Source organism: Alosa alosa, chromosome 16 (assembly GCF_017589495.1).
Source record: "Alosa alosa isolate M-15738 ecotype Scorff River chromosome 16, AALO_Geno_1.1, whole genome shotgun sequence".
Classification (NCBI taxonomy): domain Eukaryota; kingdom Metazoa; phylum Chordata; class Actinopteri; order Clupeiformes; family Clupeidae; genus Alosa; species Alosa alosa.
Window position 1 is genome coordinate 32,254,346 of NC_063204.1, and position 72,089 is coordinate 32,326,434.

Sequence of the window (72,089 nt, forward strand, 5' to 3'; positions counted from 1 at the left end):
GATATGCAAATTCCTTGCTGCAGACATTGCAGAGGACTTTATTTTCAACACTTTATTTTCATCAACACCATCAGGCCGTTTTTTTAAAAGTAAATGTTCCAATCAATGATCCAGGCAGCACGTTTTCTTCTCTCTCCTTCATTTTACAGTCTAATTTTTACTGACTAGAACGGCTCGGGGTCAAAGGTCATACGGAATCGATTAATCTGCACTAATTTTTTTTAATCAGTTATTTTTTCTCAAATTAATTCAGCTAAATTAATCAGTTATTTTGACAGCCCTAGTTTTTATGATTGTAACTAAGATCTGACAATAAAATGTATATTTTCGGAATCTATGTCTCTAGCTTCCCACGTGTTATGAGCCTGTGTGGCCTAAATTGAACTTAAAGGGTTAGGATTAGCTTAAACTATTTCCTAGGGGTGAACCCTCCCCCTAGGTGGCGTAGTCGTCACTAAATTATCGTCCCTGCTACATTTAGTACTGCTTTAATAGCCAAAAAATTACAGTAGCCAATATGTCAACTTCCACTGTTGTCCAGATTGGTACATTCCAGTGCTGTAAGTAGTTTGAAATGAAAATGCTTTGGACTAACGAAGTATGTAACTCTGAAAATATACCAAATAGACTTTATTCCCCATTAGGCCATTTGAACCATCAACAACTGAAAAAGGAAAGAAATTTAAAGAAAAACATTGTTTTGGAAGTCCACAATCAAGATAATTGTTTATAGACAGTATCGTCAATCCTCAAATAAGTTATTTATAGTCATCATAATCATAATAATTTACTGTAAATATCTTCAATCCTCAAATAGGTCATTTATGTAGTATCATTACTGTAGACTAATTTCCTATATGCCAGGCACTTCTTTGAAGGCTTTTCAGCCAGCACATACATTTCCAATGGACTGTCACCTGTATTGTAACGCCTTTTGTTTTAGTGTACCTGTTTACACAGACCCGGTTGGGTGCTGCATCTAGTGAATGAGCATGTTAATATGCCGAAGGATTTATGCATGTGTCAAAGTTGAATAAATAAATGGAAAAAAAAAAACTTATTTGATGCCCTGCTGGACATCAACAAGATATTCAGTGTCCGCCTGAAATATAACAGAAAATGCTGTTACACTGACGCTCCACCAGAAATATATGTGCTGGCCCAAGAGCCTTCCGTGGCATAATCCATGATGATGAAAAATGTGCCCTATACCCCAAAGTTACTCTTCCAGTTCAGAGACCTTGCTGCCTAAGCAACATAAATGAGGATTTTATTTCATATCAAATAGGCCCAAGATTCCAGCATAGGGTACTAAACCATGGCCAGTCCAAAGCCAATTATTTAGGTAATAACCTTTAAATGAAGTTAGACTGTGTCTTAGAATTGGAATGTGCAATCGCATAAAATTAACACAAAAAGTTCACATTTCCTATGATGACATTTCTCTAAGCTGTAGAGCATTACATTATCATAGCCTATAGTCTATTAAATATATTTAATATTTTTAATATTTCATTTCAAGAGTGTAGGTTAATCACATACCCTAGTAAATGTGTAGACAGTACTCTTTTGTGAGATGAAAGTAGGCACAAAAACATAAATGACAATCTATTTATTTAACAATATTTTCTCATTTTCTATCCTACTTATAAAGCTTCAAATTTAAATATTTAGCCTAGAGAGGGAAAAAAAACATTGTACATAACTGGGAAATTCAATTTTAAAACTTTTCAGTAGGGGTGTTGTAACCACTCCGGTTCTTCTTGAGCTAGGGTGTGGTGAAGGTCTTCCTTTTCTCTGAGAGCGGTGAGCAAAAGCTCCAAGGAACTCAGCACTGGACGTAGTCCACCAACATTCCCACTGTCTGTTACACGTTTACCAAAACGTCCGATTGGTCTAACCCCACGTCCCACATACCAAAAAGGGTCAATTTCTGGACCTGCAAGCAAAAATATCATACTTAGCCCTGGAATAGAAATGTGTCGTTATACTAACATGGCGGTAATAGTTGGTGTGTGTGATAAAAAAAAAAAAAAACATTTGGTGTTCATTAGCTACACATTCCTAGCTGTGTAATGCTGCTCAAGACCACTCAAATATTGTGGTTTATAGGTTACTTCGATTCCACCTTTAAAGTCATGGCAGATGGACTTGGACTCAAATTGGAACTCTACTTTTCTAGTAGGAGGTCAGAAATATCTTATGTAGAATGCATGTGGGACATTTCAAGTTGGAAATATCAGACTTCCATGTCATCTAATGCAACATTAATGGGTAAACATAGTGGCACAGACTAAGCAATAAACAATTCAAGCACATATTTTGTTCAAACCAAGCTTACTTTTACACCTAGCCTTCTTTAAAATTGGGAAGATCTGTTGTAAGCAACATCACCAAAAAATGGGATGGGGATTCGTATGACAAGCCATTAGCCCGTAATTCAATTTTTTCTAGTCTTAACAAACATTTTTAGATATCCACAGTTACATTTTTTCTATCTATCCACAATTGTCATTTCATACATCCACATCATTCAAGGGACGGAGAGACCGGGAATGATTGGATCAGATGATGGTTTTGGCCCATTAAAAGGGTTCTTCCACAAAAGGGTGTTTTTTGTAAAGATGTATGTAGTATGTACTTTAAAAAACAATGTTGATTACAATTTCCTAGCAATTTAAAAAGCAGAGTTTCTTTTACTTACAAAACTGAGTGAGTATCACCTAAAAAACATGTAATTGGTTTCAACTATTTTTTTTTTTGTTCAAATAACTTATTGGGTTTTATGTTAACAGAAAGTGAACTATAGGTTTTCAGGTCCCTAACAACCGTTGTTAAAGACAAACTCGGAGGACAGGCAAACCCAGAGCCGTTATAGCAAGACATAGAAAGAAAGACGCAAGGTGCTTGAAAATTGTTAACTTTTGGCAGAGAAAAGCAGACTGAATTTCCTGTGTGCAGTACAGGAGACATCATGTTTTTGTGATATGTCAGTTCAACGCTAACATTTTTTAAAACGCCAATAAAGTAGGTTATTGCTCTGTCTTCAAATAGGCCACAAATATGGGGCTGTATTTTGCACACTGGCGCATGGCGTAAAACTCGTTTTCCACCCGCGCAAAGTTTAATTCGGTATTTTGCACGTTTATTTTTTAAACAATGCGCCCAGGGGTGTGGCAATTAACAACCTAGGGAGGGGCCTGGCGCATTGTCTAAAAATCGCTATTGTACACCTGGTCAGAAGTCTATGGCGAGTTGTTTATATGTTATTTTAAGAGCGCATTGTCAACAGTCATATTGGCAGGTGCACGCACCATCCTTCTATCATTCATGAACGCACACCAGCGCACGTCCATGCAAAACATTACAAATTGCACGATTACAGTGGGAAACATAATTAGAATAAAGATATTACGAAATACAGTACATCTCATGATGAGTAGTTATTCACCATCATTTGCAAATTGGTAATGACTGTTAAAAGTGATTAGGGGAGAGGCGAGAGACAGCTATGGAGCACAGCTGAAGACGCACTGTCACGAGATATAAGCAACTCCTCTGCAGGATAAATGTTGTTTTTTCAGTCATTTGAGCAATATTTGGGTAAGTGTTGCTTTATTCAGCCTATGTTTTCGATGGAAACCCATTGTCAGTCAATAGTGGAAGTAACTGCATAACTGTCTTGTCGTTGACTAAAACCTTGGTGAAGTTAGTTTCACTTTGCCAATGAGTTCAAATAATAGACGAGTGCAAATGTGTGAAGGCTATGCTAGGTTTTAGAAAAGCATGGTTTAGTGAAATGACTATTCCATACGGTCTCACAAGCAGCCTCCTTCAAATGCGCCAAAATGTGCCGTTGAATGGCAAAATACCGATGCATTTATTTGACATATCGCGCTTTGCGCCGTTAAAAAAGGGAATGACAGATGTCATTCTCATTGGTTTAAATGATGTTACGCCCCAAACACACCCATATGACTGATTAAAAAATTAAAAAACACCTTGTTGCGCCATGCACTCGACGTTTGATAACGAAACCCCTCCCAATGTGGACTGGACATCCTACTAAATTTGAATAAGCTTTTGACGAGTGACGATGCGCTTTAGAATGTCATGATAGGGCCCGTTATCTTCATGCTCAAGAGGAAAAACTGAAATTATGTAGGCTAAGTAAAATAGGGTAGTAACGTTAACAATGTGTTTTATCATATTTCTCAGCCTATCATTTCTGTAAGAGACTGATTTCACGCAAATGACAAAGTGCAGGGTAGCCTAAAGTTAAAGTTGACACTCCATTTGAGTAGGTTGTTTTAAGAAAGTAAACATGGGCTTGCAAGTAACGTTATTGCATACTATAAGGTAGCCTATCTTAGCTAATCCGTCATGTACAGTATCTATTGGCTACTTTCCTGTCAGTTAACATCCAGCACAATGCATTTTATGCATTGTTTTTCAGTCAATCGTTCATGTGTGGCCAGCGGCATAGGCTACTTTATCCAGTAATTATCCTCTGACCTCTGGGGGAAACGATTGCACATCCTGCCATTATAGCCTTTGAGTAGGTAATGTTTTCACTTTAATCTAAATCATAACTAATTCTTTGTGCAGTCGAAGCCCTAGCCTAGCATAGCCTAACTTCAGTGATTGGCGAAATGTTTAGCCTACCTTCCGTAAAACATACTTTTCTTTTTCATAGGTAAACCCGCTACACCTCTAGATGAAAACAATCTAGACTCTGCTACATCAAAATATTTAGGCAATATGCTTTTATTCTTTATCTTATATCAAGTTCAACCAGCTTGCTTTCTATGCGTTGTCCGTATAAACAAACTAGTGCTTGTCCTCCGAGTTCATTCTTGACTACGGTTGTTAGGGACCTGAAACTGGTCTATTGGTTACTAAGAAATTAAATATTTCTTAATGAAGGTAATAAAACCAATTAATATATGCACACTTTATTTCATTTTGTATTGATACTGTAACTTAAAAATAGCTAGTAATGATTAATTAATGGTTAATGTTTCTGTAACTTAAAAATACAATGTTGATATTACTTAAAATGTCCTAGTTAAGAGCAAGTTAAAAAGCAAAGATTCTTTTACTTACAAAACTGAGTGAGTATCACCCAAAAAGAACTCATGCAATCGGTTTCAACTATTTTTTTAGTTCAAATAACTTATCAGGTTTTACAGTGTTCAAATCTTATGTCTTCATATTTTTTTAGCCCTGGATATTTATTTAGTTTTACAGCCTGAAAAACACTTGATCTGGGAAGCAATGTTTGTGCATGTATAACGGCTCCCACACACAGTTGCGTGCGTTGCAGTGCTGGAGACGCATCCCGTTTACTTTTCATGGGCTTACGTCATCTGTTGCCAAACTGAATTGTGGGTCTGTTGTGTCGCGTTGGTCCCGTCGCTCGCGTTGAGAAATTCAACTTTTGCTGCACCGACGGACAGCACCAGCCAATCAAATTACGATTAGACCTTCAGTCATTTGCATAGCTACTGTCGGGAACACCCACTGGCATGCGTTGACGGAACGCAACTGTGTGTGGAAGCCGTTATTCATAGCCAGCTCAAACTTTCACAGTTCTCCGTATGAATGAAACATTAGGCTGGCTGCACACTGCCTGCATGGCGTGAGCGTGGCGTTTCTGTTGCGTGTCAGTTACGTGGTGGCTGCGTGGCGTTTTCTATGTCTTTGCATTCCAGAAACGTGTCTGACGCTGTGCTGCGGCAGCCCCTCTGCCTATTAAAACATCTCTTCACTGTCTCTTTTGAATGGAAACGCTTCCAACACGCTTGCGTGTCATGTGAAAAATAGGCGTGGGTCCTATTTCTAGCATCAGGGCTAACTAACATTTTTTCCCGGAGCGGCCACGTTAAAACATTTAGGGGCACAGACAAAAATCTGGGCGCACAGTCAGGGCTGGACTGGGACAAAAAACCAGCCCGGGCATTTTTGGCCCCGAACGGCCCACTACAATCGGTCAGGCACACTAATATGCAATCCTGGCAGTAGGCTACCCTTGTGTGTATTGAACTAAGTGCCACGGAGCAGTGCAAGTGAATAAGACTGTACTAATTCACCCTTTCTGACTCATTGGTAGTCCAAGGTGGCTGAAGTAGGCTATACAAGCTCTATATTAAAGTATAGCCCTAAATACAACAAGCACTTATCAAAGAGAAGGCTCTGCTAGAAAAACCTAAAAGTAGCCTACTACACTGTACAGTAGCCTATAGTAGAGCTCCATGAGCTCATTTCACATGTCTGTCAGTGTTTTATGTAAATCTTTCAGTTGCCTTTTGCATGAAGATGACTTGAAATATTGTATTTTCACCCATTTACCAGTGGAACCCTTAGTCAAATAATTTCAATAGGCTATTATGTTATATGATAGCCAATGATATGGTGGTCCTAGCCAAAAGCTATGTATTTAAAAAACTCATGTTAATGTGTTGGGTTCATCTGGAAATGTGACCATGTTAAGGAGCAATGTTAGCAATAAAAATGCTAAAGTAACGTACGCTGTGCCGTTTGACTGATCGCGCTATACATTCTCCTTCTGATTACTTGTCCCTCTGCCGTGTAATAGTCTGTGTTTGCTTACCTCTCCTCACTGAACTTCAAACTGATGCTGACATAGACTACCTGAATGTCGGGTACAGCACATTTCTGCACAATCAACATCCCTACTTTATCTGCCGCAATTTCTGCATGCACTTCATTTATCCATTTTAACACGCTCACTGAATTTTGGCTCTGAGCCAATGTTGGAGGGGCAGGGTGTGATAAGAGCGGTCATTGGGTTTGTCTAGTGTCAGTATAGATATTGTACCAATGGGTTGCTGACTGTCCTTGCTTTGGGCCGATTTCGATTGTTGCCAATGTTTTAAAATAACGATAACAAATACTAATTTAATTCGATCGGCCCAAAAGGTATGCCGGATGGCCAACTTACACATAATGTACCATTACATTGCAGCCAACAATTAAACATGCAAGTGCACCAATTAAGAATGACTGACAACATTTACAGAAAAACAAGATTTTAAAGAGAATATTAGTGCCTACTTTATTTTCAGTCTGTTCTGTTTTTCTAAATTTAGCAAATCCAAATATGCCCATGATAACCTATCTGGCTCCATACTGCCCAATACTACTACTTTGGTCTGCTAAATGTAATGTACTACTAAAACAGTCCATTTTCTCTTCTACAAAACCCAATATAGTCTAATCAAGGATAATTATTTTTATTTGAAATATCTGTAAAAATTAAAATTTTTACATGACATTGAAGATATTATAAAATTGTTTTTTGTTCATTTCATATCAATCTTTACAAATAGATACAATGTTTTATTAATGTTGTGCCAACATTTCAGTTCTTCACATACAATGAGCATGTAGATATTAAAGGGGTCATAGAATTGGCGTAGTTTACCTTGGCATAGTTGAATAACGGCAGTTCGGTATGTAAAATTGATAGAGAGCCAAAGTCTCGCCCTTTCCGTTTGCCACCATGGGACCCATCTTCGAAAAAATTATGAACGGTAGTCAATGGCGAATCCTGATCGACTTGTGCCTTGTCAATTTTAAAGACAATTTTTTATGTAAAGACATTTGCAGTTTGTTTCGTAACTATTTAATTACAACATGGTAAAAGATTGTAATTCCATCGACTACATCAGTCGCACTAGTCACTATAGTTACTAATAGTAATAGTAGCCTATTCACAGAATGTACAAGCATACCAGCAACAGGTCTTACTTGGGCTTCCCTTGATGAAAATACCATAATTCAGAGGATAAAACACATCAGGTAAGGTGTATTTGTCCATAGACTGCACATAAACTACTGTTAAGTGACATAGCTGGTAGCAAGATGTAACCGTTAACTAGCATGACAGCTAGCTGTATCGTTTCACTACATTGGTGTACATCGTTCGAGATGAGGGATGTAATTCACTGAGCGGATCATAACTTTTGCAGCCTATCGAACAACAGCATTTTCTTGACGTGAAAAATTATCCTTTAAATTCACACAAATCTTACGTGAAACTTATGGCACAATTCGAACAGGACCAAAAATAATTCTCTCCATTGACTTCCGTTCATATTTTTTCAAAAGATAAGTCCCATGGACCGGAAGCAGAGACTTTCTAATGAGGAGACACAGCACTCAAAACATCCTCCATTGAATTGCATTAGGTGTTAGTTTGTAACACGAATATGGCAGTTGTCTACATATCTCCCATGTGAATACATCGTGCCAATCATGTATTGTGATGTGATTTCACCGCTGGAGCAAGGTTGAATAGAATAGAATAGAATATACTTTATTGTCATGTCTGCATGAAAATTATCTTTGGTCTCACTGGTAAGAGTAGTATAAAACACATAGGAAACATAGAGTAGACACATTCATTCCATTACACATAGACATATATCCACAGGATTGACACAGCACATCACATGTACCCCCTTGCTGTCGTGAAGCCTTGCACATGCGCATTTCTGCCGAAATAGATGCCCTTCACGCAGCTTAGCTACAGGAAGTCCATCTTCATAACTGTTGTAACTTGCTAAGTTTGACTATGTAAACTTAGTAAGCATCAAAATTTGTAATTCTGATTCTTGAGAAACATGAACAATGCAGTCAACAAGTGTGGGCACAACCATCACACTCGTAATTTTTCTGATGTCTACCAACTGCCTGGGAACAATATACAGCACCTAGCTCAGCATGCCTAACCCATGCAGCCCCAGCATGCTACCTTTGTATGCTCAGCTAAGCAAACTAACAAACAAATTCCCTCATGTGGTGGATATTATTAAAATAATTTGGTGCTTCTTTGGGGGAACTTGCATATAAATCCATATTTTAGGGGGCACAGCATGTATACATGTATTGCTCTATAGTTTTAATGTTTAAATGCATAAATGTTAATAGCTTAAATGTTATTCCATTTCTGTTAGTCGCTTTGGATAAATGTGTCTGCCAAATGAATAAATTAAATTTCTAAATTATATAGTGAGGGGTATGGTTATGCTTGTGTCTTGGCTGAAGTGCCAGTTGAGAAAACATAGGCTACAAAAGACACTCAAACATTTAATTACAATATTTGAGGGACTGAATCAGTATCTGATTTATTTTCTGATTCAGGCTCAATGATGGATGGCTCCATGGAGCTATCGCTTTGTAGCATAACGTTTGACTTCAGTTGAGATTCACGGAAGCTATGGTTTTGGCTTGTTCCAGTGCCCATCCAAACCAGTGGGACGTGGGACCTATCCTGCCTCCAACTAAGAAAAGTGCACTGGAATGCCTGTTGAAGTGGAACCTCCTAACGGCGAACTCGACCTACCCCGACCTCACCAAAATAAGTTGGAGGATAATGCCTGTCGTGCACGTCGTGAGAAGTCAAACTTCCAAGGAATAGGCTATAAACTTTACTTTTCTGCATGTAGGGTTGTTTTAGACACTACAATTTTAAAACAACTTGTTTTTCATATTATGGCATGAAATTATGTTATTATCTGTTAGCATGAAGATATATATACACACGGTAAAAGTATACCCAGCTATCTTCTAGCGAAATGCAGCGCTTATACGGCTCCAGAACAGACAAAAACAATGCGAGTATCAGTTTAGCACGGCAATCGTCCATGTTTTCTGTTTACATTCTACTTCAATTGCCTGGAACGCTTTGAAGTAGGAGCTAGTACACTTCAGGTAGGATAAGTCCCACGTCCCATTGCTTTGGATGAGCACTGGAACGCAGCATTAGTAGTCATTGGCTGGAAGGCAATTAATAATTAATGTGGATGTCCACAAGGGGGCGCTAAATCTGCTAAAACAGACAGTTTTATTCCCCAGCCTAATTATAGGGGTGTAAATGGGATTGTAAAACGACATTACTTAGCTTTTTTGTTTGACAGGCCATAGTTGCATACCTTCAATGGTAACATCACAGAACAAGAACAAAACAAGAACAACAGAACAAAGGACTAAAATGGTGTGTGTGCTAATACAGACTAAAATTGCGGTTCCGAGGAACTGCAAGAGTGGGTTTGATCAGGGGCATGGAACTCGGCCTCATCCAAGGATTCCAACGGTACCTCATTTATGAAAATCGGGCACACGGATCAAAAGTTATCTGCATTAACGCAACATCCAATAAGCTAAAACGCATAAATAACGTGGTTGCTAGGGCAATCATGCTGGTTGCTATGGTGGTCGCTAGGTTAGAAGGCCAGTGCCTCCTAAGAGGCCTGAAGGGTCAGTTCTGAGGTTGTTGGCTGCTGGAACCGAAAAATGGACTGCATTTTCTTAAAAGACAATGTGACTAGTTTGCACAGAAATGAGGGTGTTTCCCACCCTCATCGACCTTGTCATAAAACTTGTTTAAATGATCACACGACGCCTCCTTGCTGCTTTGTCGTCTACATCAGCATTTCTCAAACTTCTTTGACCTGAGGCCCAGTCAAGGCATACTTTGGGGTCATAGGGCCCACCTACATGAACCCACCCCCTCCTCCCAACCCCTATCAAATTGTAATGATATCACAATTATTATTTTTATACTATATTGCTATACATGCACTTCAAAACAGTCAATGTTTAAAGTGCTAAGATTGTTCACAAAAGTTTGTGAAAGCATGCACATCAGAGTACTGCTTTACTAAAGTAAAATATAATTAGGCCTACACTAGTTTCATTGTTTTTGCATTGTTGCATGATGCTTGCATGAGAAATACTTCTCAAAACAACAGCAATTATATGGGTGCCATTGTTTTGGGATGTTTCCCTCATGCAAGCATCATACACTGATAGAGTATATATATGCTATTTAATTACATTTCATTTGAATGCCTGAATGTAAGAATTCAGGAAACACAATACCAGCTTTAAACATTTCTGTTGTTTACTAGTTTATGTAAATCGCATAACACATGAACTGTTTACATACTACTGATAGCCCATTACTGTACACAATAATACTGTGCCCATTCATTAACATATATTAAACACCAGGCGTCTTGTTTACACATTTAAACCATATTTGCACTTCGACTTTCGACTCCAAATTGTAGAAACTACATCTACGAAGTCTAAGGAAGATAACCATGTAGTCTGTTCAAAGATAAGATGAATTTTGACAGAACTACAGACCTCGTAAAAGTAGTACCTAAAATGACTCCATTCACTTCATTGCAAAATCGCGGTTGGTCTGTTTACACATTAAAACCATACTAACAATTTACATTTCGACTCCACATCGCTGTAACACCATACCAAGGGTCTTAACAAGTGAGTCAATTTGGCTGATTACGGTAACGCATTTCCAGGGCTTGTCGGCTCAAAAAAAGCAGTGGCTATTGCTAACGCATTCATTTTCAATGCCTAGCATGTTAGCTAACATTAATAGCAAAGATTGTTAAGGCGGAGCCTTAAATATCTTTGTTAATAGGTTGCATATGACAACAGCAAATAGCTAACGTTTACGTTAGCCTAACTTACTTATTGTTGACGTTGACCCGACACGTTCATAAGTTAGACCATAGACTGATAAGGACGTCCATCAAACTAAAAGGGTTCGTTCTTCGATGTCTTCAAATTCGTTCGAATTCCGTGTGTATCCTGTGTATCTTTCGTGCTGCTATCCTGTTGCCTCTTCCCATAGATATATAAACTGACTTATAGACTGTATATATAGAACTGGACAGTGTGGCTGCATTCTACAGTGTTCTATGGAATTGAAGCCGCCGAGGCGACGCCATCTTGGAAAATTTGGAGCCAATTTGAAGTGCGGCTGCGCAGCAAAAGTTGAAGCATGCGCAGTGAAGAGGAGTCGCGGTCAGGCACGCCCACTCAGTTGCCACTCAGCTAGTTAAACACGCCCCTTGTCAAGTGAAACCCGCCCCCTTCTCCTTTCCACAACGCAGGTCGACTCTTCGGCCGAAGGCTAGCTGGCTGGATGAATTTTACGGCTGTGACTGAGTTAGCTAAACAGTACAAACAACAATCGGTTTGTTCTTGTCTGGTAAGTGTTGCGTATCAACTGAAACGTTTTTTTTGTCTATTAGTGTTCTTAAATACGTCTAAGAGAGCTTATTATGTTGATTATAGACTGTGACAATTTAGTATGGTGAATACTAATGAGCTAACAACAGAAATGCGGACAGCGAATTACATGCTAACGTTAGCAGCTACATTAACGTTACCGGGAGGCTAAGTTAGTCATTGAAGTGAAGATTAGCACACAGCTCCCTTAACAGTCGATGCATGATATACTTATATATTGCACACATATTTAATTAATTGGTATTACTAGTGGTGTTGAGTGCCTGATTAGATGCTTTGTAATGTTGTAAAATTGTCTGACTAACTTTATTGTAACTTTCCTTTTTGCAGGTAAGATATGGGTGATGACTGAATGTACTGGAGGTGGCGGCAAGGTGGTCTCCATGGTCTACATTAGTCTGCAAGCAAGGGAATGCCTACGTGAAGATGTTTGGCTGGGGTGGTCTGAGGTGGCATGTCCTCCCCCTTTCTCCAAGTACCCTGACATCCATCTCCCTGACATCATCACCCACCGTCACTGGATCAACCTGAAGCCCCTTATACATGGGACATGGCACAGCACCACTACTTTCTGAAAACACATGACTTTCAATAACTTGCATGGCACCAAGAAAGGTCTGCCTCTGCTCTGAACCTTCTGTTAATGTGACATAATTTATACTTGAGGCTGTACACATCCCTTTGTTTCTATTTTCTTTATTGATGTCACCCAAACTTCAACTTTCTGTATGCCCCTGAACTCACACAAATTGTAAATTGCAATGCGCCATTTAACTAGTGGTGTAGTCGAGTTAGTTAGTTGTAGTGGTGGGTATACTGTGAGCAACCCCAAATGTTATTAAATACATATCCTTGCCTATTTTAAATGGGTTTACTGTGTAGTCCTGTAGACTATACCACGGTCATTTAACTGCCTTGGTATTTAAGTCAGAGGCCATTGCTTAGTATTTAACTGTAGCCTACACAAAGATGTAGATGTTACAAGAATGTTAATATCAGAATAATTATTGGTTGATACTAAATCAATATTGAATGTTTTTTATTTCTTTTGTGTGATCTATCATTCAGAATGCTGCAACATGCCACAATCAGCCAAAGAGGACACATCGTAACTCCTCTCCTAGTTACTCTCCATTGGCTCCCTACAGTAGACAGAATTAAATTTAAATCTCTCACTTTGGCCTATAGGACATTGACTGGATCTGCTCCTTGTTATTTTTAATTCAATGATCAAGATATACATCCCCAACCGCCCACTGTGGTCTTCTGATGAACTTCTGTTGTGTCGACCAGTCTTAAACGCTAGGTCAAATTCAAGACTCTTTTCCTCAGTGGTACCATGTTGGTGGAATGAGTTGCCCAGTGCTCTTCGTTCTTGTGATAGTTTTGGTCTTTTAAGCACTTCTTATACATTATGGTTTGTATGCAGTAGTACTGTTTTATTTTCATTATAGGCTGTTGATTAATTTGACATTGTTTATTATTGATATTCTCCTTAATGTAGTCTTACCATGTTATTGTTATTATATTATTGATTGAATGGGCATTATTATTTATTATTGCTTTCCCCCCTCATTGTTTATTTCATTAGGCTATTGATTGATCCCTGTTTTAAGTATTATATTGTTTTGTATTTGTTAAGGGTAACCATAACCATCATAATGTGGTATTTTCTTATGCACTTGAAACAAAGAATAAAAATGTTTCTTTAAACGTAGTACCACTTTAAACACATCACACACTGAACAGCAAAGTAGCTTCCTGATTATGTGTAAAATGTTTAGAGTATCCTGTCCTGATGTAGTAGGTCCATGTTCTCATATTTTTACAGCTGACATGAAGGCTGCAGTATTACATTTTTGATTTATAATGGAGCACCCTCTCTGGTGAAAGACTAGCAAGCCTGTGGTAGAGGCATACGATTACAGACATATTGAGAGGGCCTATCAATGAGTTGTCACAGTTTTCAATTTAGACGTATTATTTTGAAATGATGTACGTCTACGGGAGGATTTACCCCGCAAAATGCTACGGGAGGATTTCTAATGCAAAATGCTTCTCCAGCAGTGCAATCGCAGGTAACAACGATACCTTAACGCATTTTCAGATACCGCTGTTCTGGGCATACTAAGCAAATTGGCCATTTGTAACTTTGAATCCCTCCTCACGTTAAGCTATGGTCCAATAATGTGTTCACTAAAACACAAGTAACGTTATTTGTCGGGCTGATTCATAAATGGGCATACCGAGGTTGTCGACCTAGCAGGCTAGGTGGCGTTTTTTGCCATTCGCAAAATTAAGCAAGAGTTAACGTTAATGAAACTTTACATCGCCTTCTCCAGTGACAAAGTATATTCAAATGAAGTTGCAACGATGATGGCGGCAATCACTGGTTACGTTAAACCATTTGAAACAAGTAGGACTGTAAATGATGGTGACTATGGCTAACGTCACTTCGGATCAATATAGCAGAGCCCCTTTACTTTACCTATCAACTGGCTAATGCTAGCATGATGTAGCATGCTATGAGCTAATATACTTAGCATCTACGAAAGAACAGAACATATCTTTTTTTCACAAAGAATCTGTCACAACTAACAACGATGTCTCTTACCAGCAACTACACAATGTATGACTATCAATATGTATTTAGTCAGACTGTGATAAGATATAGCCTAATGATAATAACAGCAACACTTATTTAGGTTAGATTATGTGTCGAAATCATAGGGTCGAAATCAGGTGTTAAAATAAGTGAGCGATGACGCGGTAGTGTCTGCAGCCAGCTGTCAATCATAGGTGTAAACACGCCCTTTTAGATTTGTTAATATAACATTAAAAAAAATAATTTCAGCGAGAAAAGAAACATTTTTGGTGTATTGGTGTATTGAAGCATCTTGAAAACTATTTTTTCGAATAAAAAGTTGTTGATACAAAAATAGTTTTAGATGAGAAAAGTGACACGGAAAGTTGGCTACTTGGCCATTGAAATACATGGGGATGGGCGGAGTTACACATTGTACTGCAGCCAGCCACCAGGGGGCTCTGGACTAACGCTCGCATCACTCATAACAGACGGCACACTGTCCAGTTCTATATATACAGTCTATGAACTGACTAGATGTCGCCTTGACTACTGCTGTTCATTGGAACGAATGCGTCAATCGAGACGCCTCTATAATGCATTAACGTCAATCTCAGAGCCATATAAAGGTAGAGTTGCGACAACTCCATTGACGCTAATGTTCCATTTTTTTTCAACAATGGCGGCTAATGGAAGCCTCAAATAGTTCCCGAAAGTTAACAATTTATAATAGCAGCAGTGCAGTTACAGACTGTTTGTAGCCAACATTTCAGACTCAGATTTACATTATTGGCTCATCCGAATAATAATAATAATAATAACAGTAACAACAGTAATAGTAGTAAAGTAATAGTATTAATAACCTAATTATAATAATAAACTATTTATGTATCGACCTTTATATGGCTCTGGTCAATCTGAGCAAAGATCTAACGAAAATAAAATCACCATAAATCGTCAAAATCTCCAGCAATTATCTAGTTTTTTAGGTTGCTCCAACTGACAGGCATGTATTTATGGTCGAGTCTAGAGAAAACTAAGCTTTTGACGATAATAAAGATACATTTTACCCGTCTAGCCCCATAGACTCCCATTCATTCTGCACTAGCTAGCGGCGGCCCATAGAGGAACAATGAGTGAACTGCAACCAGGTTCGATACAATGAAAGTAAACAGGCTCTCCATAGACAGGCTCTGGTTGAGGCCACATACCTCTCGTCTCGTTTACTCGTATAAGTTGTAATCTTACCAGAAGTTGCTGTAGGTCTGTAGAACATTTACTTCCGTGCTTTAACGTGGTCTGCTACTTCATACGCCAGTCGTTACTTTTTTAATCATGGGCCAATGCTATGGGCAAACGAGATGTAGCTTAATTCACAAATGACAAAGCCATGAGAAAAGTCATTTTCTTACGTTACAACAACAACGAAACCGAGTTTGCCATCATTGTGAGAAGTTCCCAAATTTGTCGCTAATCGCTAAAAAGGTTTTCTGTCACTGGGGATGGCCAAACGTCGCTAAATAGGTAACACTGACAATAAGGGAGAACTAGTTTAGAGCTTCAGATCCCCGCTACAAGATGGCGGCGGTGTTGACGCATGCAGAGAAGCCGAAGGCGACATCTAGTCAGTATATATATCTATGGCCTCTTCCCTGCTGTTCCGGCAACAAGGTTTCACGCGAGATTTACGCCACATCCCAGAGAGTTGTGTTTTCCCAATATGGCGCCCGTCTGTATATGTGAACGACACGTGAACGGTACTGTTTTTCTTTTTAATAAACTGCCTGTAGACTTACACAATTCTCAATGCTTCGGTTTACATGTAGATACCCTCATTATGCTACGGTGTAATGGCTTCTACATACCTGACGCACCCGACCGGTAGCGCGACAATGTGACGTCAAAATGACGTAGATCTCTCTGGCGCGCCAGGGTTTTGGCCGTAGCGAGGTAGCGCACCACTCATTTTTCAGGCGAGCGACAAAGGCGGAAACAGGAAGATGGACTAGTTCGAGGGCAAGCGAGAGTTGCAGTGTTTTGTTAGTCGTGAATTTTTAATAGTTTGCTGGATAAGTTAACAAAGTTACCAGTGAGAGTTGCAACACATGGAATTAAGAGGAAAGAATAGAAACGATTTATTTTCAAACAAAGGATATCTATTAAGGCCTGAACAAAATCTCTTTCCACTTCAGGAAATTACACAAACTCAGCCAGCTGCTAGCTAGCTAGCCAGCTAACTAAACTGTTTAAATTATTAAAATTTCCCTCGGGATGACTAAAGTATCTATCTATCTATCTATCTATCTACTTGTGCACACACCTTGGAAACTACATGATAATGATGATGGTAGTTGTGAATAGTAGCAACCAAAGTCTGAAGTACCATCACAGAGGCTAGCTAATAGCAGAGCCCGTTTACATTCTCTGCTACTAGTGTTTCTTAATGCAGCTTCTTCTGCTGTGTAACGTAGTTAGCATTAATCTTTTCACAACAGCGACACCTCTGTTCAGGAGAATATTGCAACTAGTGTCGTGACCACGACGCGGGAGTTTAAATGGTTACGGCGCTTCTATGACGTCACATTGTCGCGCTACAGGTCGGGTGGGTCGAGTATGTGGAACGTTTAAGTGTGTTGCTATTTGGAGCCTTGGTAGCGATTTATTTTTACTCATCACAGCACAGTACGCAGAATGCATTGCAACACACCGTCATGAAGGGACTCACCGTTAGGTCGGCTTTAAATAGCATACAGAACCTATAGTTATTTAACGTTGTCTGTAAGCTCCACAGATCGTGGCAAGACAATTGAATTGATTGTGGACTTCTTGCTGGGCAATGATGAGTAACTTAACTTGAATAGTCGTGTTGCGTGGATGTGCATAATATCTGAATGAATGTCTGTATCTCTATGTTGTAATATATACAACTGTATACATAACTAACTTCGAATCGAGCTAGCTGGGCATTGAACTGGGTTGAATGGATTGGGAAAATATATATATTTTTTTTTTAAATGACCTATATGAATATGGTTTGGCTTTAAAAAAATATTTTTTTACATGACCTTTACACTTGGTGCTGGCAAGGCATTGAACTGGGCTTCATTAAAGGATTCCAACGGAACCTCATTCATGAAAATCGGACATAAGGGTCAAAAGTTACATGCACACACCTTCATATACACAGACAGCCCAGCCCATTAGAGCTCTGCCAGATGGCTCAGAACTCTGCCAGGTGCAAGCTTAAACAATTAGAGCTGTGATGTCACAATCGGAATTAGAATCCTTGAACATTCCGCCATTCATTTCAATGGGGCCCAAAAACGCAGAAAAACGGGAATACCGTGAAAACGACAAGGGCCAGCGACACGAAAGTAACAAGCAAGTTACACCGGTTCGGGCCTGAATTTTTGGAGTTCGAACTGCCTCGATAGCTCAAACGGTCTAGGAGCAGTAGTTCGTCCAAAAAGTGGGTGAAAAGGAATAATAAATAAGAAAACTTAAGAAGAACAATAGTGGGCTTGCTGGATCAAACCCACTAATAACTAAGAGCAGGATAGAGGGATAGTTAATAGCACATAAAGATCTGTGGAAGTAGTTCAATGTTTGGGCATTTAGGGTGTTCTACCAGTCTGTTGTGGCCAGCGCCCTCCTCTATGCAGTGGTATGCTGGGGAGGAAGCACAAAGAAGAAGGATGCTGGGCGACTTGACAGGCTGGTAAGGAAGGCTGGCTCTGTAGTGGGAGCTGAACTGGAGTGCATCACTTCAATATCTGACAAAAGGACCCTAAACAAACTGATCAACATCTTGGACAATGAATGTCATCCACTCTACAGCACTATCAAAAGCAAAAGAGCTTGATCAGCTGGAGACTTCGGCCACTGCCATGCACAACTGAAAGGCTGAGGAAGTCATTTGTTCCTAGGGCCATTGAACTGTTCAATGCCTCACTAAAGGGAAGAGGAGAGATAGACTTCTCTGCTTAGTCTGTCTGCCTCTCCACCCTCTCCATGTTTGAGTACTGACTGCCCACTACTGCTTTACTACTTTTTACTACTGTTTTACTATTGTTTTACTAATGTACACAGCCTAATGTTTTCACTACTGTTTTACTGCTACAATGTTTTCATGCTATATTAGCACACATGATCAATGGCTGCGGTCAGGCTTCTGCTACAATACTGAATGAATGAATGGCTATAACCCTATTACCTCAACCTGTTCATGCACTGAAATAGTTTTTTATTTTACCTTGTCTACATTATACTTTACTCTCCTATTTGTCCATATTATTTATGCTGGTCTCTAGACCTTACTCTTGCACTGTTGGACTAATGTTGGACTACTTTTTGCACCTTCACCATGACACTCACTCTCTTGAGCACCTTGCCATGCACACATAACTAAAGGACTATGGTTGGACTACTTTTGCACCTTCACCATTACACTCACTCCCTTTAGCACCTTACCAGTCCCGGTCCTGTCACTACAAGCATCTTATGCTTGATCACCCTCAAGCACATTGGACTTTCTTAATTTAATTTATATAGTGTATTTAGTATTTAGTTGTGTTAGTTTTCTTATCTTTCTTATCTTCTACTGTCTTTATTGTACAGTGGAGTTATGTTTACCATTTCTGCTGTAAGTGCATGTTGTGTGTGATGTCTGTATGCTACTGAGACCCTTGAATTTCCCCATGGGGATCAATAAAGTATCTATCTATCTAAGTGACAATGTTGTACCATAGATAAATATAGGGCCCTATTGTGCACTCAAGCGCAATTGACTTTGTATACTGGTGCTTTTGTCTTTCCTATTTTGCATTCAGCGCATATTGGAATTTTCCCTCCACAGGCACGTCAGTAAATTAGGGAATGCAATTGCGCCCACGGGGCAGTTCAATGAAAAAAGGAGGCGTTCTCCGGCGCAAACGTTCCCTGTTGATATTTTTCAGTTTCAGAAAACAATTCCGCCACAGACCAGGGGCCCGTTGCACAAAAGTAGAATCAAGACATCCAGGATAAGTGACTGAGCTGAGCTCAATGAATCCAAAACAAGAGCATCCAGGCTTAATTGGTTGCACAAAGACCAAGCCAGGATGAGCAGACACGGATTCATCAAGCCAGGTGAAACCCATCCTGGATAAGTGCGCTTACGGCTCCCTCAAATAGACCCCGCCACCGATCACAGATTCACCATGGCAACTAGAGCGTCTTCATTGCTTCTTCTACGGTAGGCGATAGCCTTTTCACAACAGCAACACCTCTGTTTAGGAGAATATTGCAACTAGTGTGGCGACCACCACGCGCAAAATGGTTACGGCACTCCCGTGACGTCACATTGTCGCACGACAGGTCGGGAATGGTGAGCATGTAAAAGACATAATTAAAAAGAAAGGCAACACCGCCACAGTGATAAAGTAAAGCAATCTTCCCTTCTTACTTGGTGAGGGACCAATATGTGTTAAATCAGTTAATATGCGTGCTTTAAATTTAAGTTAAATATGTCCTGCAGTGGTAGAGATGCATGCTGTGAATTTCAGTTAGATATGTCCTGCAGTGGTAGAGGAATTTTGATTTTTTTCTCTGTGGCCCTAATATTCCGTCATTTTATACTGTATATAGCCTTATAGTCTATGGGAAGCTGTAAATTATCTAATGATTGCAACATCATCTAAAAATCATCATTTATCCAAAATGATGAAATTAACTCATTGAGTGCCAAAAACGTAATATTACGTTTTTCCTTCCCATGCGTGGAGTGCCAAAAACGTAATATTACATTTTTAGCTTTTTTTTTTAATTACGAAACTAGACACTCTGGGAACTCTGTGATGAATGGAAATGAAATATATGACGATCGAAAACTCATAAAAACGCACAATCTGGACATTTTATCTGGACATTTAATCTTCAAACTCTGCTTTTGATGGTTGCCGCTTTGGGTTGAATCAGTGACACATGCACGTCAGGTCAAAACCAGGCCATTTTCGTGGGTTTATCACTAGGTAGCAGTCTCGCCAGGTCTCGCTAGGTCACTTCCCGGAAACTTTACAGGCAACACTTCATAATTCATCAAAGACGCTACATCTCTATTTCTAGAAATAAAACAGGGATTTTGATGAAAACTAGCCACTGTTTAGCTTGGGATATCTTAGGAACAGAGGCATGTAGAAATAAACGGTTTGTACCCACTGAGAGCTTAAAGTCTCACCTTTCAAACAAGCCATAGTATGTGTCCATAGCTATAACATAGAATACGCTGTGGCTCTACAAAAATCGTCAACAATGATCAAGATTGCTGGCACTCTCGGCCAAAGCTTCCGAAAACAGCGCGGCATTCAATGTGGAATTAATGATCACAAACGTTTAAATAATGACAGTGGGTCTAGTTATATGTGATAACAATGTGTAGTGGGCAGTGGAATAACTTCCGTTTGTGGTGACTGCTGACTGAGATAAGGGATGAGATTAAATAGATCCTGGAACTTAGCCTGGTCTGGATCAGGCTAGCTCCACAGAATAAATCCCCATGGTAACTTATACCATAACATATGGTGTTGTGCAACTGGATCACGGATAAATTGAGCCAGGATAACCAAGATATCCCGGCTTAAACCCTTATCGTAGTTTTGTGCAATGGGCCCCAGGAAAATCCTGGTCTAAAGTCAGTGGCGCAAATTCAGATGCTATTTTAAGGGTGCATGCATGGGCACAGGGGCGCCTGCAGGAAAGAATGCTATGCACACCGATCTAGACACCCATGTGCACACACGGAAACATTCAAAGCCTTGATAATATTTGTCCGTTTCCGGTTTTGTTCGTACATTGGTCACCTAAAAAGTAGCCTATATAGTACAACATCTACATGCAATATATTTAAAACAACAACACCTAATTACGACCTATTCATTTGGACAACTTTATACAGCCCTATAAAGGCTAAAGTTACCTTTAGTTTTGTTCTAATTTACCTTGTATGGCTTTAAACATTGTGTGCACTTTAACATCAGCCTAAGCATTATTCCAGCTGCGCACAATTGTACCACAATTTTGCCTACCTTGTTGTTGCCCATCTGAAATAACTCCAAGCTGTGTTTTGTTCCCTCCATCCTTTCCTTGTTTTCAAAAAATGTTTTATATCCATAATGGCCTTGAAGTCTTGAGTTAGTGAATTAGCTTAAATCAGCGTATTATGTCCTGATAATCAGCAACCATAGATAGTAAAAGAAAGCAGCAAGTAGCCTTGGCTACAATTTCTGTAGTTGCTGCGTCCGTGCATTGTTATTCTCTCTCCTGCTCAAACAAAAGTTGTGCATGCACTAAGTTGATGATAACGTGTACAAACACTACTTTACAGAAAATACTGTAAATAGCCTACTGTCATGCAGTTAATGGGTGCAAACTGCTGCTCAACGCACACTTTGCTCCTCTCATCTATATGGACGCAGTTGTTCCCATTTCTGCAAACCATACATAATTACAAGGAAAAATATTACCACACGACGGAAATCGTTGTGGTGTCCATTAAGATGTGAAAAAATAAGGATAAATCTAGCGTACACATTTCCACGAATCATGGATGTGTTGATGACATAAATTAGGAAATATTAGAGGACTTAAGGAGACGTGATGTTGAACTGCATGCCGATGCCATTTAACCCAAATGCCCCAGAAGCAGCAAGGGAGAGGAGACCTTATCTGACAGAAGAGCTGCACCGTCTATAGTGAGGTAATGTTAGATTACATTGCAAAATATCACCATTCATTCATAACCTTGTGATTCAGTGAGAGTGATCCCAAAACATCGGAAAGTATGTCTTTGTGACATTTCTGTATTACATTTTGTCAAGAAGAAAAATCAATAGCAAACTGTTCCCAACTGGACCGTCCTTATAGAGCTGTGAACCGCTCCTGGCTGTACCTGGCAAATCCGCCATCATAATAGCAATCCGCTATGGAACAAGCGCGCCTGTTGTTAAAGGGAATGTGAGATGACTCTCCAATTGGTTTATTGCACGCTATGCCCAAACCACACCCATGAGTAATGTAGCTACTTCAGACCACCCCATTTTAGATTTGCATCGGGCGCAACAGTCATTTATCCCATCAGTAAAATTGCAACTTGCGCTTTGCGTTTCAGATCATTAAGATAGTGCCCATAGAGTTAAAATCATGGGTTTACCTCAGAGACAACAATAAAAAAGAAGAGGTATGCAATGCAATTAGCTAAGTTGATTTATCTATGAATGAACATAGAATTCAACATTTGTACACTAAATGATTGTAAATTGAGCTGTTCCCACACCGACGTTCCTGCTAGTGGTACTAGTTAAAAATGGAAACTTCACTCAAGAAAAACGTGATTCACGCAGCTACATGAAATGTAAGTACAACTGCAGCCGCTTGGGGGCAGCATAAGTCCGCTGTGGCGTTCCGCGGTCGAACCGGACAGAGCATTCGACAGCAAGGGCTGTGATTGGCCGAGTTTTCAGTGTGTTGTTTGTTGGTGTTTTTAGCAGCCCCTGCAACATGCTAGTCCACTGTAGCCTACAGTATAAGCTTTGTACATAATGTCAAACATAGTTTTGGATTCAGTGGCAGGATTTCTTGATTGTACAGTGCCTGTCTCTTAGTAATGTTTTAAAATGAGAGCTTCATCAGCTGGCAGTAGGCTACTTTGTCGGCAGTCAAGAGAAGTTTGCTTGCTAACAGACCATAAGCTGCCCAGAAACCTTGTGAATAGTTCTGATTTTTTTTTCTACACTAACAAGGTTGAAATATAGTCTTTGCCTACAGCATCTCCTTAACAGTAATGTTAACAAAATGGCAGCATTCATATGACAAAGGAAAACGAATTCAGTCACTCAAGGCTGTGCCACAGCAACCAGTCTACAGTCCTACCCAATACTCGATGCAGCTAGCGTTGTCTGACGGTCGAGTGGGTTAATGCACGTATTTCCAGAACAGGTCTGCAACTTTCAGGCAGTCCTGAGTTTGAATCCAGGCAGGAGTAATGATGTGACGTTTTTCTTTAGAAATCTTTTTATTGAATCGAAGTTGTAGCCTACAGACAGTCGATGAGGTGTTCTGAAGTAGGCTTAGGCTGGGTGTAGGCTACTTTGAAACTTCTGCGGGGTAACGGGAACATTTGTTTTTAAAACATAACTTGCATCTTTCCATTCCAACCATTATTAGGCCTAGGCCTATTTTTATCTTTTTTTTGCAAGGTGTTGCTCCTGGCAAGACTTGTTTATAAGACGTTTGGTGATTAATTGATAGCTGTTTTTTTTTTGGGACACGTTAAACTTTCTTGATAATGAGCGCCATTTTGGGACATTAAGCTACGTTAAGCTTTTTCACGGTTAAGATTTTATGTCCTTAAAGGAACCATATGTAAGATTGTGGGCAAAACTGGTACTACAATCACTTTCAAATTACTGTAGACTGGTTTATCCCCTCCCCCTCCCCCCTGACTCGAGATTGCTAACCCGGATGCCGAAACACTACTGACCTTGTGATTTGTAGATAGGTGGAGGGTGGCGCATCAGACCAAAACACAACATGACATGACAAAACACAACATCAACATCAGTTGAGGGCTGCAACTTCACTTTTTAAATGACCATATCCTGGCCGGACTATGGTTGTCAGTGAGTATTTGAAATTAACATGATTTCTTAATGTCTAGTGACATTTCAGGGCCATTTTATGATAAATTGAAATACATTTCTTACATATGGTTCCTTTAATTTATTTATATATTTAGGCTACTTGCGCAAACCCTGGATACTTTTATTGCCTCACAACAATATTGGTGGTATTTGTTGTTATATTAGCTTCAGAAAGCACCGCTTCAGAAAGCTGCATTGCTTGTGAAAGAAGGGGATGGGGGAGGGGGGCTTGCAGCCAAGTGTCGGAAAAATGCATGCGAGCACAAACCGAGAGAACAGTGAAGGAGTGGCCGATCCTGGAGCTCCGTACAGAAAAATGTGAGCACAAATCTGGCACAAACCGACAAAACAGCGAAGGAATTGTCAATCCAATCGCCAATAATTTTTTGCCTTTTTTATTCATGCCCATTACATCTATAGACTACGATAGAGATAGCCTATAAAAATAGAGAAATATAAAGTCAGGAAAGTGCTTCAGAGAATTTTGCCATGTTATCCATTGGAGACATAGGACATAGGCGGCCATTTTAGTGTAGCCTACAGTTTAAATGTGAGCTTAAACCATTGGTTAAAGTTGTTGTTATGTTGCTTATGTTAGCGAACAAGAGTGAAAGGACCAAACATGGCCAAGCAGCATTTTCTATTATTATTTTCTGTTATATTATAGGTGTTCTATAGATCCTTTACTTAAGTAGGCCTATATCCTGTAGCCTAAATTGCCAGACTAAAGGAGAGTCCTGCCCCCTTCTTTCACAGCAGTTTAGCTTTTACCTTTTAACTTGCAGGTCTTCATAGCCTGAATGGTAGGCTAGAGGAAGTGGGGGGAGGGTAAGATGGGATGACCAGAGCCGTCTTCGCTGGAGCTACAGTAGGCTATGGACTAGTCCAGCCTATGTGCAGAGTTCCTGACACAAGAAAAAGTGCGTGGTCCACCATGAAAGCCTTATCCCTCACTCACGCATCCTAAATGAAAAACAGACTATACCATTATGTCATTATAAGACTTAGTTTTCTGTCTTTGACTTAGCCTATTTTATGGAAACGATTGGGAAGAACATTTGTGCTATTCAGATATCTTCGATCGTCTTTCCAGGCGCACACAGCTCGTTACCATATATGGGACTGCCTAAACAGATTTTCTAGAACCATCTCTTTGGCAATAGCCCGAGTCGTCCAGCCTTTCTTCCGCAGACTCTTGATGAGCTCACTGACTTGCGTGTTGATCACAGCTATCTCTAACAATGGCAGTGAAACACCGCTATTTATCTTGATCAGTAGGTGTGGATTGTTACGCCCCTTCGCAGCTCCTCCCCACTCGTGATATAAATATATGTTCAGCTCACAGTAAAAATTATTCTGCTGTAGCTACAGTAGCGTACACCTGATCTACAAAATAGAATCTACAAGCCTGTCTACTGTGATGGAGACCTGGGGCCATATTCACAAAGTATTTTATCTTACCACTAGGAGTACTCCTAAATCGCACTAAAAGATTTTAGCTAGGAGTTTTCTCTTAAAAGTTATTCACAAAGCCTTTCAGACCTACTCTTAGTAAGGAAAAATGACAACTCCTAAACTAAGAGTGAGTCTTCGTTGCTATGGATGACGTCATTACTCATGCACGAGCTTGACTGGAGTGACCACCTTGATCGGCTGATGATTGTAACGCGGGAATGATTCCAAACACCTCCCTTTTACGATGATGAGTGGCAGGTGACAGGTCTGAGAATGCGTGCGCTACACAAGTGCGAAGGACGGAAGATGATGAATAACTGATTAAAAAGGCCCAGCCTAAATGAATAAAGAGTAAGGCAAAACGAATAGCCTAGTAGCCTAATGAAACATAGGCCTACAGATTGATGCAGTATCTTTGCAACATTATTAAATTAATCTGTCACCATATGCCTACATTTGCAAAGGGGAGAACATTTTAATTTGATTCACAATGAAACGTTACATTTAATTTACATGTTGACAATGAGTAGTTTTGGTTGTTATTGCGTTATTGCATCCCTTTTATGCCTACAATGCAAAATTGTTCCCTCGCGATTGGAAGCTCCTGTTGCCGCATAGCCTAGGCCTACGCATTTCAAAACATCGCGACGTGATATGCCACAAAAAGCTGTTTGTGAATAGGTCTTAGTGAGTTAGGAGTCCTCTCGACTTCTTTTAAGCTGTCCCAGACTTAGGTGCGACTTTTAGGTCTAAAATGCTTCGTGAATTACTTTTAGTGAAAAAAAATTAGGAGTCCTAAAGTTAGGAGTGACACGCCCATTATTGTTAGGAGTTGCTCCTAAATTCGCCACTTAGGAGCTACTTTTAGCCTTAAAATTCTTTGTGAATACGGCCCCAGAAGTTTCTATAGAGGGAAAGAAGCAAGAGGACCCTCTTCCAAAGTGGTAAAGACTCTCTTCCCACACAAGGAGAACTCATCTCCTGGAGCTGCGGGCGGGCAAAAAAACGGTAAGTTTTACATTAAGTAGCCTAAATGTTGTTATTTGGAGAATCAGAAGTTACTTCGCTATTACTGCAGTATATTAAAATATCTGTTCATATATTATCTACAGGCTCTAATATTTTGTAATGTTTCTGTGTTACAGATGACTGCAGTTAAACGTCCGCCATCATCTTTACCGAAAGCAAAACGTCAAAACCGTCTCGTCACAAAAAAGGCGGTAAGTGTTATTGTGTAGTCTAGGCCTACAACGGAATAATAGGTTGTTGTACAGTAACCTACTGTACCTCTACATAAGGTCAGCACCCTTGCTTAACTAACCCATGACTTGTGACTTATCTCTAATACAGGCAGCTGTTACAAAGCTGACTCTGTGCGATGATGAGGCTAGGGTGCCACATCTGGAAAGCCGTCTGGCCGACAGAACAGCGCAGCTTGCAGCAGGGAAAGCTTGAGTAGCCGAGAGAGACGCCGAGATTGATCGGTTGAAAGCAGAGGTCAACAACCTCAAATGGGAGCTTCAACAACTCAGAGAGACCAGACATGACCTTGCGTGATGTTGGTCCCGAAGACCACGCTAAGATTCACCAACAGAGCTACGGCCAAGTGGGCAGATATGGATGCCTGCTCTTCAGGTCCATCATCTCAGAGGAACACTATAAAGCCTGGAGCAAAACCACCAACTGGGATGGATCGAAGGGCAAGCAAGCACTGCCACAGAATGTGAAAAGCTTTGTGGTCTCAACACTGCAACTGTAAATTGCAGTTAAGTTTGGACAGTTTCCTGCATGAATCACGCACGATGCACGCACAATGAAAAATTTACAGAGGGATTTATGAATATCTACTTTAGTTATCCTGTAAATAAGAATATGATGTCAATAGCCCTAAAAAAATCGATTTTTGCCATGTTTTTAGGCATAAAATGTCATGTAAGTCAGGCTAGGAATAATATATCAACAAACCCTTCTGTAAAAATCTTCGAAATATAGTTAGGCATAAGTCTAGAAAGTTTGGTGTATGTAAGTGCTTCTGAAGTGGAGTTTCCTTGCTCAGAGTGGGAGAGGAAACTCGTTTTGAGAAAACAGCCTTGAAAGACAGCCAATGAGATTCCGTTCTCAGCCTAGACTCGTCTTTGAACTTTCGCGATTGGTTGCTGATACAAAGGAAGTGTCCATATATGGATCACATAGCGTGATACAGGAAAAACAGAGCTTTCCAACGGTACTACACACGATATGTTGTTCAAATAATAAAATGATCCAGATATACATATATCACCAACAAATTATGATGTGCCTCCATGTTAATTGCTGAGAACACATTCTGTATCGTCATTTGCGTTTTTCCCATCTAAATGGCAGCACGGCCAGAAGACAAAATTAGAAAAAACAAAAGTCACTGCTGTAAAAGGCAACTTATAGAGGTTGCTAGTTCAGCCTAACAGGTTTGAGATAGTATCTAACAATTTTTAAAATGGAAGATATAAATATGTTATTTAGGCCACCACCAGAGAGGGCAAGGGAGTGGCATTTCTTAGATGGGTGATGAGGGTTCAAAGTGACAATGAAGTTACTTGTTTTGAACAGGTAATTCAACCTTCCAGTCTAAATTCAAAGTTTTGACGTAAAGTCGTCAGGGCAGTGAATCCACCTCCCTCATCTGAATCAAATTTGTATGCACATTATACAAAATTGAATGCACATTTCAAATGTTTCGAGTCAGGGTTTCTTATTCAAATGGTCAATACTTTCCATATTTATGTACTGTACTTGAAAAAATAGACTAAATACAATTTATACACATCTAAATTAATCTCGACACTTGACAGAATATGCTGTCATGGGTGACATGTCCTGTAATGGAAATTGCTTGCTGTCTGAGAACTAAGGTTGTGATATAACCAGTATTTGGAAAGGGAGAGGTGAGGGGTATTCATTTGGTGGCTATATGCAATCTCAACATTCAATGCTACTAATTTTCACACACTATAGCTTGTGATAACTTGATCAATTGAAATTTTCACTAACAAGGCCAATTAGGTATATGAAAATGTTTAACACTAAATAATAGTTATGTTTCATATTTTCAGATTCCGATTTAAACCAATGCTCAAAATATAACCTAAAGACCTGACAGAAGTTCAGTTGAATGGTTGTTTTCTGGTTCTAGTTTGAACTATGTTAAAATATGTGTCCCCTTGGTTTGTTTTTATTTTAGTAAATTAGGCATTTCAAATCTGTGAGGCTGGTTGGCACAAGGGCACAATAAGACTTTAATCATCACGAATTTCAAAAATAAGAATTGTTTAAGAGGAGGCTATACAATTACTCTGCATCTTTCCGTTGATGCTACACCGTTTTATCATAGGCTGGCGCGGAAGAGAAACACAACAGTATGTGCCAACCTCGTGGGTTGTGTAGCCGACTTATGAAACACATTTTGAAAGCAAATATTTAGATAGCTAACCCAAATGTACAGTAGCCTATCCATAAAATAAACTAACAACATACAATAAATTAGCTTATTCATGTTCACCCTTTAACTTACTTCTGTTGTCCACATTATGGACGATGTGGAGGTCATGCTCTACTGTTGTGCTGTGCGCGTATGTAACGGTCACTGACAGAAAGAGCAAGACGGCGAAAGCAATCATGCCCCGGCGGTACCGAATGGAACCCCGTCTAGGGGGGATCTCTAGAGCAGCAGATAACATGGCAGTCTTCAAGTGATAGTCAGGTAACTGCATATAAATGCAAACGAGATATCATATAAGTAAAATATATTGGTCAACGAAATAGTATTGCGAAATAAAAGCAAACTAGACTAGACAGTAGCATTCTTTGTAAACTTACCTGAAGATTTTGGAAGCTGAGGTCTTCCAGCGGCGAGATCGCTATGGTGGCCACTTGGTCTTGTCTACAAATGTTATATGTAGCCTACACAATCACAAATATATAGAGGGCTAACTTTCCGAGTCATCACACATAAGCCTAAACTGAGACAACGTCAGACAGTAGACATACTACTTAATGACCCACCCCCGTTTCATCGTTCGGCTACTCCACCCCCACTCCCTCCGATAGCCTACACTTTCAGTAACGAAGCCTGAAAAGATGCCCTGTGCCGTGTCACGTCTGAATGCTCTTTATCTCTGAGTCTATGACAAGAAGGCAGCTGAAATGCTTCGCAAGACTTACACTCTTCAACTGCAATCTAGGGACCACAGCACTTGTGTTGGTAATCACTAGATAGCCGCTATATTTGTTAACGGCAACAGTCGTTCATTCATTCATTCATTCATTTAACCTTTATTTAATTCTAAAAATTAATTGAGTGTAGATCTATTTTTATTTATGCCGAGAGTACAACAAAAATAAAATATTGATATAATTTTTTAAAAGATACAAAACAAACTAAAACAATAAACACAAAAAGGCAATATTTTAGTGGGAAAACTATTACAGTTACAAATTGATGTAGGCCTATAAGATGTGATAACAGTTTGTTTAAGATTATTCCAGGATGTTGGCGCATTAAAGCAAAATGTTGACTATCCGAATGTGGGACCTTGAGCATCAAACAGTCATTTGATCAGATCTGAAAGGGACCAGAATTCCAATAAAGCATGACTGAAATATAATATGGTAACTTTCCAACAGTTGCAGCTAAATAACCATTTCACCTGGATGACCTGCATACTGTATCATAAAGGGCAGAAATGTGTGTACCAGAGATTATTAATAAATCTGAGACAGAATAATAGCCTACACCATGTACAGGGCTTTGATTGAGGAAGGAGCAACACTTTATAAATCACATCTCCATAGTCAAACACTGCATGCGATGATTGCAGTATAGGCTTACGAAATTAGTAAGAAAATGTGTGTATGTGTGTGTGTGTGTGTGTGTGTGTGTGTGTGTGTGTGTGTGTGTGAGTGAGTGAGTGAGTGAGTGAGTGAGTGAGTGAGTGTGTAAGGTTAAACCTGTTTGTGGTCTGATAAACAGGTTTCACCAGCCAAACACAAGTCTAAATCAAGTCTAAAACATGACCCAGGTTTTGGGTAATGAAGCTGAGGCTGTAAATCTCAGCCTACACATAGTGTACTATAAGTCACCCCTCAGACGTAAGGTGGGAGCATTTAAGCCAATCAGCAGACATGCCTATTTGGCTGTCTTGGCTCATGTAATCTTGATCTTTCTTGTGCTCAAATGGCATTTCAGAACAGAAAGGACTAAAAAATTAAGATAGTGAGCGTCTAGCCAAGTCCTACTGTGTTTCACACCACATTAACAGACAATACTACAGTCCGTGAAAGCAATTCTCATCCTTGTATTTTTCATTACTGTGTTGTTGATTTCAGACTGTAAATGGTAATGTATTTAGTGTTTCTAGTTGTGCTGGAGACTGACTTTCTGCATTGATGTGATACTTATGTGTGTGCGCGCGTATGTCTTTTGCTGTTATGTTTATCTATGCCATTTCTTTGCTATTGGTCTATTTTCATCCCTGAATGGAACAGACTGGGTTGGGATGGGTCTTAAGATGTGTATATCTTCCTGTATTATAGTATTTACATGGGAAATGTTGTATTACATTAGAATTGTTGCAGAATTGATTGTGCTCTGGAACGATTTACTGTTCTTTCATCTATTCTGTACAAAATGTAAATAATTTAGGCAAACCATGGAAAATCGTTCATGTCAGACACACATGCCTTTACCAGCAAGTAGAAACCAGCATGGTAATGAGGTGATACATATTTATGGTCTATGTAATCTAAATGCTGGAAAATCTAATTCCAGAGCCAGACCATTCTGTAGCCTTTTCACAAGCCGCTCCAGACCTTGAGGCGTGACACTCACTCATTAGACATGTCTGTATTCACACTGTGGCCCCATTCACATCCAATCTTGGCCATTTCACACCTTTAAGCAGTGTACACATCTGCCATTAAATTGCGATGTCACAAGCGGCTCTCGTATCAGGGCCCAGTTTCCCAAAAGCATCGTAAGCCTAAGAAGGTAGTAAATTCTCTCTTACGAACGTCTAAAGATTTGCGGACTGTTCCCAGAAACCATTGTTGCTTAAGAACGTCGTGAAAACACTTGTAGATCTACAGTTGACTAAGAATATAATTATCCAATTTACATTCCCATTCTTTAATGTATTTACTTGTGATGAATCAGAATTTAGTGTGCAAAATAGCATACATTTAATGTTCATATCAATGTGATTAAAATCGGACAAAAATGCAATTAAGTAATGAATCAAGACATTGGCAGAATAGTTACGATTATCTTTGTGTAACTATAGGCACGTGCATGTGCGTTCACACTACGAGCATGTTTGGGAAACAGTCGGAAAAACCAATCAAACGATCTTAAAGGAGAATTCCAGCCATTTTTAACACGGAACTCAGTTGATCATGTTGTCGAATGTGTTCACAGTTAGTTGCACTGCCTATTCAACAGTATAGCTTATGTAGGCTAAGCAAGGGTATCAAGAGGCTATCATTGATGTGCATAAATTAGTCTAATTGAAATTAGTCTAATTTAACTACAGTGGGCATCGCTTTCAAATGGCCACTTCATTCGCGCATTACGAGGCATGAAGCTGCGTGAATCTTTAGTACCACTTTCAGCCACTGTGTGTCGCTCTGCCACTGTACATCGCTCTGCCTGCCGCCCTTCTGAAAAAGCTCGATTTACCTCGATAAGGCTACTTGGGTATGGCTTAAGGCTTGACTAAGGGGGGTTGTTAGTTTACGCAAACCAAGCCAAGAAGGCGGATTCTGATTTTGATAATATGATCTGCACAAAAGATAAACTTAGGTAAACAAGTCAAGTCAAGTCGGCTTTTATTGTCAATTTCTTTACATGCACTGGTCATACAAAGAATTGAAATTTTGTTTCTTACTTTCCCATGCAGACATAGACATACTTTAAATACAGACATAGACATACTATAGACATAGCCATAGACAATAAACATTAAATTAAAGTGCAAGACTGAAATATAGAACATGTATGTATCAAAATAGAAATATAGGACATATATATAAAAAAAAAATAGAGGTAGTTGTGTTGTATATTTATATAGTCTTAACAGTTACATGAAGTTTAAACTTGTGCTTGTGTGACCTGTATATTTACATTGATATGCAGTATGCAGTAATTATGACCGCCCGCTGTGGCGGGCGGTCATATAGGTTTAGTCAGATTTTTTTTTTTTTTTTTTTTTTTCGCATGCCCAAATTTCCGTCAATGATTCCGGGACACTGAAAGACCGGGGTACAATTTAAACTTGGTGGACATGTAACCCCACATGGATAACATGGAACCATCGTTTTTCGTTTTTGATCTGTAGCCCCTCCGCTGAATTGGACCCCCCGAAAGGAGGGGTAGGGCAGACACAGTTTTCTGTGAATATCTCGAAAACCGTAGGGTTTAGGAGGACCATTTTTTTTTTGTATGTTGATCTCAAGGGGCCATGTCAACCCATTCCATAACCACTCATTTTCATGTATAGCGCCACCTAGTTAAAACAAAAAAAGTTAAAATGAGGTGGTGTAATTGAAGGTATCTGTGACCTAACATAGTCAAAACTGCACAAAATTGGAAGTGTAGGATCATTATGACACCCTATGTATGCACGCCAAGTTTTGTGGAATTCCGTTCATGGGGGCCACACAATAAATTAATTTATGTTACTATACACCAACTGGCCTGTAGGTGGCCGGAGACAGTTTTCTGTGAATATCTCGAGAACCGTAGGGCCTAGGAGGTCCACCTTTTTTTTGTATGTTGGTCTTAAGGGGGCATGTCAACCCATCCCATTACCACTTATTTCATGTATAGCGCCACCTAGTTAAAAAATTAAAAGCAAAAAAATGAGGTGTTTTCATCTCAATATCTCTGGCTGACAAGGTCAAAACTGCACGAAATTAAAAGAGTAGGATCATTATGACACCCTCTGAATGCATGCCAAGTTTTGTGTACTTTCGTTCATGGGGGCCTTACAATAAAATAATTTATGTGTACATTTAGTGACGCATACACCAACAAAGGATTCGGGACACTGAAAGACCGGGGTACACAAAACTTGGTGAGCATGTACCCCACATGGATAGCATGGAACCGTCATTTTTCGTTTTCATCTGCAGCCCCCCCGCTGGACTGGACCCCCGAAAGGAGGGTAGGGCAGACACAGTTCTCTGTGAATCTTTTATGGTATGTTGGTCTCAAGGGCCCACATCAACCTGGCTCATAATCACTCATTTGTGATTTGCCCCGGCAAAAAAAATGAAAATCAGTAGGATTAAAAGAAAGCCAAAATAAATATTCATCATCATCATCATGGCTGCATTTTCAGTATTGGCGAGAAGTAGTCGTTTGTCCACTAGATGGCGCATCGTTGCAGTGAGACGTAATTTTGTTGGAAGTTAAAAGTGGGTTGGAAAAAACAATGGACGCTTCATACAAGGACTGTAATTTACCGCAGCGAACATCTAATAAGGATAGGACGATGTTCACATGAAGTGTAATTCCCATTTCTTCTTGAAGCGAGAAATAAATCTAAGGATGTTTTCGGACATGCTTGGTTTTTACTGCAGGAATGCGTTAATCTTGTAATATCAATAAGGACCTAGGTAATGTTACCATTAGCGTTGGTTGAGTGATGGAGGCATTTGATTGATTGCATTTGTAGAAAACTATAAATGCGGTTATACCAAGCAAATTGATAGCAGCACTGTTTGTATCTTTTTCGACTGTCATTTATTGCGTGCTACAAAATCATTCTGTGCAATGGAAGATTTACCAACGTTACACCGGTCTGATACAGTTTTGCCTATACATGCGTGAGACTGAGACGCCTGTTTATTTTGTTTTAAGTGCGTGCAGGGTGTGAGAGGGGAATCGATGTGCTTTGATTACAGCTTGGTAGTTGTAGTCTGTGAAATTAAAAAAGCACGCGGGTGTGTGTGAAGTATCCAAACAATGACACCTTCATTTCATTATGGCTGCTTTAGCAAAACACCTTAAGCTACTGTGTAGTGGGTCCCATTTAGAAGTGGCTACTTCATTCGCGCTTTCCTTGACTCATGGAGCTGCGTGAATGTTATTACAACTTTTTCGCCGCGATATGACAGTTTAAGTCCGCTTGATACTGTAAGGCGTAAGCCATTGGTTTCCAAAGGAGATTTTATTTGTGTTAATAGCATAGCCTATTGACAATTTATGTTGTCAATAGGCCTACCTTATAATCCTACCTGTAGCTTAGGGAAGCTAACAACTTTCTATTAGGATCTAGTTTGTTAGTTACCGTTTTGTCATAACTCCCTGATGCATTTTTGCATTTAGAATAGCCAGAGCGTGTATATCTCAATCGAAAATTAAACAATATCGGTGCCTATGGACTAGGCTGGGTGAACCCAGCCTGATCTGCCCGCTATTTATTTTTTGATTTCTTAAAAGATTGAGCTTGGTCTGATGAAAGCCAGACTAGCCATGGACCTCAGTTAAACAATGCAAGGGAACATGAATCAGCCTATATTTGCACTAACAATAACGGACAAAAGCTTTTCAACTTTGGCCCGTTAAAAATGTATATGAAAAGTCTAGCGACGCATTTCATCAAGGCCCATTTGGACATGTCAGTTATTTGCACCACTGGTTAGATGTAAAACAGCATTTCGTTTCAGACTAGGCTACTGTTACTTAATTTGTGCATTAACAATAACGTTTCAGACTACTGTTACTTAATTTGTGCATTGACAATAAAGTATTACATGAACTAAAGAGGACTAAAATCTTATGTAGAAGAAGAAACATTCACAAAAATCCATCCATCCAAAAATGACCTTTTTGTTTTGATAGCTGTTGAAAAACGGCATGGAACTGACAGAGATGTTTTTGTTTATAAATACATAAAAAATAAATAAATAAATAACATTATGCTGATACCTTTTGCTTTTCCCAAATACAATGTAGCCTACAGGTGTAAGTGACCTTTCATCAATCCAGTTGCAATGGATGAACTGTGATGAACTGCCCTACTTGTGATTGTTTAGAGATTTTAAAGGTTTTATAACAATTCTACATCTTCTTTGGCTATTCTACAATCTATTCACCTTTTCAGCACCAGTAGGGTACTTTCTGTGCAGCCGCACACACACACTCAGGCATGCCAAACAAGCATACACAAAAGTTTCAAGAGTGGGGGATGGAGTAAAATATGGAGACAAATTGAAGTGTGATTTATTTTCGCGGAACGGATGTACAGGACTGAGCTGGGCGGGTCATATTTTTTACCGCTATGCGGTACATCTAGTTTCAAGTATATCAGGCTTGATGTGAAGCAGCAACGCGTTAGGCTGCGCAGTCACAGTGCAGTTCCACAGGGCGTTGGGGGGGGGGGTTAGGGTAGGGAGGCGTGGCACTTGCCTTCTTCAATTTGCGCAAGAAGTAGAGGCGCTGCTGGGCTTTCTTCGCCAGTGATGCTGTGTTGGTGGTTCAGGAGAGGTCGTCGGTGATGTGCACCCCCAGAAATTTTGTGCTGCTCACTCTCTCCACAGCATCTCCGTCGATGGACAGTGGTGGCAGTTGTTTGTGGCCTCTCTGAAAGTTGACAACAATCTCCTAGGTCTTGCTGACATTTAGCAGGAAGTTGTTGTCTTTGCACCATTTAGCCAGCAGGTCTACTTCCTCTCTGTAGTGAGCCTCATCGCCCTTAGTGATGAGGCCCACCAGTGTTGTGTCGTCCGCAAACTTCACCAGATGGTTGGAGCTGTGAGTGGTTGTACAGTCATGTGTTAGCAGTGTGACCCTTGAGGGGCCCCGTGCTCAGGGTCAGAGTGCTTGAGGTGTTGTCCCCGACCGCGTACTGCTTGTGGTCTCTGCAACAGGAAGTCCAGCAGCCAGTTGCAGAGGGAGGTACTGAATCCTAGCTTGTCCAGTTTGCTGATGAGTTGTTGTGGTATTATGGTATTGAATGCTGAACTGAAGTCTATGAACAGCATTCTCACATATGAGTCTTTATTGTCTAAGTGGGTGAGGGCTGGATGGAGGGCAGAGCAGATCGCATCCTCCGTGGATCGTTTGGCTCGGTATGCAAACTGGAAGGGGTCCAGGGTGGGGGGTAGGGTGGCTTTGATGTGTGACATGACTAGCCGTTCAAAGCACTTCATGATTATGGGCGTGAGTGCTACAGGACGGTAGTCATTGAAGCATGATGGTGATGATTTCTTTGGCACGGGTATGATGGTGGCAGTTTTGAAACAACAATGTCAATATTGTTGTCAAAATCTTAACCCAGATTCGAACTCTTGGACAGGGGACTGGTAACTGCTGTTCAACGGCGGCTGTCATCTGCCGGCCTTAACGCAATGCGCCACAGAAGTATGTGCAGGTGCCCGTTCACGTGCTACTAAACGTCATTAACCACCTTAGTCCAGACTACTGAAGTTTGGAAACTATCATGGTCAAAACTTACAGTACTATGTAAGTACGACAGTTTTGGGAAACAGTTAGTTGGTTAGTTGAACGATGCATCCTGTTAGTAAAAGCTAACCTCCGAAGTTTATGCGGGGAACGCACCCCAGATCAGCTTGTAGGCCATTAGCAATCTGTTTATTTTATTTTATGAAGCCTACACAGTAGATCACATGCCACATTCTCACTTTCAATAGACAGATGCAATAGCCATTGGTCAAGTATTGAGTATAAAGCAATTAAGATAGTACCCTTATACAAAAAGTACTTAAAGACGATCATAAAAATTTGTTAAAACGAACAACTTGACAAAACACTGGATTAAATATCGTAGGCACAGGAGAAAACTTGTACATCCATTGGCCCGTGGGGAGATCACATGCCAGTTGCCTCTCCCTTCAGTGCTATGACTCGTTCGGGTGTGAGTATGTTTCGCCAAAAAAACGTCAATGCGTTTTTGTTCATGGGTTTGGCCTCACAGCAGAGGCTTAGACAACTATGACCCAGATTTTGGTTTCGTAATTTGCCCTACTTATTGACTGCAATGTAGTCAATTGACTGCTTGACAGGTTATTTTTATTTTTCTGTACAATAAACAAATACATCTGCTTTATGCCGCAGAATTACGCACTTGGCCAGCCTATAGAACGGGCACATTTTGGAGAGAATAGAGAATGTAATGCGACGCAAGAATCTGTAGGCTATTTGTGGCTGGTTACCAGCAAACAATGTTTAATGCATTAACTCAAGACGTCAAACCTTTTCTAAACAATACAAACAGAAAGGATGCAGCAGGCAGCAAATATAGAAGAGTCATTTCCAGTGGAAGAACAAAATGCTGAATGAAGCCCAAAGATATGAAGGCATATCTGGCAAGTTGTTATTTTTTGAAGACGTAAATGGTTGGGCTATAGGCCTAGTTTGCAAGGACATAAAGCGTGTGCATGCCACACTATCCACAGCTGTGGTAGCGGGGGGTAGGAGGATTACGGGTAGCGCAGGATTTATATATTATTGGGCAAGCCTGCCTCGAATGCAAAAAGGCCTGTGGTTTGCGCAGCCTACAGTAAGTAGGTCAGTGAGTTAGGAGTCCTCTAGACTTCTTTTAAGCTGTCTCAGAGGTGGAAAGTTGTGTTCGTTGGGGGCAGGGCCGGATTAACGATTCATAGACCCTTGGGAACAAATGTCGGATGGCCCCCCCTGCCCAGTGGCGCAAAAAGTGGGTATGCGCTATATGCGGCGCATAGGGGCGCAGCTCTATGGGGGCGCCAAAGCGATGGTAAAAAAATAAAATAATATAATATATTTCATATTTTCTATATGTAGCTACTGCTGTCCGTTTCTAAATCATTTCAACATTTTCTCAATGTTCTATAACATTTTAGAGGACTAACAGGCTAGAGTAGGCGCCCTATCTCATAAGATTCCATCATAGAATTTTGACATAGAAGAGGGAGTGGGGGCGCTGTGACTGCAGGCGAGCAGATAGGCCTACGAGTAGTGAGTTGCCGTCTATGAAAAAGATGGATACAGTAAGAAAAAAGCTGTTGACGACTAAAAATAGAAAAAGAAAGAGGGAAAAGGAGATGGCATGTCAAGGGATGCAACAGCAGTTAAATAAGTGGACGGTGAAAGGCAACAGGTAGGATTTAAATTGATGACGTCTGTACTTGCGTTTGTTAAGCATAATGCTGATTGAAACATAGCCTATTCCATTCAGATAGCTGGGTGGCTACCATGCTCATACTGCACTTTTAATGGCCAACTGCAAACAGAAATGTCATGCTAGCAGCAACTCATTACATGTTTCCATATCCTAACAATGAAGGCTCCTTGTAATAACTTAGTGTGTTGTCTATGTGGTGCAAACAAACAAGGCTAGAGTGCCTATCAGCCTTATCCATTGTGAGCAATAGCTGGCAAAAGGACGTTATGAGAACCGTTTAGACTCTTAAAGTGGCAATGTGCCATTTATCAATACTTATGAAGTAGGCCTATAACATCAAGTTAAACATCAAATTGGCAGCATTTCTTTAAAAACATATTCAAGACACTAATGCACAGTAATAGTGTAAATTATTGGCCTTTTGTTTTGTTTAGTTGTTTGTGTTTTTTTTTTTTTTTTTTTTTGGGGGGGGGGGGGCGCCAATATTGTTGTTGCATACCCCTCAAAAATGGGTAGCTGCACCCCTGCCCCCCAGCCAGCGTGAATCGGGCGGTCAGTTAATAGGCCTAGCCTCACCAAGTAGCCCGTTTGTTTACAACTAACATTACATTTAATTAAACTGCTTATAGGCTATGCCGAAATAGTTTCAACATTTTGAATATCAGTCTCGGGTGAATTAGGAAATGCCTTATGGCTGAAAGCTGCTTGGGATCCCCCCTGTCAAGCAATAACCATACAAAAAGTTAAAAACAGATGACATGATGCGCATCACTGACATAATGCGCAAATAATATAGCCTAGATTTTCCAATATATTCAAATACATGTGTTTATTTTAGAGGGGATATTCGAACGTCATTTTTGAGCAATTTTGACAGCCCTAGTCCACTGTAGGCTACGCCAATTGTCTAACACCTTCCACCTAACCCCGGTGAGTGGGGGTCGCTATAATGCGTGTGAAATAGCACCATTGAGTAGCCTATGCGAAATAGCCTTAAAATCGTTCCGGTGTTGTGTGCCTTCTGGTTTCTCCACCTACTGGTTTCCTTGCGCGTGCATGCGCTGCAGCAGTTGTCAGACATTCACAAACAAGTTGTTTTAGGCGGTTTGAAGTCGCTTTTCATACTCCATGAGCGCTTGGCTACATTACAGCCACTCGGACAAAAGACATTTAAAAAAATATATGTTTTGAAAACTAGCATTAAACTGGATTCGATCCCGCAAAAGCAACACACGCGTGACTCTCTCCATCCTGATTCCCTACTCTTTGAGCCAACTAATATGTTACGCAAATCAATTAGCTATTGTAGGCTACCATTAATTAATACCGTAGGCAACACGCAGGTAACATGTTGTCCAGGCTATCTGAAACCAGGGGTTGCCTCTCATCTACAACAACTGGTTACCTTGGGCTGCTACAGTCGTCAGTGCACTGTGCACAGTAGGCCTATGCTACTCTTTGTGGTTGATCAACTAAAAATAAAAGATGTATTTGGTGATGACGTTATTGTAGGCCTAGTAGACCTAAATTCTGAGAAATTAATGATACGAGAAACGATCTACATAGCGCACAGTGTTGCGCGGTCTGCCAGAAATTAAGCGGTCACCTGCAGTTAGTTATGAGTCATAAACAAAATATTTTAATGATATTCGGGTCATTTGCGGGCGGGTCAGTTAAAATTAATTAAATATATATTTTCTACAAATATCACGAGAAGGCTAGCATCATTACAGTAAAGTCAACAGTAAAGAAGCTGAAGACGCGAGTTAAAATAATAAAGACGCTAACGTTTTGACCAGCAATGTATCTCTCTTGCCTATACCTTGCCTCACCATTTCTGTTTTCGAAAGAAAGATGTATGTCCATGGCCTTCAAATCTTATCCTAGTGTTCTAATCCTTGGTGGTTGCGTGCATGCTTGCGCTCTTATTCTCATTCTCTCTCCTGCTCAAACATTATGTCCTGCATGCCTACTGCGTGTAGTTCTACTGCATAAAGTGTCGCAAATAAATTAGTTTGTTTTACAGAAATGGCCTACTGTCACACTGCATGCAGGCTATAACCAAAAGCACACATTTTGTAAATAAGCGGGTCGGGTATAATTTTGTCCTAATTAATATTCACGGTCCGAGTTGCGGTCGGGTTGATTAAAATATCGGGCGACCGCGGACCTCTTGTGACCAAACATTACAAACAAACATGCAATGTGAACGTCTGGGATTGGGGAGAGCACTAAATGCTCTTCTGAATAAGCACGAAGTCATGCCTTTAAATGAAAAACACTCTAATAATCAAAAAAATAAACGCTAATGAAGTAAACTTGTGACCATTAAAAATCGTTTATCGCCTGTAACTCTGTGATAACAGGATGTAACAGGAAGGCATTTGGCTGAGCAACGGAGGTTCAGATGCTCTATATTTTGTCCAAATGATGTCTGCCTATCATCGTTGCACTCGGAGAAAACCAGAATGTTTAATTTGTCCTGCGTTTCTTCTACGGCTGCAAACGGGATTCACTCGCCGTTAACCAAATATTTCTTTATTAGGGCAGGGCAGGCATATTTCTGGCTATTAAATTATTTCTAAACCAGTCTGCTAAAGTCTGTAGTGAAGTCTGTGTAGGGTTTTCCAGCTCTCGTCGTTGCAGCGTCACTGGAGGGAAGCTGGCCAAGTCGAAGCACTGCCCACTGTATTAGTTATGAACAGCAGCCAAATTCATTATCATATCATATATTCATTACCACATTTCTGGGTTTATCCTGGGCATCTGATCTTTTGCAGACCACCTGATTGTGACCTACTGTTACACCACCTTTGCTGATGATCATCTTTCGGCATGTTGTCATACCAACAGAGAAAGGATACGCAAGGCAATGCATCATGGATGTAATGCTCAGTCAGTTGAAGCCCGAGATACTCGCCTGGCAAGTAACATTGCACGGCAGACAAGGCGCCATCAAGCTGAGGCAGGCTACGAACGCAGTGCTCGACTGGCAAGTAATGCTGCACGGCAGGAAAGGCGCCGTGAAGCTGAGGTAGATGACGCAGGCTGTGCTCGGCTGGCAAGCGACGCTGCTCACCATGCTAATGTGAGAGATGAGGAAACACCTGAGATGCAAGCAGATCACCAGATGCATGACTGTCAATGCTTCTGTGACTCCTTCTGAGAAAGGAGGAGACCCCTCAGCAGCAAGAGGAATGATAAGCAAGGGGTGCCACGTGCCATCAGAATATGCGTCGTGCCCATCTGGAAAAGGCACGAAAAGACAATCACAACCTTGCTTGGTGTGATGATACAGACTTTTTTCAAGAGGAACTTCATGGTGATTATAGGCACATGCTAATGTAAAAATGTAAATGAAAATCAGGTTTATATGCCAAGTGTACTTGCGTATACAAGGAATTTGGTCTCTGCATTTATCCCATCTGTGAATTAGTGAACACACAGAGCACACAGTGAACACACAGTGAGGTGAAGCACACACTAACCCGGAGCAGTGAGCTGCCTTGCTACAGCAGCGCTTGGGGAGAAGTGAGGGATTAGGTGCCTTGTGGGATGTGGGCATGGGAGAGCAGTGCTCAACCACTTCCCCCGCCTACATTCCCCCCCTCACCCCACATTCAGTTTCAAAAATGTTTATTTGAGCGAGAGTTTGACACTGAGAAAATCTAGAACAATTCACAAAAAAACAACAATAAAGTGTTTATCTTCAGATCATCTTGTTTTTTTCTGTTTGTTGTTGTTATTACAGACTCACACATATCGTAGTTCTGAGATGTATATTTTATTGTGAGGAAAAGTATTGTGTGCACTTCTCTCTGGTTTCAATTGCAATCTTTGTGGCATTGTTGCTGCTGACTTTCGAGATAGCCATGACAGCTGGTGGTAGCTCTGCAGATAACGCCCTGGAGGCATCTACATCCTGTCTATCTGAGTGCCATCGGAGGAAGTTGTAAAGCAGGCTTGTTGCTTTCACTACTGCTTCAGCAACCTCTGGTGAAACCCCTAACATTCTTCTGTAAACCCGCCACTGGCTTACAAAAATGCCAAATGCACATTCAACCATCCTCCTGGCACTAGAGAGACTAGTTGTACATGGGCCTCTCTCTCATAAGCTGTTTTACAGAGAATGGTCTCATCAGATGTCGCTGAAGAGGGAAGGCTTCATCCCCTACAAAGACAAATGGCATTGCTCCAAGTTCTTCTGCACTAAGAAGAGGTGTGTCTTCGGGAAGTGGAAAGGTTCCCTGACGCAGTGCCCTTCCAAAGATCGATGCTGATAGGATCCCAGAATCGCTGCTCTTTCCATAAGCACCAACGTTTATCATGCGGAAATGATAGTGGCCATCCACAACTGTCAACAATACAATTGAAAATGTTGCCTTATAATTAAAGTATAAGGAGCCACTGTTTGCAGGGGCCTGGATTACTACATGCTTTCCGTCAATTGCACCAATACAATTAGGAAAGTCACAGAGCCTCCCATAATCCTCAGCAATAGCTTTCCACTCTTCTTTTCCTGAGAGTGGCATGTACTCCTGTACCAAACAGATCGCAGATCTCCTTCACAATTCCCACCACCATGGAAAACCCTATTGAAGGCAAGTGACCTGTAGGAGTTCCCTGTTGCTAGAAATCTGTGAAGGAAAATTAATTAAATTTAATAACATGATAATTTAACACCATGTAACCTAAATTGTCTTCGTAGCATAAATTGTATTCAAACTGTTATGGTTACTGAGGTTCTCTATCGTCTCGAGACCATCTCTCCACTCCGTTACACATTCCATACAGGGAATGACCCCCCACCTGCTAAGGACCGTAGTTGGCTTTAAGACACACCGGCTCGCCCGGACTCGCCCACTGTCGTCTCGCACGACTAGCCGACTAATAATTTATAAGAAATGAATGAAATGAAATGAATAATTTATAAGAAATGAAATACCAAATAATCATATAGGCTACAGCTGTCGCCTACTTTGCCCCTTCCTGTTTGGTGTTGGAGAGAGGTCACCATTGGTTTTTATATTGTTCACGTCACTAGGGCTGGGATAAACGATTATTTTTTAAACGATTAATCTAGCGATTATTTTTTCGATGCATCGATTAATCTAACGATTCATTTTTTCAGTCCGATTCGATTTCGATTCGATTATCGATTATCTCCCCATTAATTCACTAATAGCAACTATACAAGACTATACAAGTGCAAAGTAATGCATTCTTAGTCAGAGGTAGCATCCAATAAAGTTCAGTAGTGTATGTCTAATTGAGTGCCTGTCATTTTAAGACGTTCGTGTGGGAATCCTTGCAATTAACATTAACACAGTTAAAAGGCTGCTGATGTGTGGATGCAATTCATAACGTAGCACTTTTGAGTCTTGGAAAACACTTTTCCATTTACATCGGGATTTTGCAAACATTCAGAGTCAATAAAATGAGCCCTGCATGAGTAACGAATACAAGCAGCTGCAAGCATGCTAAACTTGACATCCAAACAGTATTCTAACGTTAGCTTTGAGATACTGCTTGATTGCATACTGGAACTTAACTTAGTTTAGTCTCCTCAATGTACTATGTTGTGATAAGACCTTAGCACTTTAACTTTAATGCAGCAGTTTTGACGTCGTAACGGCAAAACTATAAAAAGACTAACTCCGACTGACTTAAAAGCTAGTTGACGGGAGCGCACCGCGATTCCAGTACAACTCCCCTAATTTCTGTCTGACTTTAAATCTACTTACCTTGTAAGGTTGGGCGTCTGTCTACGGGCAGCCTCCCTGGATTATTGTAGCCTTTTCATCCTTCTCCTTGGCTTGAAGGTTGTGAAATCCCTCTGCGTATTGTGCATGTAACCCGTGGCTCACGCCTTGTTTGGGTATCCTTGCTTGGCAGGCTTCGGTCAGCTATAAGAAGTGACCCATCCATTCCAGCTCCTCAAGCCGGTGACCTGCTCCCGGCGGTGTGACACCGTGGGATCGCAGGAGTCTATCTGCAGGAGTCCTCGCCAAAGTTTTGTTTGTTAGTCTCGAGTTAGGAGTCATACCCAGTGTCCTCGCTCGGTTCTAGCAAAGGCTGTGTAAGTCCTGTCGGTGTATTTCGCGTGTAACCCACGGCTCACGCACCGAGTGTGACTCCCCGCTGAACGGCGCAGCCTCCGATCAGCCGAGGTGGGTGCTCCCGCTAGCTTCCTCATCTCTCAGATTGCCCAGCTTCGTGTTCCGGTTACTGGGAATTGCAGCGGTGTTTCCTGAGCCTGTTTTTGTACGGCCAGAGACCTTGTCAGTGGAACGAGTGAGTTGTACTCCAGCTGCCTGGCTCCTGATGTCGCGGTATTCTCGTTGTCACGGCTGATTACACCGTGTTCCAAATTACTATGCAAATTGGATTTAAGTGTCAAACATTTTTTTTTTCAATTAAACTCATGGATGGCATTGTGTCTCAGGGCTTTTTGGATCATTGAAATCAATCTCAGACACCTTGTGGTAATTAGTTTGCCAGGTGAGCCCAATCAAAGGAAAACTACTTAAGAAGGATGTTCACTATTATGCATGCGCAGATTTCAAGCAATATGGGAAAGAAAAAGTATCTCTCTGTTGCTGAAAAGTGTGAAATTGTGCACTCTTGGACATGGTATGAAAACATTGGATATTTCTCAAAAACGTATGCATTATCATTGTACTGTGAAGAAATTTGTTGCTGATTCAGAGCACAGGCGGGTTTGTGCAGACAAAGACATAATAAGGAAGGTTTCTGCCAGACAAGTTCATAGGATTAAGACAGTGCCGTTGCAAAGCAGCAAACAGGTATTTGAAGCCGCTGGTGCCGCTGGAGTCTCGCGAACATCAAGGTGTTGGGATCATTTAAGAAGTTTGCAAGTGTGCATAAACCTAAACTATTCGGCCACCCCTAAACAATGCTCCCAAGCAGAAACGGTTGCAGTGGGCTCAGGAATACATGAAGACTAATTTTCAAACAGTTTAGTTTACGAATGAGTGCCGTGCAAACCTAGATGGTCCAGAATCCAGATGGACGGAGAAATGGATGGTTGGTGAATGGCCACCATGTCTCAACAAGGCTGAGACGTCAGCAAGGAGGCGGCAGAGTTATGTTTTGGGCCGGAATCATGGGTAGAGCTGGTAGGACCCTTTAGGGTCCCTGACGGTGTGAAAATGTTCTTGGCAAAGTATGTAGAGTTTCTGACTGACCACTTTCTTCCGTGGTACAAAAAGAAGAACCATGCCTTCTATAGCAAAATCATCTTTATACATGACAATGCACCATCTCATACTGCAAAGAATACCTCTGGGTCATTGGCTGTTATGAGCATAAAAGGAGAGAAACTCATGGTGTGGCCCCCATCTTCCCCTGACCTCAACCCTATTGAGAACCTTTGGAGCATCATCAATAGGGTTGGGCACCGAGACTACGTTTACACAAAGCAGGGTATTTTCCTAAACGAATATCTGGCCATCTACGTTTGCAAATAAAACTGCATTTACACAAGACCGTTTTTTTTTTTTAAATGTGTTTACACGAACCCGTGTACATACATGCTGTCATGAGCACGCCAAACCACAGTGGCAGTCTAACGATAAGCTCAAGCTGACATTAACCAATCAGAACCCTGAAAAGTCGCACGTGAGAACATGTAAATGTAAACATTGGTCGCACACTTGGTGTACTTCTATCGCATACTGTGACGTTGGCTGCCCAAAACTCTGTTTACCACAGTTTACAACCAAATGCATAAACAAAGTTTTCCAAAGAAATCACTTTGGCCGGAGTTTTTTTGGATAACCGTTTTACGGGGCAAATTCTCTGTTTGCGTCTAAATGAAAGGCTCAAACGTAGGGAAATCTCTTCGTTTATAAAAATACACATGCTCGTGTAAACGGGGTCCGAAACACGGTTCTAATATGGCACCGGTGCCGACGCAAACGGTAGTAACTGCATCGAATAACAACGTGGTTTTCGGTGCCTCATTTCGGTGCTTAAATAGCTATAGCTCATTTCGGTGAGCCATAAAAATAAAAAAATTCGGGCAGAAAAATAAATAATTAAATAAACACTTTTCTGTGATTCTGCATTAAGTGTGCATTCATCGATGTGTCTCACTTACCAGCTTAAAGCATTGTTGTGTGTTGTTTCTGGGAGTTTCCCTATTGGCTGATAACGATTTATTTTTAAAAAATGTATCAAAAGTTACCCCTCCCCCGTGGGAAGTAGTAGGCTACGTTAGACGTGACCTGTCAAGACGTGAGGTTGAGAGATTCTGTTCTCGGTAGCGTAGCCAGAAATGTTGAAATGGGTGGCCATACAAACATTAATCATAGGCATGTTATATTTATGATATAAAAGTGGAATTTATTGAAGGCATTTGATCACAGCTGACAAATTACGCAGAGACATTTTCAACTGGAGAAAAACAATGCATGAATGTAGCTTGGGTGCGTCTTTCCACTAGGGATGAATAAAGTATCTATCTATATCTATCTATCTGAAACACAATTGAGACAATAGATTGACCATATTGGACAACTTCAAAGCCTTATCATAGGCATGTTACATTCATGACATGAAAAGTGGAACTTATTGTACAAAAATGACACATTATGCTGTCGGCTAAACATTTTAAACTTGCGCAAAACTGCATGAACCCAGCATCGGTGCGTCGCATAAATTAAAACACAAAATGAAGCAACAGCTTGACCATCGGACAATCCTGCTGCAAATCCTTTTCATAGGCATGCAGCGTTTATGACATAAAAAGTGGAATATGAACGAATTTCATCACACCTGACAATTACGGAGCTGCCGGCTGTAGCCTACGCGATTTTACTGATTCCTGAACTATCAGCGCAGTGTTGACTTGCGCGTCTTTTTTAGATGGTGAACGTAAACGAAGGAAAGGCCTCTAATTGAGCGGGCAAGACTGACAAGTAGACAGGCCCGGTCGTGGCTACGTGTATGCTTGGTAGGCAAAACTAATGGGAAAATGTCTGTCTGTAAACAAATTTGGTAGCCAGAAAAAAGAACATAAACAGAGGATAGAAAATACAAAAAAGGAGGGAGAGAACGCAAAGAAGGTAGGCCTATGGTTCTTGGCTTCATGTTCGGGCAACAGACGAGTTCGAGGATACGGTAGGACAATGATGACATTAATACAGTAGCCCGCTGTGGCATGGTCGCTTGCAATTGTATGGTTCATCTGTATTATTTTAACTAATTGATCTGAATTGGTTGATGTTTCTCCTAGTAGCCTGTGCTCGCCTGTGCTGCGTGCGTATACCTAGGCCATAATGGCTGTTGCGGTCGTGGGCGTGTTGCTCCCCGGCACAGAATAATGTAGGAACGGCCCTGTCTAAAATCAAAAGACTATCACTGTGCGTGTGTGGTAACGTTAACTTCTGGTCTTGACTCACTGCAGAATGCAGCGGCTTGTTCACTGCACTGGAGAATACAGCTAAACAAGTTAAAGAAAGGGAAACAAAACTTCATATTTTTAAAGCCTCTAAAATCAAATTGACTATTGAAATCGAGGTTTAGGATGGAGTGATGTGATGTGTAGGAGCGATGACGCCCCCGCCCCCCCTCGGCTTTTTTCACAAATCGCACCCTGACTAGGTTGGCTTGTCAGTGTGGAACGCAACCTCAGACCAACGCAGATGCCAAAATAAGGAACGGCAACGTAATTCCAGTGGCTAAAGCTCTCCGGAACATTTCTAGTGGTTCTCATATGCATTGATGGATTTGCGAGACTCGCAAAAGAAAGTCAAGATCTCGCAAAAGAAACTCGAGATCTCGCAAAACAAACTAAATATCTCGCAAAAGAAAGTCAAGATCTTGCAAAAGAAACTCGAGATCTTGCAAAACAAACTCGAGATCTCGCAAACCTAGTCAGTGTTTGTCCCAAGTACATACCTTTTCTCAGTTTTTTTTTTTTTTTTTTTTTTTTTTTTTTTCCCCCATGTCACCTCACGGGCTCCGTAGCGCATAGCCATAGTTGCTGTTAAAATGTCTACTAGGCTAGAGCTGGGAATCTAAACACTTCAACACCCACATGTAGCCTAACATGTTCAAAACTACTGCGTGTTATGGGTTAAGACATAACATTTCTTGAAGCATTTGGGAACACACTGAATTAACTGGAAAGTAGAGTAGAGTAGATTTGCTTGCTTGCAAATGCCGTTGACCTGTCCATGACCTGCCAGTTTTATGGCAAGCAGTTTTATGTGCAAATGTCCATGACCTGCCAGTTTTATGGCAAGCGGTTTTAACATACCTTATGGCAAACCGCCTACACTGGGTAAACTTGAAAGCAGAGTGTGCATGCATGGCAAGCTGTTTTAACATTTAAATGTATTATTCGTAGGAGCAATAAGATATTGATAGTAAATTGAATATAACAGTTCAATTTCATGTTCAAATTTGTCTTATCAATAAAAAAAAGAAAATTTAAATTTAAAACATTTTTAAAACAAAGTACCGGTTCAGGCACCGTTTTGGCACCGGCACCGTTTTAAAAGTATCGATTTAGCACCGGTATCGGATAAAACCCAAACGATACCCAACCCTAATCATCGAGCAAAAGATCTACGAGGGTGGGAGGCAGTTCACATCCAAGCAGCAGCTCTGGGAGGCTATTCTGGCAGCTCTGGGAGGCTATTCTGCAAAGACATTAAAGCAGAAACTCTCCAAGAACTCACAAGTTCAATGGATGCAAGAATTGTGAAGGTGATATCAATGAAGGGGTCCTATGTTAAAGGAGAATTCCGGTGTGATATTGACCTAAAGTGTATTGAAACATGATACCGAGTGTGAATGTATGTCTCATAGCCCATCTCGGCTTGTCCCCTGCACTCCAAAATCTGGCGCTAGTTAGCCGATGCTACCAACAGCTTTTTCAATAGTGGTGCTTCGGCATCGGGCTAGCCATGCAAATAAATCACTGTTTTACACCCATTTACGAGGCTCAATGTATCTCCACACTTCATAGGTAGACTTCCGAGGGCCCTGACATTTAAAACGAGACATTGAGAACTTTGAAAAGCACTGGTAGTTTACTTACAAGACGATTTATACAGACAGTATCTTCCACGAAGTTTAGCGTTTGCAGCCATCTTGAATTTAGTCACGATAAAGTCGAGCAACGAAAGTAAGAATGAACAGGTATGATAAGGGATCAGATTCCAAAAATAATTCAGTGGAAATGCATGGATTCCAGTTTCTTCCAGTAGCAGCAACGGGAATCCATGCATTCGACGCGTGGCATAGCTGCTTCTTGGGCACTATGGCGGGGAGCCTTTCTCCGCCATATGTGCGGCGGCCACTTGGACTTCTCGCTCCACATTCTACTGTCTGAATGTGGCAGCCAGCCCCTCCGTTCCCGACCGTGTGCTGGGTGTGGCTCCGGAGTAAAGCTGAGAGCCCCCTTCCCTTGGTTGTCTTGCGGGCCAACCTGGGTGGCCCCTCGTCACAGTGCTTGCCCTTGCGCCTGGCGGGGCCCTGTTCTGTGTTTAGGGTTGGGTCTTGCGGATCCACCCGGGCTACCCATCTGCCCTCGGGCTTGGCCTTACGTCTTGCTGCTCACAGTCAGTCAGGAGATTGGCTGTGTAGCAGACTATGTGGTCACTTCCGGGAGCGTACGCTGGCGCGCTTGGCTGCCGCTGCTCACCTGGCCTGCTGTATGTTTTTCCTACTTGACGCTGATTGTGGATTTTTAGTTTATGCTTTTCACTGCTCATCCTATCGGACTATAACGTGCATGGACACTGTTTCTGATCGGATAGTTAATTTCCCAAAGATAGTGTTCTCACTCACCAGCAAGCTTGGACAGCCCCGGGTGCACCTTCTCCTCCAGCCCAACTCCAGCCCAACTCAACATCTACTGCCCTGGTCAACAGATCACCCCTCGGCGTGTGCGTGTGTAAGTCTCCCCTTCCTCACTGCTGTACACTGAGGTTTTTCTGTTTGGGCAGTTGGCTACCAATGTTTTCAACTTGGCTGTGCGTCTCGGGGTGCCCAAGGTCCATGGGGAATTAAAATGCGTCCGTCTCCGACTCTCGCCGCCGTTTTATGGATACTGTGGATTGTTACTCCTACCAGTGACACTTTTACTGCGTTGCATCGGAGTATGTCCCTAACATACTCTGTGAAAGAACTCCAGGACTTAATGTCGCCATCTCTTAGTCTGCCCGTTAAGGTGTACAAGCCGTGTATCGCCCTCTGCCCCGTTATGTGCATTGAGGAAGCCGTCGCAATTTCCTTACAAGTCCCGGGAATCCCGATGGCACCATCCCAACAGTCGTATCTATGCGGCCCGCTGGCTCCTCGTCGAGGCATCGCACTGCTGGAAGCGCCGATTATCGAAATCTTCTCCTGCTCTCGTTCACTTCGTTTTAATGAACATTCTCCACTAGATCAACAACTCGAACTCTGCCAGTTAAATTTGCTCTTATAAATGCCCGTTCTGTAGCTAACAAGACATTTCTTCTAAATGACATCATCACATCCCACGAGTTGGACATTCTATTTGTGACTGAAACCTGGCTAGGTATTGGTGATTTATCCCCTTTTACCGAATTATGTCCTCCTCAGTGGGTTTCCTAAATTCCCCAAGGATCTCAGGCCATGGTGGTGGCCTAGCTACAGCCTTTAAGAATATATTCAATTGCAAACTCCTTCCTGTAAAAACCTAGTCCTCTTTTGAAGTTCAACTGTTTATATTGCAAATTGTTTCCAAACCCCCCTGTTATCTGCACTGGTATATAGACCCCCCCCAAAGCTACAAGCTGCTTCATACATGATTTCTCTGACCTCATGTCTGCTATGGCCATTCACTCAGACAAGATGCTCATTCTTGGTGACTTCAACATTCATGTCTGTTGCCCAACTAAACCAATGGTGAATTAATTTTTAGCACTACTCGACTCTTATACAACTCTTTTGATACAAAATGCAGCAGCTAGGACTCTAACAAAAACTAAAAGAACTGACCACATTACTCGATAGATAGATAGATAGATCGATAGATAGATACTTTATTGATCCCCAGGGGAAATTCAAGCAATTCTCCAATTCTTAAGTCCTTGCACTGGCTTCCAGTAAGTCACAGAATTGACTTTAAAGCACTATTGCTTGTTTATAAATCAGTAAATGGAGCAGGACCTAAATACTTGTCAGACATGCTTCAGCAGTACACACCTTCTCATCCTCTCAGGTCCCAGGTGAAAAACCTGCTAGTAAAACCTACAGTTAGAACTAAACATGGTGAAGCAGCTTTTAGCTGCTATGCGGCTCAGCTGTGGAACCAACTTTCGGATGACATTAAAAAGGCCCCAACTGTAGCCAGTTTTAAATCTAGACTTAAGACCAAACTGTTCTCAGATGCTTTCTGCTAACTGTGCCGAGTTACAAATTCTGAATCTGCCTTGATAATTATTCTACTTTGTCTTTTATTACTTTTTTTTTACTACTTTTTGCCTTTGTTTTTTGCTTACTAATTAGTCTTTATTTTTAAATGATTTTACCTTGTGTTTTATGTTTTCTTTTTATTATGATCTTTACCTTTTAACTATTCTTTGACTATATTGCCCTTCTATGCTTTTATTGTTATTATTGTTTGGTTTTGTTTATGTAAAGCACATTGAATGACCTCTGTGTATGAAATGTGCTATATAAATAAACTTGACTTGACTTGACTTTTAACCTCACTCCAATCAGTTTGTGCCCCCACTCATGTCTACTGACTTGCCATCATGCACTAATGTTGATGAGCTTGTCTCTATTTTTAACCTGTACCCCTACACAGACTTAACTACAGACTTTAGCAGACTGGTTTAGAAACAATTTAATAGGCAGAAATATGCCTGCCCTGCCCTAATAAAGAAATATTTGGTTAACTGCGAGTGAATCCCGTTTGCAGCCGTAGAAGAAACGCAGGACAAATTAAACATTCAGTTTTTCTCCGAGTGCAACGATGATAGACAGACATCATTTGGACAAAATATAGAGCATATTAACCTCCGTTGCTCAGCCTAATGCCTTCATGTTATGTCCTGTTATCACGGAGTTACAGGCGATAAACGATTTTTGATGGTCACAAGTTTACTTCATTGGCGGTTTATTTTCATTAAAAGGTTTGACTTTGTGCTTATTCAGTAGAGCATTTAGTGCTCTCCCCAATCCCAGACGTTCACATTGCATGTTGGTTTGTAATGGATGCAACCGCGAGATACGCGTTTGACGGCAATGAGTTGTTAACAGACATGAACCAAGACATATAGCCCTGCAGCAATCTAGGGACTGTTCGTTATTTAGTGAAGGGGCCACCGGAGGAATTTTGAGTGCTTCAGTCAAAAGTTGCATGACCCTCCCTTGCCTGCTAGAAATTGTTCAATGACCCTCCGACAGAATTGTCAAAAAAGATATGACCCTGCCAATTGTCGCTGTTTTCCGCCCACGCTGCTTTGTGCCGCGAAGACACACTGTGATAACGTTCTTAAATCAATCTTTCCCGGGAGCTTGCATGCTACCAGTCCTTCCTTTTCAAATGTGTTGCACCTGTTTGCACAATTTCACAAATAATCATATGTGGTTAATAATATGACAAATAATCGAAACGAATGAATCCAACGAAACATGTCTTCAAATCATCGTTTTCCTTGCTTGAAGGCGAACTTAGTGATGTTAACCTATTTAATTTTAACGGCGTGATTGTCGTGAGAGCACGATTCATTGGCACTTGCATGTTCGGCCGTATGTCTACGAGCGCACCTGCCTACCATCAGGCTACTCAGCTACTAGAGAAAGAATTTCCCCTGTTTGTACGTTCACTCCAAGTTGGCCTACCATAACTTACCAACTCTGCACTGTAGACCCCAAACTGGCTATTTATATTTTTCTGTGAAATAAGCAAATTTGTTCAACTTTTGTTCAATTTGTTCAACTTTATGAAGCAGAATTACGCACTAGGCTACTTGGAACGTAACACATTTGACAAAGGACAGATGTATGTTGCTAGTGACAAAATATTAAAGGTCACATTCACTGAGAAACCGTTTAATACTTGTTACTTTTAAAATACTATAGCTCACTCCAAGTTGCATATGGATGCTGCACGTGAAAATGATCTTCTACCCCCATTGCCCGCATTAGCCAATGAAAGAAAATACACGGAAAAACAAGCGAATCAGAAAGAGCCCTTCCCAATGCCCGAAGGAAACTGACTATTCATGGCCTCGCCCACCTTGCCTTGTGACCGCCTACAGGAAGACTGGAAGATTTTGCGGCTAGGGGATTGTCTCTCTGCAGCTAGTAGGAGCTAACAGCAAGTTGCCAACATGGCGGAAAAAAAATCGTGCCTGTTTTATTTCTGGCAATAACACATCAATGTTGCATGTCTTGCCTTAGAAACATGAGTTGAGGAAGAAATGGTTGGTTTTATCGTTGGAACACCACCACCGAAGTAGTGCAACATTAGTTCTGTGTTCCAATCATTTCGACCACACTCACTGCCTTAGAAAGTGGTTTTGCATCGATGTTCTGAAAACCTGGTTCTGTACAGTCATGGCGATCGACCACCAGCTCACAGGCTGTAAGTACAAACAAACTTTTCCACCTAACGTCTGTTACAAAATAGCATGTTCATATTCTTCACGTTAGCATGCATGAAAAGGGTACAAGCTAGGCTTAGGCTAGCCTATATTACAGGAAGCTACACCAGGCACGTAACTGAAGTGTTCTGTCCGCGACGTGTAAAATCAGAGAATGCCGCCTTCTTCTACTTTGAATTTTAACGGCAGCTTGCATCCAATTAGTTGCATTACTGCCATCTACAGGACCAGAGAATGCCTAATAGGAAGGGCCCTGGTAAAATCCAGCTACTGTATGTAGCTACTTCCATTGATTAGGCCTATTGGAAGCTAATTGTTGCAGTACATAACGCGAACGGAATGCTTCAGTTACGTGCCTGGTGTAGCTACACTCATAAGAAACTGACCACACTACCCAGAGATTTAGCTTGTTGAACCTATAATCTTCTAACCTAAGCGTTAAACCACAAATAATAATATTAGCAACAATATTTTATGCTCAACTAAGTACGGGTATTGTTCTAGTCTAAACAGGGAAAATCAAAAACACAATACCCCTGCACTATTAGGCTAAGTTGCTATCACTAGAGCTCAGGTATTTACACTTGAGTCTAATTTATGTCTTCTTGCCATTACTACATTGACATACAATGATGTTTTGTTTGATTACTTGCTGTTTACTTAGTGTTTTGTATGTCTTCCAGAGCACATCCTCATGTCAGGCTACTGAAAGTAATTGTGGTGAATAATTACTTAATATTAATCTTAGACTGGCGAACTTCAGGAAAAACTCAGGAATCAAGTTTATTCTGTTACAAGCAGAGAGGGTACAAAAAAGGTCTATGGTCTATGTAGGCCTAGCCCAGCCTAGGTTGGCCTGTAGCCAACTTCTCCTCTCTTCAGTTCTACATCTTATAAGTACAAGTCTAAAAACCAAAATCTTTTACAAACATTGCAGTTTAGCAACTTTTAAATGCTTTAAACAAAGAAGAAAATGGCGCCAAAAACAAGTCCACTTGGTTGGTTCTCCACTTGGTATCAGACACACCTACTCACACCCACTTCACACCTATCCATTCTTATCAGAATAGCATGAGGAGAGATATCATATATATCAGAAATATCACTTATAGAATGTTCCAAACATTCTCACAATCAAATCATTACAATCCTTGTACTGAGACTATCAGAATGATACCAAACATGAATACATTTACATTTCATGACACATGGATACATTATATCAAGGAAACATCCTTTGTCCTGTGTAACTGATAGGCCTTGAACCACCACATTAGCATTTGATTGGGGGAGGGGAGGGTGTCTTTGTTTTAAACCAAGAAGGGTCACATGGCAATTCAATTATTAATAATTTTAACCGTAAAATTATTGCTATCACTACACAGCTTTCTAGCCTACATTAGGTCATCACGTTAGAAGCAAAGGTTTGTGATCTAACTTTTATTGTTGTGCTAGTTTCTAGAAGTCTTTTTCTAGTAGGCTAATACAGGTTCTTATGTGCTCATCAATGTTTTGGAAAGTCAATTCATGGGTTTCTTCAGGTCACTTTCCACAGGTGTATAAAATCAAGCACCTCGATTATGAATGCAGACTGCATGGTGCTTGATTATTACACCTGTGTAAATGGACCTGATGAAACCCATGAATTGCCATAACAGATAGAATTGATATTACCGAAGGTCTTCTTGTGGGTGTGCTACTTAGTACATCATACACCTTACCACAGTCACTAAAATATTTTTGTTTCCATTGTGCCAGTACAGTTTTGTGAGATAGTGAATGTCCTGTGTACTATTAGTATCTTGTAACTTGACAGTAATACACATTTATTTACTTTAGGTACCCAAACAGAATACTTCATGAAAAGTATGAGTATTGATACAAGCACTTTGGATACACCATGGGGGCCTGCTACCTCTACTGCCATCAAGCCTGTTCATCCAAGGCCAGCTAGAAGACCTCGGGTTGATCAAGAGGAAGAGGAGGATGAAAGCGACATCTCCACAATAACACCTGATGGCTCCACCTATGGCCCAGCACAATCAAAGAGCAATGTAATAAAATCACAGCCAACGAATGTGTTTTGTGTGTTGTCCCTTCGGATCCCCAGGACAATACAAGCCGAAACAACAACTCAGACCTTTTTCCTTAAATAATCCCAGCACCATCTTACAAAGGATCTGTAGGCCAGATGTCTGCATCGTCTGGCAAAAAGAGGATATTGTTAATTCTGTGCATAGTTTGGATGTTCTTGTTTTGTGTTTGCATTATTTTAATAGACTGCAATATTACTATTTGTCAGTGTTTCACGGACCACCTAGCAAAAAACAAAAACAAAACAGTAGACCTACTTCAACAGTATATTACACAATAGGCCTTCTTACTGAACCACCTTGCTTATTGTGTCAGAGGATTCATATGATTTAAACTGGCATAGGTTACATCAGTGTTGCAGAACTGTTTGGATTTACATACAAGTTGGTTCAATATTGCAAACAACTCATCTATTATATTTTACCACATCTACTTGTGGAACACTTGAGATAGCTTGCGGACCACACTTTGAGTACCACTGCTGTATGTAAATATAATAAAGTTGTTTATAGAAAATTGACCTGTTTTGTATATTTGTTTTAGGAGTTTCATCAGTTTTTGTCCCTTTTAAGCTAAAGGTTTATCTTACCTTTCATATCTTCTGTCTCACAGAGGGCCATTATCGTCATAGTCGAATGTTTAGTGCATTTTGAAGGGAGTACATTATGCTAAGGCAGACTGGTTCTAATCCTGGGTACAGGGTCATACAGACAACAGGGGTACTGGTGTTGCCCATTTTTCTAACCACATGAGCAATCCCCTTATGAAAAAGTAGTATAGAAATCTTATAGTATTTGGGACAAAATATTATAGTAATCTTATAGGAATAATTGGGACATACTGTAGAAGTACTACTAATAACTCTATAATATCCTGTAACCGCTATAGTTTTTCTATAGTAGTCTTATAGTACCTATAGTATGTCCAAATACTACTTAATACTACTTATAATACTTCTACAGTATGTCCCAATTATTCCTATAAGATTACTGTAATATTTAGTCCCAAAATACTATAAGATTCCTAACCTCTGCTAATGTCAGGCTATCAAAGCCATAGTTCTCATTACCGGAGAAGTCTTGCAGCACACATTCTCTGCTTCTGTAGGCATTCTGGTACAATTCCAGCAAAATATAGCTAGGTAGGCGTGTTTGCATTTAGATCTATATATATATTGGGCTATGACCAAGTGGTCTTTCAATGATAGTATCATGGAATTCAAACCATAACTATCTAGCTATTCCGATAGCATTAGCAGGCTAGGTCAGTGGCTGAACTGCATTTAGGTTGCTTACCTGTGTTGTGAAGTAAAATATCTACTAGGAAGATTGCAAAGACTTTTGACTGTGTAAAGAAATAGGTCTTTATTTTAAAACGTTTCCAACTGTTTATTACTTGAAAGCAAGATGACGATTGTCACAAACGTTTACCTCTTTTAGGAGAAATTTTAAGCTGACAGGCAATTGTTACCATTCTATTAAACCAACGTTCACCGACAAACGATCAGGAAGCGGTTCTTCTTCCTACTCGAATACTAGGATCAAACACATGAAGTTGTATCTCCAAAGACATTTTGTGCAACAGTTTTGACTCGAGTTTTAGCCAGGTTTTAGCACTGTTATGTTGAATATGGACCATAGCACAGGCAGAATCGGATGAGGACACACTGGAGGAAGCGTCACAGTACTGTTAGCCAATCAGAGGTGAATTCATTAGCATGTCATTAATATTCATGACTAGAGGCGAAATCCAGTCGTTCCTCCCCGCCCACCTTCCCCAACAAACTAGAACAGCATGAAACAGACGCAGGACAGCATTTTTTTCACCAAAACCGGCTCACAGGGCATTCATCAATACTACAGACCACTGCAAAATTAATGAAAAAACGATGAGATGAGACCTTTAACTTTCAGTGTTTTACGATGTCTTTGTCATGGGGAAGTGTTTTTCCCCCATGCATTTATTCTAGAAGCGGGTTCTGTGTTTCGTTCATTTCAGTGACTGATGCGAGAAAAGCGAGGTCTGTGTTGTGTTACGTTGCATTGCGTTAATTTATTTTCATTGGGCATGCTCTGATGTGTCGTCCACAGCTCTTCAGTTCCGACAAAGCCGAAATTACTTCTTTTGAAACAATGAGTGCCGCGCGTTTGTATTGTAATAGATCTGCTGGGTAGGAAAAGGTCCCCCTCTAGCGACCCCCTTTGTCCCTTCACCCAGGTAGACAACTCAGAGAATGGGAAGACCCCACACCACCATGGACAGTACAAAAGCAGCTTTATTTATTTTACAGGCACAGCCAGGCAGCTCCGGACATTATAACGAATCCACTGACAGATGATTTGGGGAACCTCACTCACACTCCGTGCAAAACAGCAATTCAATAATAAATAAGCACAGCAATTCATAAACACCACAAAGAGGAAAACATCTCCATTCGGGTATCACAGCACACCATTCCAGTGTTCACAATAAAAGGTTCCCCGCACCCCCAGTCACTACTAAGTTATATTGCACTAGAGTTACCTGACTTTCAATTATATACAGACACAGATACAGGATAGTCAAATTATTTATTAAAAGGGAGACTTCCCTGCTCCCCGAGACCCTCCCCTGGGGCCTGATGGCAATGGACAGCGAATCGAACCTTCAGGTGGCCAGCGAGGTTCCAGTATGTAAATTCCAGTGTGTAAGTTCCAGTATGTAATTCCAGTATGAAAGTTCTGGGGAGTTCGTGCGGGGGCTCACGAGTCCAGTAGTCCAACTCGCCCGCCAGTCGCGGCGTTGGTCTAGGTTTTAACAAAGGCCTATACTAAGGTTTCCTCCCCCCCTACAGCTGTCTTCACTGGCGGCGATCCTACTGACCGCGACCAGCACAATTTGTACCCGGTTTTGACCAACGCTCCCCCAACATCCTGCCTGGACGCTCCAGATCAATCTCAGACTCCATCTCCCTCACGTTGCTCACCTGCATGCTCATATTGTCTCCTACCCAGGTGAGTTCAATTAGGGCAATTAGGCATCAAACACCGCTCCCTCATTATCTCCAGGCATTGCCCCCTCAGTTCACCACAGTATGGTTATATTGCTTGACAGGGGGGGGATCCCAAGCAGCTTTCAGCCATAGGGCTACTTTGAGAACATTTCCTAATTCACCCAACACTAATATTCAAAATGTTGAAAACTATTTCGGCATAGCCTATAAGCAGTTTAATTAAATGTAATGTTAGTTATAAACAAACAGGATACTTGGTGAGGCTTGGCATCACAGATGCGCTCGTGCCTTAGATGGCAAGAAAAATCTTCACGATATAGGCCTATTAAATGACCACCCGATTCACGTTGGCTGGGGGGCTGGGGGGCAGGGGGGGCCATCAGACATTTGTGCCCAGTTAATCCGGCCCTGTCCCCAACAAATCACACCTTCCCACCAACTGTGACCGCTTAAAAGAAGTCGAGAGGACTCCTAACTCACAGACCTATTCACAAACCGGTTTTGTGGCATTTCGTTTTGAAATCCTATGCGGCTACAGGAACTTCCAATCGTGAGGAAGCAATTTTGCATTGTAGGCATAACTAACATGCAATAACGCCACCAACAACAACCAAAACTAGGCTACTCATTGTCAACATGTAAATTAAATGTAACATTATTGTGAATCAAATTAAAATGTTCTCTTTTGCAAAGAGGCATAGGCATAGTAACGGATTAATTTAATAATGTTACAAAGACACTTCATCAATCCGTATGTTTCATTAGGCTACTAGGCTATTTGTTTTGCCTTACTCTTGATTCATTTAGGCTAGGCCTTTTTATTCAGTAATTCATCATCTTCCGTCTTTGTGTAGCGCACGCATTCTCAGACCTGTCACCTGCCACTCATCGTAAGGGAGGTGTTTGAAATCATTCCCGCGTTACAATCATCAGCCAATCAAGGTGGTCACTTCAGTCAAGCTAGTGCATGCAGGCGCGTAGCAAGCGTGGGGGATGTGGGTGTTATAACGTACACACTTTTCCTGGAACACGATTCTATCCCCCACACTTTTTGTCAGATTAAAACGAAAGTAAAATATGGAAATAAACGCTCACGTAAAGAGTTGGAACCGTATGTGGGTGGGCTCTGATAACGCACACACAGAGAGACACAAATAGGTCTGTTGATTTGATTGAACGGTCATCCAGCCAATCACATCAAGTTAGCGTCAGTGAATAACCCGAGCCGCTCTGATTAAATTCAAAGTGTGTGTCTTTCAAGGCTGCTTGAGTCTGCATTATAAAGTCTGCAGTGATTAGATTTGAGGTAGAATTGAAATGATAATTGTTACCACATTATTAGTAAACCAAAATTCACTGTCTGTTTGACAGTTTTTGTCACAATGTAGAAATGCACGAGTCAAAGTGAAAGCGGGGGTGCGCACACCAAGGCCCTTGGCTACTGTTCTCATTATTCTCTGTCTATGATCTGCAGCTTTTCTCAAACTATGGGCCTCCTCAACAATTAGCTTACTGGTCCACGTAGCCGCTAAATTAAGTTATGCCTGGTGCTTCACGTCTGATAAGCAGCAAGATTGAATGGTATGGAACAGCGGACTGAAAGAAAGATAGGCTAAAGTTTCCCCATTCAGAAATAGCCTTCTTATTAATTTGGTGTCATCAACTATATAGACATAGCCCAGCCAGGCCAGCACATATACGTCTCCAAGACGCTTGGAAAAGATCTGAACAGCTTACATCGCGTTCCATTTAGAACATCTTATTGATCTTACAAACGTCGGCGGCATTTCACTGTCAATGTGTGTCGTTCTACATCTACTGGAGATCTCAATGTCTTAAATACGATCGCGTTCCATTTAGAACATCTTAGTTTTGATTTTACAAACAGCGGCGTCAAGACACATTTGAGTTCTACATCTGAGAACTAGGATTTCCAGCATGTAGAACTCAAACAACGCTTATGAGCGCTCATGCAATGTGTGCGTCCCTGCAGCAAGTGAAAGGTAACGTGGGCTACAACACTAGTTTAAACAACAACGTGGCTTCCTGTAACTATTATTGAAAACAGCATAGAAACTGCTAATCATAATCTTTAAACTGACATTAATTAAGCTGGCTATATGCAACACAATTTATTTATATTCCCTTTGCATATGTTTGGGTAGACTTAAAACGTTTTTTGAATTTGAGCTTACAGTTCTGTCATTATTCTGTGTCCTTTACATTTATACATAGGTATTATATTAATAGTCCAGTGATACCTCGAAATTAGGCTGTTGTCTGTTAGTCAATTTATTGTAGCCTGCTAACCATATGCACAAAACATAATTTCTGAAATGATTTCTTCATTTATAACATGAGATATGTCTCCATGTAGGGTAGTGTCAAATAGTGAAGTGATAGCAGGTAGATAATGTAGGCCTACATGTCACATGAGCCACACAAATGAGGGGCGCTGCTTGTTCTGTCCCTCCCAAACTGCATTAAAATGGTGTATTTATTTAGCAATCAGAATTTCAAAAAAGTTTCGGGGGAGAAACTCCCGGATACCTGCCAATATAGTCCGCACCCCTCTCAGAAAATACTTACAACGTGAGTTATTTATAATTTGGCCGGATTGTTTCACTTCCCTATCCCACAACCCCCACACTTTTAAAAAGCTTGATACGCCTCTGAGTGCATGAGTAATAATGTCATCCATAGCAACGAAGACTCACTCACTCTTAGTCAAAGATTCTAGAGCGCTCAGCTCCAGAATTTGTTCAGGAGTTGTCATTTTTCCTTACTAAGAGTAGGTCTGAAAGGCTTTGTGAATAACTTAATAAGAGAAACCTAGCTAAAATATTTTATTGCTATTTAGGAGTAGCCTACTCCTAGTGGTAAGCTAAAAGGCATTGTGAATATGGCCCCTTATGTCTAACCCAATGCATAGCCCATTTACACAAAATAATGGTCGAATATTAGGCTACTGATGATCATTGTTATTTACAAACATGAAGTGCGCGTAGGGCACCAAAAACATCTTGCTCGTAAAAAATCATCATACCGCACATTGTGGCGGGTCTTATTTCACCTACTTACTGTAGGCTGCGCAAACTACAGGCCTTTATTTTGGGCAAGCCTGCATTCGAGGCAGGCCTTCTGTTGAAGAATTTTATATAAAGCCTGCGCTAACAGTAATCCTCCTGCCCCCGATACCACAGCTGTGGATAGTGTGGAATGTTCAAGTAATAACACAATCCAATGTGTGTCTCAATTGTCCCCCGCTGACCACCTCACACATTTCTCTAGATTTTGCAACGACCTTACATGACACAATGCCATAAAATGCCAGTTTTTAGGACACAGAATAATGTTTGTAATGATACCAGTTAGGCCTACGTTCAATAGTAACATAAGTGTAATGAGCTATTCATTGTCGAAGGTGCATGGTGAAGTGAAATTCTTACTTTGGAAAACAAACATTTGCCGATATCATTGGATAGGGGATAGGCCTACTTGTTTAGTTTTTACGTAGCCTACAATGGCCAGTTCAGATAAAGCCGAAATTACTCATTTTGAAACATTTGTATGGTTATATTGCTTGACTTAAATCCCAGAGAGTAGGCTACCGCGACCCCACAGTGATGGGCCTAGCGGTCTTTGCTGCGTTCAGTGTGGGGTATAAACAAGCTGAGAATTTAGCGGTGTCACGTCTGCCTGTCACAGACGTGGGGAGCTGAAGCTTGGGATACAGTTACAGTAACAGTATTTTATTTTACTTCTTATGGAATATTATTATTTTTTTTTCACTTTTATAAAGGCTTTGTTTGAATGCTGTTGGAACAAATAGTAGTTGATTATAAAGGCAACTTTCTGTTGCAATATTCTGTGTGTTCTGGACTGTAGGTAACTTGTTAAGCCAGTGGTTCTCAAACTTTTTCTTTCATTCCCCACTTTGATCAAGGGGGCATTGACTGATGATAGTGGAGATAACGTGTTATCCCGAGGCCTTTGCAAGTCAGCATCTCCGACGGTAGTCTACCCTATTAAAAATATAAGTTTTCGATGTCCCAAACGGAGAGCCATACTTTATTGTTTTAACGATCTCTATGCTACTCACCAAAATGTAGGCATGGGAACATGATTAAGTATCCAACTGTTGTGTGTTAAATTATTGTGATTACGAGCCAGTGGTTTTGAAATATTATGCGTGACTCGGACATATAACGAAATGCAACAGACTCATATCGTCCTCGCATTCGCAAAATGAGGACATACAGACTGCTCAGATAACAGGTGTACCTCCAGTTATGCACGGTTTTAGTCAAGTCATTTAAATGTGCTGGTGAAACAGTTGTGTACTCTATTGTTATTTATCCCCTATTCACCCACACCGTCAATTCTGTGGCGCAGTGCGTTAAGGCAGGCTGATGACAGCCGCCGTTACGCAGCAGTTATCAGTCCCCTGTCCAAGAGTTCGAATCTGGGTTAAGCCCATATTTTGAGAAATGCTGAATAGACCACAACCAATTTCAATTCTTCAACAAGGTCACCGTTAGACTAGAGGGGAGAAAGAATGGGAAAAGATCTGGGCACAGTTCTTCCAGAGCTTCGTGCCAAGTAATAAGCGTTGTCGAGATGTTTGTGTGAATGAAACAAAGCGTATAGGCCATAGTGTGACATGCGTAAACCAATGGTGTAGAGATGACGCCACAGGGTTTTATTTAAGAGAGCCTACGTTTGTATGTAGGCAATGTATATTCACAATACTTAGGCCTACTAAAATAAATAGTATTTTATTTGTATTGGTTGTTTAGAGTAAAAAAAAAAATCGGTCGGTCTTAACGCAAGTTTACAACCGGCAAGTCGGTCGGACTAAAAGGGGGAAAAAAATAAATATTTGGGTCGGTTCTAAATTGACAGGGTCAGTCGGGTTACGGCAAACGAAAATATTTTTAAGGATTATGAATGTAATTCTGCGGCATAAAGCAGATGTATTTGTTTATTGTACAGAAAAATAAAAATGACATGTCAAGCAGTCAATTGACTACATTGCAGTCAAAGTCAAATTAATTCACGAAACCAAAACGTGGGTCATAGTTGTCTAAGCCTCTATTGCGTAGCCTGTTAAAAACGTCGGCAGATAGTATTAAATCGGCAACAACATTGTTTTCTGCAGAAGCCTACCCAAGGCTACAGATTAATTCTGAACAGTTATTTCTCTACTGGCTCAATTATCACACAAGACACTGTTTTGATTTGCGTAGTTGCATTACCCACTGACCCAACAATAATGTAGACAGCAAATTTCGATTTCGATTTACCACCGTGTAGTCAAGCCTTAAGCCATACCCAAGTAGCCTAAATCGAGGTAATGTTTAATTATGCATGATTTATTTTGTTATTGAATTCGGGATTACTCTGGGATTACTCTCGGCAACAATTATGTTTAATGGCAGCATCCTGCTTTTTCAGAAGGGGCTGCAGGCAGAGCGATGTACAGTGGCAGAGCGACGCACAGTGGCTGAAAGTGGTACTAAAGCTTCACGCAGCTTCATGCCTCGTAATGCGCGACTGAAGTGGTCATTTGAAAGCGATGCCCACTGTACATGCTGCCCCTTGGCTCTATCCTTGAAAAGCACAACTTAAAAAATCATTGCTATGCTGATGATACACAACTGTATTTACCCATCTCCCCTGGTTACACTTCATCTATTGAAACTATTTTTAGCTGTTTGGAAGACATTAAATCATGGATGGTAGCAAACTTCCTCCAGTTGAATGCCAAGAAAACTGAGATGATTTTATTTGGATCCCCTACCCCTACAAAACACCTGAGCAATGCCCTTGGTCACCAAACTTGCAGAGTCAGGTCAGAAATCTAGGTGTCATTTTTGACAGCTCTCTTATTTTTAATAAACAAGTCAGCGCTGTTGTTAAAGGTAGTTTTTATCAGCTTAGATCTTGAAACAGTCATTCATGCTTTTATTACCTCACGTCTAGACTACTGCAATTCACTGTACACAGGCATAACCCAATATAATTTAAATAGACTCCAATTAGTTTAGAATGCTGCTGCAAGACTCCTCACTGGCACCAAAACGTTTGAGCACATAACTCCAGTTTTAGCTGAGCTTCACTGGTTACCAGTGAAATTCAGAATTGATTTTAAAGTTGTACTCTTTGTTTTTAAAACACTCCATGGTCAAGCCCCTTTGTATATTTCTGAGCTCCTCTCCACTTACTCTGCCGTCAGATCATTCAGGTCCACAACCCAACAGCTCCTTGCCATCCCCCAGACACGCCTTAAAACCAGAGGGGACCGAGCCTTTTCTGTAGTAGCCCCCAAGCCTTGCCATATCAAATCCTGTATCACAATTGCCAGCTTTAAGACAAATCTGAAAACACACTTTTATTATCTTGCTTTTAATTCCTTTTTATGCATTTTTGTTTTATCCTTTGTTTTGAAATGTTTAAAATATATATTTATTTATTTTATCTTCTTATCCTTGGGTATTTATCATTTGTTTTTATACTGTTTTATTCTATTTTACATTATTTAACTATATTCATAGAGTCTTGCACACCTGTCTTTGTATCTTCAAGGCACTTTGTTTCTGCCTTCCCTGTTCTAACTTGTAAAGCACTTTGGGTCAACTGTCGTTCGTTTAAATGTGCTATACAAATAAAATGACTTGACTTGACTTACTGAGCATTGTCCCAATTGGCATGTGCATAGTGTACATTTGTACAACGGAGTGGAGAGATGGTCTCGAGATGATAGAGAACATTGGGTTATGTTGTAACCCTGGTTCTTTGAGTGAAGAGACCATCTCTCCAGTCCTCAGGCCGCTCGGAGGCCCGTTCCGAACAAACTATCAGTGATTACACGCCAACACAGGTGTTTTATAGGTTCGGGTGTGGGCGTGTCCGGGCGAGCCGGTGTCTCTTAAAGCCTATCCACGGTCCTTAGCAGGTGGGGGTCATTCCCCGTACATATGTTATATGTAACGGAGTGGAGAGATGGTCTCTTCACTCAGAGAACCAGGGTTACAACGTAACCCAACATTCTTTTTAACATATCCACGGTCCTTAGCAGGTGGGGGTCATTCCCCGTACATATGGAATATGTACCGGAGTGGAGAGATGGTCTCTTCACTCAGAGAACCAGGGTTACAACATAACCTAACCGGAATTATGAAACATGAACATGTTATGCCTATATCATTGAAACATGATCTTTTTTGTGTTTCACTGTATGTTTTGAGACTTATTGAAACATGCTAATTACCAACCATTTTGTTCAAAAATTCTAAAACAACAATGTTTTTTAATACTTCAAAATAACATTTGCTAAATGAACCTTACATTTTTCAGTAGCAATAGGTGTGTAGATTTGAACAAAATCTAGTTTGGTTCTTACCGGAGCTTTTACTGCCTGAAATATCGGATTTTGTTTACCACGCTCGGAGTTTAGTGCTGGGCTGGTGGGTGCTTATTCCCAACCTTTCTCACGGCACATCAACGAGAATTCTTGTCGTCGCAATTCAAAATTCCACTGGAGCTCCAAGCAGATTTGTACACGCTGCCTTACAATACTATTTACAGCTCTTCGAGTCACGGTAAAATGTCATTTTTGGTACATAACTCACTGATTCTTGAGATTAAGGGACAAAAGTACTTTTGAAAAGTGACAAAAAAAAAAAAAAAATCAATACTACATTAATTTGAATTGGATATCAATTGGAATAAGACATTTTAAATTACCTCAATTTAATTTACTATTTTTTAATTTTTAACATACAATCAGTGGTTTTGTGCACACAAGACACTGATGCATGTATAATATGGTGTTTCAATGTATGAACACACTCAATTGAACAAAAATGAAAAACCTCCATGTGTTGACACACAACTGACTGTGTTGACACACAATTGACGGTGTTGACAAACTAATCGAGAATCAAACTAATTAATGATATTTACCTAGTTTTGACATGGCAAAGGGAGAGAGTATCAAGGGAAAGGGTATCAAACTTCAAACAAAGAGTTTGGCCTCAGGCAGGTAAGTTCTATGATTTGCTTCAATTTATCTCAGCAAGTAAGTAAATATAGAGTTTTATCTGTCATTACTGCCTTCGGTGTAGAGCCAAGTATTAGATATTTATATATATTAGTTTGTCTAACCTGCGGGACTTGGGCATTGGACAAGAGGTGTTGAACATGCCTACACTCTATGAAGTCCATAACATCAGGGGCTATGGCATAGAGCTCCCTGGTCTGGCTTGCTTGGAGGGGGCAAGCTGTCCCTGTTAGTTTCAATATCTTTCACTGGACAGAAACAGACATCCCTCCTCCTAGCCTAGTCGCCTGCTGTAGTTTTACTGGTCACATAGCTATTTTATAGTTGTAGCAGGTAGCTTAGTTGACTTTACATTCTCCTATGTGGGCCTAACACATTCAGCCATTTGGAACAGAACAACACACCAGAATAGATTGTTTAGTAAGCAGGATGCAGGAATTAATGCTATGCCCCCTGAATTTCACGCGTGGATGATATTTGTCCGTTTCCTGGTTTTATCCCTGTGCATTGGTCAGCAAAAAAGTAGCCTACATAGCATGACAACATCCACATGCAATAATACAACAACAACGTCTCTACAATGACCTATCCATTTGGACAACTTGATACAGCCCTATAGGCCTACAGGCAGGTTTTGTTCTAGCGTAGGCTACGTCACGTTTGACTTTAAACAGCTGTAATGCAGTTTAACGTTCTGCCAAGCACACCAATTGTTCTTGCCCATCTGGAATAACTTCTCTAGCTTTGCTGCCTCCATACTTTCTGTTTTCGTTGTTTAAACTTGTGATATCCATGATGAGTATTGAGTTAGTGAATTAGCTCAACATTGTGTGCTGATAGCCGAGTAAAAGAAAACAACAAGTAGCCTAGCTGCGTGCGTAGGCTATTCTGTCTTCTGCTCAAACAAAATGTGTGCACATTAATTTTGATAACGTGTTCACTAAGTTACGTAATAGAAATTGTAAATACCCTGATGGCATGCAGCTAATGGGATACTGTGCATAGTTGGGAAGGTATGGTGGGCCAATTTGGTGTGAATACACATTACACACACACAAGGGAAATGTTCTGTCATTGTTGAGTAGCCTGATGGTACGCACAGTGCGTACGGACGTACACCTGCAGGCGCTCCTGGATTGAGTAACTTAACAGAATACATTACAAAATACATTTTTGGGCATGTATTATGTATTCTGTAACAGAATACTTTTTGAAAGTATCCTTCCCAACACTGCCTACATCTCATGAGTCCCATGTGTTTTCCCACCAGCGGAGCTTCAAAGGTTTCAAAGACCGCTGTTTGTAAGCAGCAGCATCCATCTTCTTTGTTTTCAAGTAGCAGGGAATTCACCCGGAACAGTCACAACTCTGTCGTCATTATGTTAAGCCTGCCCACCAACTCTATACACGATATGATTGGCTTGATCGAAGTTTGATTTTTTCAGCTCACAAGCCAACAGAGAGTTGCTAGACTACCCTGGCTGCAAATTACATTTGCTGCTCCTAGGGTACGTCTAGATTTCTAGGCTACTCTCCTCCCATATTTAGGGTGAAAATTGGCAGTAGGACCACGAGGATGCAAACTCAGCTTTCACATCTTGGTGTTCTATATCATCAGTGGACTATCCTAACCACCAGTGATCATCATACACCACTGCCAGCCAATCCCCTGTCTAAATACTGTTGATAGTTCAACTTCAAGTAGGCTCCTCAACAGTCTGGCCCAGAGGACTTTCTGGTGGGGTGTCTATTTCATTTAGCCATCTATTCTGCATAGCTCTGGACCTTTTCTTTGCTTTCCTCCAATACTTTTTGCGGTGCCTTTTTGCTCTGGGTCACAATTCTCCTACTTGTTTTACTTTTTTTGTTTTGGACCTCCATCTCTGTCTCTCCTTTTCTCCTCTTCCCATACCTCAATCCTGAGGTAAACTATTACCAGTCATCAGCCATCCTTGTGTTTGGCCCTCATCGCACCTGAAGTCCCTTCCTTATGACTGCCCTACCATTGCCTGCTGCTGTCCACCTTGCCTGGATTCCTGACCCGCGCAGCCTAGCGACCCACTACTGCCCTATGACAATTCCTAATCCCTATGGACAATACATCCCCTACACTAGACTATTTGAACTTTGATACCTCAGGTGGCTTTAAACACCATGTTCTATTCTCTACACCTAACTAACCTATTCATTATCATGTATACAGACCTTACTGCCCTGTAACTGACCCTAGGCAGATGGGTCTGGCCCTTGAGTCGTGGATCTGCTCGAGGTTTCTTCCTATATGTATCTCCAATTCTAGGGAGTTTTTCCTCGCCCCTGTTACTCATTAGCCTCGTGACTCGGTTGGGCACCGAAACAGGGTTCTAATATGGCACCGGTGCCGACGCAAACGGTAGTAACTGCATCGAATAACATTGTGGATTTCGGTGCCTCATTTCGGTGCTTAAATAGGGTTTTTTTTATTATTTTTTTTTATACGAGGCATCACTGCATGTCATGCGCCATCTCTAATGTCTTGATCTGATAGCAACACATCCAGACACAGTTATCGATAACTAACATAAACACTGGATGTAAAAACTAGAGGGGTGCACCACATAGGCCAGTGGACAGTGTTTGACAGCTTGCGTGAGCCCAGGTAGTTTACTTTAAAGCGATATTGCGAGCTCCTGTCATAATCTAGCAGTGGGCCTAACTACACACAAGCAAAAGGCTATGAAACAACATCAACAGTAGCCTATATGCAGTGTTGGGGAGTAACGGAATACATGTACCGGCATTACGTATTCAGAATACAAATTATGAGTAACTGTATTCCGATACAGTTACAAGTTAAATAGTTGGTATTTAGAATTTACATTGTTGAAATCAATGGATTACATGACTATACTTCTCTGTTTCATAAGTTTATTCACTCTCTAAATAAATTAAGGCAACTCCATTTCCTAGAAGCTTCTGAAAGCAATCTATGATGAAATTGTTTCCATGTTTAAATCCAAGCCCCGCCGTCTTGCACTAGCCTCAAAACGCAGCCAGCACGCATTATGGACGCATCATCGGAGACCCTGAAATGAGGAGTAAAGTAGGCCTAAGTGGAGGTCCTGTTACTCACTGATCGTGGTTCCTGGTTGGGATATTTTCCCAGGTATTAATAGCTCAAGCTACTTCGGCCAATCGGTTACACAGTTTGCTAATCAATAAACAAAGCCTAGTTCACGTGTTGATTTAGACCTATATAAAACCAATCTCTAAAATAGGCACTGCATTCTAAGTTTTTTATTCTAACTTAAAATAGCTTTATGGATTATTATTTTTTCTAATTAGATCTACATTTACGTTTTAAAATGAATTATATGGTGCAGCCTCTGAAGATTATTCTTGCAAGTATCATATTTATAGTGCATGAAAATGCACTGTACTGTTCTTCCTAGGCAACTTCTTCTTATTATTACAGTGCATGAAAATACACTGTACTGTTCTTCCTAGGCAGCAACTTCTTATTATGACCGCCGCACAGCGAAGCGGCGGTCATATAGGTTTAGTCAGATTTTTTTTTTTTTTTTTTTTTTTTCGATGCCCAAATTTCCGTCAATGATTCCCGGGACACTGAAAGACCGGGGTACACGAAACTTGGTGGACATGTAACCCCACATGGATAGCATGGAACCATCGTTTTTCGTTTTGATCTGTAGCCCCTCCGCTGAATTGGACCCCCCGAAAGGAGGGTAGGGCAGACACAGTTTTCTGTGAATATCTCGAAAACCGTAGGGTTTAGGAGGACCATTTTTTTTTTTGTATGTTGATCTCAAGGGGCCATGTCAACCCATTCCATAACCACTCATTTCATGTATAGCGCCACCTAGTTAAACACAAAAAAGTTAAAATGAGGTGGTGTAATTGAAGGTATCTGTGACCTAACATAGTCAAAACTGCACAAAATTGGAAGTGTAGGATCATTATGACACCCTATGTATGCACGCCAAGTTTTGTGGAATTCCGTTCATGGGGGGCCACACAATAAATTAATTTATGTTACTATACACCAACTGGCCTGTAGGTGGCCGGAGACAGTTTTCTGTGAATATCTCGAGAACCGTAGGGCCTAGGAGGTCCACCTTTTTTTTGTATGTTGGTCTTAAGGGGGCATGTCAACCCATCCCATTACCACTTATTTCATGTATAGCGCCACCTAGTTAAAAATTAAAAAGCAAAAAATGAGGTGTTTTCATCTCAATATCTCTGGCTGACAAGGTCAAAACTGCACGAAATTAAAAGAGTAGGATCATTATGACACCCTCTGAATGCATGCCAAGTTTTGTGTACTTTCGTTCATGGGGGGCCTTACAATAAAATAATTT

At 40.8% G+C, this 72,089-nt stretch overlaps 1 protein-coding gene across 1 annotated transcript; it reads right to left on the reverse strand.

Moving 5' to 3' along the window:
* Positions 1–650: 650 nt before the first annotated feature.
* prlh2 (prolactin releasing hormone 2) lies at positions 651–29,779 on the reverse strand. Its single transcript, XM_048265727.1, has 3 exons — positions 29,659–29,779; positions 29,354–29,546; positions 651–1,939 (listed from the first exon to the last, which is right to left on the reverse strand). The coding sequence occupies exons 2-3, from the start codon at positions 29,517–29,519 to the stop codon at positions 1,731–1,733; spliced, it is 375 nt and encodes a 124-aa protein (XP_048121684.1). The 5' UTR covers positions 29,520–29,546; positions 29,659–29,779; the 3' UTR covers positions 651–1,730.
* Between the last annotated feature and the right edge of the window lie 42,310 nt (positions 29,780–72,089).

What these genes read in the sequence shown, in the direction of transcription:
- prlh2 (XM_048265727.1), bottom strand. Translation starts at nt 29,519, where the DNA reads ATGTTATCTGCTGCTCTAGAGATCCCCCCTAGACGGGGTTCCATTCGG. An exon ending in CCATAATGTGGACAACAGAA is followed by an intron (nt 1,940 to 29,353) that starts GTAAGTTAAAGG and finishes TTTTGCTTGCAG; the next exon opens with GTCCAGAAATTGACCCTTTT.